The sequence below is a fragment of the Lacerta agilis genome, chromosome 2 (genome assembly GCF_009819535.1).
Source record: "Lacerta agilis isolate rLacAgi1 chromosome 2, rLacAgi1.pri, whole genome shotgun sequence".
NCBI classification, from domain to species: Eukaryota; Metazoa; Chordata; class Lepidosauria; order Squamata; family Lacertidae; genus Lacerta; species Lacerta agilis.
The window spans coordinates 81,097,440-81,169,528 of record NC_046313.1 but is presented as its reverse complement, the minus strand read 5'-3'; the positions used below and the strand labels follow the sequence as shown (position 1 = coordinate 81,169,528).

Here is a 72,089-nt window from a genome sequence, read left to right as displayed (position 1 = left end):
CCTTGCCCATTTCAAAGGGTGTAGTGCACTCAGTTCTTATATAGATAATTTGCAGGACCTATGGCTTTTGTATCCTTTCTATAGTTTCCTGTTGCTGCAAAGACACTCTTTCTGTTTTCTTCTTAAGCGTCAATGAAAACCATTGTTCAGGAGTGCAATATACAAGAGGGACACCACCCAGTTCAATGCAATCTTTTCTCGAAAGTTACCCTCTTGTGAACCCTCTTGTTGGTCTTTCTCTGGTGTGGCCAACCCACTGTCCAGAATCCCTTACATCTCCTACGTAAACAGGTAAGAGGAGATCCATGGAAGTTGTGCCTGTGCATCATAAGTGTTGTAGGAATTAGAAACTCTGAGTCAGGTACCCATTGAAGAGGAATAGCTCTAAATGTCCGTGCATTGTTCACAGAGCTGGTTCATGCATACAAGTACATTGGATTTTTTTTACCTTTGATCAATGGCAATTCAGTGTCAAATGGCTCCATTGAAAACCATAATATTTGAGCTGGTCTGAAGCAATGTGAAAGTGATGTTTGATATATAGTGGTTTAACCCAAGATCACCCATTTACACATGCAGGTTATTGCTTGATGAACACACGTGTAAACCAACCACAAAGCATATGTGTATTTTGTAATTTGGATATCCAAATCAGAGTGCATAAAGAAATCTCTTCAGAACCAGCTCTAATTCCGAGATCAGCTTTTGAAGTCTCCTCCTGTAGTTTCAAATAAGAAACTGTCGCTGACTGATGGTAATTTTCCTTACTGCTGTAAGTGAAGACTGGTGTCAGGAATCCCTGGAACTGTGAAGCCTGACATTTTAAATCTCCCCTGCAGTTAGCTGGAATAGGAGATTCCATATCATGATGCCCTGCCAGTCACATGCCAAACCAGCATCCCTTGCTCTTCACATTGCTGTCAGGTAGGAACAGCCTTTCTCCTACTTCTCACCTTATGGAAGGAACTGCTTGTGTTAATTGCCTCTTCCTCTAACATCCCCTGCCTACGGGGACCCTCCACATTCGTCATTTGCCCTTCTGTCAATCACGATCATTTAAGTTAAACAGCATCATCCTTCCATTGTTTTGTCACACATCTTTCAACCATCTCCAGAGGCTACTGATGGCAAAGTGACCCTAGGCAGAAGTCTGCTGCAACCTAAAATGTCTAGACTGCAGAGAATAGAAATACAGATTCAGTATTCTGAATTTCTCGATATGAAACCTCCTGGATGAGTCCTTAGTCAATGCTGGTGAGGTCTGAACACTTTGTTAGATTGATTACGTGTAGGTTCGTGCATGCCTTCACACGTTATTTGTGTGGTTGCAGTATCATGTGCAGACTTCCTGGTGTGAAATTGCCATGGCAGTTCAAACACCGCCAACGGATCTTTTCTATTGCTACCAGTCAACTTAAATTCAACCCTTGCCAACAACGTCAGTTCACATATTCACCATGAGTCTTCAAGCGATGAGCCATCAAGTCAGGTACATGCATTTGTGAATCAGCCCTAAGGTAGTTCAATGCGGCAGAATTTGAGGAACCTCCTAATGTGGCACCTCTGGAACCCAGGGAATTTTGCTAGAAGGTGTGTGGCATGTTGACTCAAGAAGCCTGAAATGCAAATCCACACAAAGTGATTCAGAGTAAACAGGGAAATAAAATCCTGCCTTGGAACAACATTAGTAGCAAAGGAAGGAGAACTTCTGAATATATTTTTTAAAACCCCAGATAGGATCCTTTTCATGTTAGGATGTGAGTGGAACAAGTGAGTCTTAAAACACAGGCTCCAATTCTGCTGCCGAGTCTCCCACCCTACAGGCTTTCTCTGCACGATGCTTCTTACCAGAGGGGATTGCAGGGCAGTTGCTCAGCCAGTAACCTTCGTCTGCTTCCTGCCGAGCTTTCTCTCAAATTATTTTTTTTATCAAAAAGGCCCAGAAATTTGATAGGAGAGATGAGGAGATGGGCAACTACCAGGAAGGATAATAAAGAAGAACTGTCACTTCTCTAGCGGGAGCTTTGTTGGGCCTGCTGGCTTCTGCGATAAAGACACAGCAGCTGTTTTGGGTTCTATATCAAAAGGTTGATTGGGCTGCTTGATTATATACGAAGCATAGATTTTGAAGCTCAGCTTAGCATTCCCCGAAAGCGAATCAGTGGCGGGGTAGGAGCTTGACATGTTTGTTACAATCACCACAGAGCTTTGCTGAGCTGGTTGTGGCTCGAGGGGCGTTTGGAAGTACTTTGGGTTTGGTTTATTAAAAGCAATGTTGGATTGAAAGAGCTGATTTCATAACATTACTAAGGATTAATATTTTGATTACTCAAGGCTTTTGAGGCAACGTTTCAGTTTACCCTTTCATCACCCCGTGCTGATGATTTAGAAAGAAAATAGGGGAACGATACATGTAACCCGCCTATCGTGTTGGGCTGCTGGCACGACAGTTTCCTTTTCTTCAGGGCTGTAGTTCGGCGGCAGGGCATCTGCCTTGCATGCAGAAAGTCCCATGTTTAATCCCTGGCATCTCCCAGTAGGGCTGGGAATGTCTCCTGTCTGAAACCCTGGAGAGTCACTGGCAGTCAGGGCACATAATACTGAGCTCAATGACCTGCCTCAGTATAAGGCAGCTTCCAACGTTCTTGTGTTTCCACTGCTTCACACAGCCAGGGAGCAAAGTGTTTTGTTGCTGCTGCTGTTGTTTAATAGCCAGACTCAATTACGTGAAACAGTCCAGCACTTAAAAGTGGAATGCCATCTGCGATGATGTCTGAATGCAACTCGGTTGCCAATAGTTGAACACATGAGGGCTGCTCATGTCTGCGGAGATGTGGGATGAGTAAGGCCATGCCTACCAAGCCCTGCTGTTGGGTGTGGCTTTGCTCTCAAAGCCCACACCCCTGCCACTCTGTCCCTGGTGCCCATGCACCGGCCACCCTGCCCCTGACAACTACATTAGCACAGCAACAGTAAGGAAAGGAAAGCTGTACATATATAAGTTTTCCATCCAGCTAGGAATCCTGAGCTTATGTTCCCATTTAGCTGAATGGGATGATGTAGTAGGCTGGGTCACTGAGCCATAGAATCATAGAATTGTAGAGTTGAAAGGCTCTGGGGGGTAATCTAGTCCAACCCCCTGCAATGCAGGAATCTCAACTAAAACCACCAAGACAGATGACCATCCAATCTCTGCTTGAAAACCTGCCAGGAAGGAGAGCCCACAATCTCCCGAGGGAGACCCTTCCGCTGTCGAACAGCTCTTACTGTCAGAAAGTTCTTCCTGGTGTTTAGTCGGAATCTCCTTTCTTGTAACATGAAGCCATTGGTTCGAGTCCTACCCTCCAGAGCAAGAGAAAACAAGCTTGCTCCATCTTCCATGTGACAACCCTTAAAATATTTGAAGACGGCTGTTGTATCTTGGGTGTGCAGTTGTCAGGGACGACTGCTGTCCCTTAGATGCATGGAGGGTAATAAACGATAAATCAACTGTTGTTCAAGTGCTGTAGGCTTACCGGTATGTTGGTAGCTAAGGGGTGGGTCCTGACACCATAATTCTACCTCCCGTCTAGATGCATTCGGTCTACCTAAAATGAATGCCAGGGTGTGGGGAGGCTTTAGCTGGTTCCCCCTCTTTTTTCAAGTTTTACTGAAGTTTTCAATATACGAAAGAGTAACATGCATGGCAACATGCCATTCAAATAGGCAAAAATGACCCTATAATAAGTTGTGGCACATATAAAGAATAACTTACTCTCTATACATACACAATGAAGCAGAATGGAGCATACATGCATTTGCAAAAGCAATTACGGAAATCAAATCATTTGAATTAAGAAAGTAATAGAAGGTGTTTCCGTAGCAAACAAACACAAGATGATGCTATGAAGGGTACATTAAGTAATCAAACAGGATAAAGACAATACGGGATAGAACAATTAGCCACAAAGAGCTCTCCACAAAGGCTTTGGTTGTTAAGTCAGTGCTTTTGTGTGCCTACTCTTCCCCAGACTTGCTTTTAAGAAGCTGTCCAATGAGGTCATTCCTGCAATTGGGTCTAGATGGAGTCAACCCTCCGAGTTGGAAGGCTGATAGGCTTCTTGGCCTTAAAAACCTGCATGTAAATACATTATTGTGATCCCTGCCTCTGGGAGAGCCTAACTGCTTCAAGGGGAAGGAATTGCAAAGAAAACTGATTTATTTTTTAAAACATTATTTATTTAAAAATATATGCACTGCCTTTTAGGGAAATTTGTCCATACAAAGCTACAGTCTCCAACAAAAAAAAACTCTACCTGACTATAAAAATGCAAACTATAGCACGAGAACAATAAAACCTGCATCAAAAGTGAAGTACAAAAATAGAACATGAAACATAATGAAGATCATAAAAGGGTAGGAAAACATAAAAAACAAACAAGAATTTAAAACCGCATAAGTAAAATGCCTTCATTGTCTTCATAATACCAGCCAGTTTGTCTGCTGGCTTCTGTGTTTTCTTCTGGAGGATAAACCAGACTGAGTGGAGTGAGGAGGTGCCACACTCAGGTGTGGATGAGGAAAGACAGCAGATCAACCCCCAGTCAGCCATTCAGCACTGCTTCCATTTTGCCTGTGGGAAATACTATTTAAAGTTCAATACAACCAAAACCGTTAGGGTTAGCCTTAAACGTTAAACAGCACTTGCTGCTGCTGTAGGAAAGCAAGCATTCTGAAGAACTGATGCGCTAGGGGGACAAAGTCCTTCGATCTGCTTTGATCCCGCAAACCTAAAGTTTACTCCAGCCTCTGTGGTAAGTCAGGGAGATCTGTCAAAGTGGAAGGAAGAGACGCCCGAGGGGAAAAACGTGTCCCTGGTCAGTGCAAAAATGCTTCTGCAAAGTTCAGCAGCCTGTTGACAGAGCAGCCATTGTAGTACAGCCCTTGGAGGGTTATGGAATCTAGTTGGCTTCCCGAATCCCCTGGGGCTGGATGCAAGAAACTCAAAAAAGTTTTCCTGTTGCTGCTGCCATTTCATTTTTTCCCAGCCCAAGGCAAAAGATTGGGAAAAAGCAATAAGAAACCCAACAACAACCCCAAAATGCTGGCTGATTTGTAGTTCACTCAGTGCTGCACATTCCCATTGTTCCCTTCTCTCTCTACCAATTGTTTACATTTAAGCCCCAGATGTTGCTGTGCATGCATTTTTACTTGCCAAATGAGCTGCATTGCAGGGTTTGCAGCCTTTAAGGAAAGAGTTAAGTGATCACTCTTCTCCCCCAAGTCTGTAGAAGAGGAGAGTTTGGAGGAGAAGGGCAAACATATTGCAAGTAATACAGGAGGAGGTTCAGCATGGAAGGGCCCGGATACTGTAAGCATAAAGATACTTTGAGAATACAACATGCTTGTTTGTGTGCGGCTGAAAATGCTTGACCACGCCCTGGATGATTAAACATTACAGGTATTCCGATTTGATGCAGCCATGTATTTTGATATGTACTCTGCTACTGGTGGATTTCAATAGAAATGCTAACCCAAATTCACTTTGTTCCTTTTAGATAGCCATCATGAGACGTGGGAGCGGGGTGGTGTGGGGAAAGAATCAATGGGGCCAGATGCTTTTTTGAATAAGATTCGAAACTTCAATTATCCACTTAAAAAGATCTTAGCTAGCAAAGCTGGGAAAGCCTGAGGCCTCGGAAAGCCACCGCCAGAGTAGACGTTACTAGGTTAGATGGATCAGTGGTCTCACTCAATATAAAGAATCTCAGATGAATGCATCCTGCCCCACTAGTGCTCATTTAAAAACCCGGGTGTCCCTGTCCTCTGACAAACATGCAAACTGTCTCTTGAACTCTGAAACCGTCTATGTTATGTAAAAGATGCCTTCTTTCCAGTTTGTTCCTTTGGTGCTGATGTTGTTTCCTTCTCCATGTCTAGAGAAGAGAGGAGGGGGCTTTGCAGCTTCCAGTTGCTAGCCTGAGATGCCTAAAACCACAAAGCGCTCCTTTGAAGTTCAACTCCCCCCTGAAGTTTCTCCCCCTCTTGCTTGTGAAATGCAGATTTTTTGTGTGCATGTTAAACAAATGACCGCCTTGAGCCAAAGGCTTTTTTAATGGAAGGTATGTGCTGAACTGACTCCTTCCAAAACCACTCTTTTACTTTATTTTAATAGCAATATCATGTGTAATGGTTTCTCTGAGCCTTGTTGTCATAGCTTCTGAACCACCCTGCTTAATTCTTGCTCGGTACGTTTGAACATAAAATTTGCTTATCATTCCAGGGCATGTGAACAACGGCAAATAACAGGGTGTAATTACCGTGTTTGTTAAACAGGATCCATTTGAAGCTATTGAGAGATGTTTCTTCTCCTTTTCCTTTCCCCTCATGTGGCTTTTAGGGCTCATCCACGTTTACCTTTTGCCCAGCTCTTTCCAGACACAGGTCTGTGCTTTAAAACTCAGTGACCAGGCGCTCAATGACATGGAGCTTTAAAGCATAAACATTGGCGTGTCCACCACTTCCGCTCTGATGAGGAACTGCCTCCCTTGCGCATGAGGGTTCCACTTCACAAGGGTTCCACTGCAAGCACAAGCTCATCCTCCTCCCCGAGCTCAGCGGTGACGGTGCTTGAGTGGGGGGACGGGGACGGGACGTTCTGGGATCACATCAGAATCCAGGATGGCTTCTGTAATTCTTGGAACGTCCCAGGAAAATCGGGACACTTGAAGGGTATGAGAGTTCCAGGTAGGGATGGCAAAGACTTCTTCTGGAAATCCTGGGGAGCTAGGCAGGGCAGATAATACTCAGTATAAGACAGCCTGCTGTGTTCCCACAGGCTTACAGAACTAGGCTTAAGTCGCATTGGATCCAAGGCAATTTGAGCAATTAAGGATGTGACCCTGTAGCGCTTCCCCGGGAAGTACGCTCCACTGAGCTCAAGAGGCCTTACTCTGACTGTGCTCTTTGATGTATAGATAGAGGAAGATGAGATACGGATATTAAAGGTTCATCCTTGACAGGAGAGTTGAACACAACGCCTACGCCGCTGTGGCCTGTTGTGCTCTGTGTGTTGTGTAACTTAGATGCCAGATGCAGGCACTCCCTGTAATTACTCATTTAAGTGAGAGTGGTATCAAGTGACTTTGCTGACAGCCTTGGAGCTGCTGACCTTAATGTATTTTAAAAGTTTATCGGATACTGAACCTCAGCTAACCCGTGGCTGGATCTGGCATAATAATTTCCATAATCCCCAATTCATTATCTTAAGAGGGAACGTATTGTTTTCCTAATTAAGTCCATGCACACGCTCCACATCTTCCCATGCAAATACACTGTTGCACAAACTAATTAAAGAGAATATACAGCTATAAGGACCTGAGCTGTCTTTTATGTAAGCTCTTTAAATGGTAGAAAATCTCTTGCTCCTGTTCCTGGCAAATAATAATATAAAAACTTGCAACGAAACAATGAAGCCATCTTATTGGCCAGCTTGTTCAGAATCAACGCTTTGTTGCTTGCCTGAGTTTTGAAGCCCCATTTGAGATCAATATCCATTTGTACTAAGTGTTGTTTTCTGTGCAGAAAAAAATGTTGTGTGTGTCTGGCATTTGTTGCCTATTGGATGTGGACCTGACCTGCCTACCTTACAGGGTTGCTGCTAGGATTACTTAGATAATGTATATGAACACTCTAAAGCTCTATATGATTTTACCTTTTGAAAATTTGCTCTGTGTTTCTAGATGGTGTTTTAACACATGGCTTGAAATCTCTTCAGCTCTGATTGTATGTTTGGGTTTATTGCTCCGTTGTTATATAATTATTTATTATAGTGATGGCTTAATTATATGTTTTTATTTTTTCCCTTGAGTTGTGATCTGCTCTGGATGCCCTTTAGAGTAAGGAAATAGGAAGAGTCAAATGTCACTAGTTGTGTATCTGTTTTGCATCCCAGATTCTATCCTGCCTCAAACCCTGGAGAGCAGCTGCCAGTCACTGCAGACTATACTGAGCTAGAGAGACCAATATTCTGACTTGGTATAAGTTGGCTTCCTGTGCTTCCTAGGTATCATTACCATCATGATACTGACCTACATAATGTGCACTGTGAGATGCACTCATTAAGCATCTTGTCTGCACACACACGGGCTGACTTAGTGCCGTTTACACTGCCACAAAAGTGGGATCAGTACATGGTCCTGCTGTCTTAAACCATTCCTAGGTAAAAAGTTTATGATTCTCTTACAGGTCTTTTTCCTGCTTCTGCCAGTATAAGACCAAGGGCAACCAGCAGCGAAAATAAGGGCTAGCAGATTGTGTTCACTTAGATGCCAGAAGTGTAGGTCTGTTGTGACTGGCCCTAGACATAGGTTAAAAAAGGTAAATGACCCTTGGACGGTTAGGTCCAGTCAAAGGTGACTATGGGGTGCGGCGCTCATATTGTTTCAGGCCGAGGGAGGCGGCGTTTGTCCACGACAGCTTTCTGGGTCATGTGGCCAGCATGAGTAAACCACTTCTGGTGCAACGGGACACCGTGATGGAAGCCAGAGCGCACGGAAACGGCATTTACTTTCCTGCTGCAGTGGTACCTATTTATTTACTTGCATTGGCATGCTTTCAAACTGCTAGGTTGGCGGAAGCTGGGACAGAGCAAAGGGAGCTCACCCCATCATGCGGATTCAAACTGCCAACCTTCCAATCAGCAAGCCCAAGAGGCTCAGTGGTTTAGACCACAGTGCCACCTGCGTCCTGGCCCCAGGCATACATGAGGTAATGTCAAAGGTCAGTTGTGATGAGGGCACAGATACTGGGCACTGGTGACATCCATAATCTTAGGGACACATTGGTCAGCCTCTGAGATCATGGCAGTTGTGGCTGGTCAGTAACTGTGATCACTGGTCTCTCACACACTGTCTACATATGCAAGCATATGGTAACAAAAAACTGAGTGCCATGGAACGCTGGTGGGTAACTGTTTATTGAGAACTTGAAGTTGCTGGTAAATCAGGAATGCAGAATCTGTGGCCCTCCAGATGCTGTTAGTCTAAAATTTTCATCAAGCCCCAGCCAGTATAGCCAATAGTGAGGGCTGATGGGAGTTGTAGTCTAGCAACATCTGGAGAGCCACAGGTTCCTCACTCTTGTAATAAATACATAAGAGGACTGAGGTGAAAGTTGGCACCTAATGGAACATGAGTTGAGCTACAGTGGAAGATAAACCAAAGTAACAAGGTGAGAACTAAATATAACAGGAATAACAAGAACACATCCTAATAGCTGGGGTGTGAAACATAAATACAATCGCATCATCTAAACATGTGTGAGAGCATATTTTTCTTTGTGCAAATGATTAGTGGCTTGTGGGTGAGTGCAGAAATCATTTATTCTTCATGCTATTTATATTTCCTCCCTGAGCCATAGAGTTTAGGGTGAACCAATAGCACAAAATAGCTAAATGAACAACTTCATGTTCTGCATTGTATGGGCAGACATAAAACTGCACCTACTTGGGTTCAACAGATTTTTTACATGAGGATTATGGGAGCGAGTTGCATTTTGCATAGCTAATAACTGAAGTAGTGGAAACAGATGTATTTCAGTGGTCAACATCACGCACACACTACAAATAGTTCCAAGTGCTTTTCTTAACTGGCATCCTCTAAGCAACCCTAGTTAGTTTCCTTTTTTCATCTAGTAGCTAAGTCAGGATTTCGGGGGTAAATAATAATCAGCCATTGATAGTCTTCTGATGGCAATAAAGTTATTTGATTGGGGAAGTGTGTTGCATTGTTGCCAGATAAATCAATATTCTCAGCAGTGCACAGCTGCTTTGATCCACAAAGCAGTCCATTGTTGAAGACCATTCAGCTGAATGGTTATAGTACTGGTGGGGTAATTTGAAGACTCATGTCTTTGGCATGTCTCCCTTACATAAGAAACTGCAAACTACCAGTATGGCTCTGCAAGGGATTTTGGGTATATCATATGAGAGGTTTTAGGCTCTGTAACACACTATCGTCAGCACTAAGATAGCTTAAGGGAAGTCATGAAAGTTAAACTGGTATAAAACTGGCTGATGTGCATGGATTCAATGCGCCCTTAGTCTGCTTTCGATCTCCAACTTCCCATTCTCCCCAATCATTGATGTAACTAAGCATAAAGGCTGGCACAGATGTTGGCAATTGTTTGCATCCATCTGTCTCAGCAGACAATGGAGGAGTGCGCCTTTGTGGGTGAAGTCAAACCACTGGAGAGTTACCGTGCCTGCTGCGGCTGTAGAGGCCAATTTGGGAGACACATGTTTTGTTGCAGCTGGGGCAGATGAAGGCTTCCAGTTGTGCTGATGCAGATGTTGGCATGTCAACTTGGAAAAGAGAGGGCAGGGGCAGGGGAATAAGCATGAATTGTGCCACTCATTTTTATTTACATGTCTCTTCCTTTAAAGTATAAAGTGGGGTAAGAGGTTCTGATTTTGACATCCAAAGGGGCGCAAGGGTGAGAGGAGCCGAACCACCCCCCATCTTACTTCTCCATTTCCCACTGCTTCTCCATTGTTTACTTTAGATGTGAAGGAAGGGGGCATGGCATCACCTGTAAACATGGCTGACACTGTCACACCTAGTATCTGGTCCTCAGTTGAGTCAGTTGTCTCTGAACCCTGACTAAATGAGAAGAAGCACATTTCTCTATGTCAGAGACCTGTTGTGGAACTCAGTGTTTTAAAGGATCCGTTAATAGGTGTTTTGTGCTAGGTATACTGATTGAGTGGTATTTTGTTTTTCTGCTATATCGAGCAATTAGCAGGCTTTTCCTCTCTCCTGTAAGGAGTAGTGACACCATATGGTGGAATGTAGGATTTCCCTGACCGGTCCAGCTTTGTGCTTCATAGATAGGCCTTCCGAAGCAGCAGATTTCATAAGGGCGCCCCTTTGAAACTGAAAGAGCAAAATACATTTTCTCGTCTCTGTAGCAGGCATCCATGAAGCGGGAGCAGGATGCCTTGAGGCCCCAACAACAGAGCTTCAAAACCAGAGAATGAGCAAGCATGCCGTTTTCCAGTCTCCTCTTATCTGATGTAGTCTCCAGAACAGACAGACAGGACTCCAGCAGTTAGTATGAGGGGAATGTGGGAGTTGGTAAATATACTAAGGCGCACAGAAAATGAAATGAACCTTCATTTCTAGGATGATTCCAGCTCCCTAGTCCTCAGTTGCAGCAAGTGGGAGCATCCTTGATTCCACGCTCAAGAGGAGAGATGAAAGAATGCCCCATATTTGACACTTTGCGAGTTGGCTGAACCCTACAGCGTGGTCTTCATAAAAATCCAAAGTCCATAGCTTCAAAGCCTTTTCTTGACTGGTGAAAGCCCTAAAAATTCCTGGAAGGACTGCCAAAGGCCAACAGGTCTTGATTCCATCAACTGCTTTCGGTTAGAGCTGGGCTCTGTTATTTATGAGGGCCAAGGGGAGGTGAGATGATTCCAGATGGGTGGCGGAATCAAATATAGCTGTGATAAAAATCAAGGCACTCATGCGAAAGGGAAAACATGTCTGCAATGGAAGGACTGCAGCAGGCACACACATTGCGGCTCCTCTTAGGGTGGTTATGAATAGCTTAGTATCCTTCCATGGAAAAGTACCTATGCTTTGTCACAGTGTTGCCTATGGGGGGTTGTGGCTCAACCTCCACAAGGTGAGGGAATAAAATGGCAGGTGTTTAATGACGGCCAACCAGCAATTAGGAATTCTTGAAGCAGGAAGTGAGGAGCAAAAGGACTAGGTTGGTAGAATACCACTGCTTAACTGTTAGGATGGTAACACAACAGCACCTCGGCTCAAGCGGAAAATGCCACCAATTGTCAAGTGAGGATTGAATGCCTGGTCCTTTTTCTCATACATAGTTCTCTCCAAATGCTGTGCTGGACATTGTGGATAGAGCTTCTTTGGCACATTGGTAGGTACATCAAGAGGAGGTATGGGGAGAGGCAAAGAAACTCACCATCTTTGATGGGCTGGTGAAATTCAGGGGAAAAAATTCCGCTGCCCTGCTGGGGTCATCTATGTACCCAAAAGAGCAGTATTATTATTATTATTATTATTATTATTATTATTATTATTACCTCCAGACTGTCAGTATTTTGCAGGAGGGATTCAAGCACATTGGAACATTAGGATTGTGCAGTTAAAGTAAATTAAAGGGCTCTGTCATCCTAGTGCACCAAATCCACTTCACACGAACACAGCGTTTTTGCAGTTTGGAAAGTAACAGGGAAATGCATTGGAAAGTGTGGAGAGAACAAATGGGCCCCTCCAATACGTGCTCCACATGGGGCTGGCTTTGAAGTACCCAGAAATTTCACTGGGTGCAAAATGCAGCGGTCAGGCTCATCTTGACACAGGAGCCTGAGTTTCTCAGCTTATCATAGGGATATGGTACCAGTTTTGGTGGCATCCATTTTGTTCCAGGTTCATTTCAAAGTGCTGCTGTTTGACCTTTAAATGTCAGAATGGTTTGGAATCAGGATTTCTTTTCTCCTATGAGCAGGAGGAAGCCCTGCTTTATATTTATGCCCCAGGGTCTGCCCTGTGGTGGCTCCAGGATTTGGACTCTCACCTGCCACAGGAAGCACAGGTAGCCCCCTCCCCCTTATTGCTTTCTGCTGGCAAGAGTAAAAGTCAGCCTTTCAACAGGCATGAGGATCATCAGAAGCTGCCTTATACTAAGTAGGACCATTGGTTCATCTAGCTCAGTGTTGTCTGCACTGACTGGCAGAAACTTTCCAAGATTTAAGCCAGGGGCCTCTTCCCTGCCTTGCCTGGAGATTGAATTTGGGAAGTTTCTAACACAGCTACAGCCCTTCTGGGTTAAAGAAACCTCTGGTTTTTTATCTCTTGAGGCTTTTATTATTGTCGCTGCTGTTTTAGTGTTGGGTAGTTTATTGCCATTTTTATAGTTTTATATTGTTTTGTTGGATTTTTGGTTTGTGGGGGTTGTTAGACTCCTAAGAGTCTTTTTCGGGGTGTGTGTGTGTGTGTGTGTGTGTGTGTGTCAGACTGGTTCTCTCCTCCCATGTTTTTGCATCACAGGCCTAAACAGCCTGTGATCTGCCAAGCTCAATGCAACCCACTAGATCTGCATTGGGACCTGACAGGTGCTTGTCCAAGCCCAGCCCAGCCCTCTCTCTCTCTCTCTCTCCTCTCTCTCTCTCTCTCTCTCTCTCTCTCTCTCTCTCTCTCTCTCTCTCTCTCTGTAGCTCTGTGCAGGCAGCAAAGCCAGGAGGTCCCTGAAAGTCCCAGTGGGTCACCCACCACCCACAGCTGGTGCACTGTGTTGTTCAATTGTTGGGATTCATGCTTAGGTAGTGTTTAAAAGCTCCGTCTAATGAACGAAGGAGCACACAGTCATTTATTTCCATTGACCTTTGTTTTTGTTTCCGTATGTGTTTTCCCACATCCTTAAGCTGCATCAAGCTCAGAAACTTAATTTTTAAAATAAATCCTGGTTGGGATCAGAAGGACCCTAAGGGGTGGATAGGTATTTCTGCCAAAGCTACCCAACATGGCAAAACTGTGAATATATATATAAAGTTTCAATTAAGTTATCTCAAGGCCTAATTACACATCATATGCAAATGCATATAATGAAACCCTGCTAACATTGGGGGGGGGGAGAAGCTGCTTTGGGAAGTGCAATCCTTTCTACTCAAAAGTAAAACCATGTAAGTGTGTGCAGGATTGCATTGTTGCAGGTAAGGAAGTGGCAAAGAGTAAAGAATCTTCTCCATCCCTTTGTTATTCCTTTGCTCTAAATCAGCTTTTCTCTTGCAGAGAGAAGGGGAGTACGTTTGAGTTTTGCACAATTTAGTTAGGCTGTATTCTTAACCCCACTTACTGGGGAGTAAGCCCCACTGAATTCCGTAGGGCTAACTTCTGAGTAGTAGATATGTTAAGGAAGGATTATACTGTTAACCTGTTCATCAGTCTGATGCCTTAATGCTACCCAGTAGTGTGTCAATAATGGTAGTTTCTACTTCAGTGTCAGTGTAGAAAATACTTGGGCAATGTGTAAATTGGGGGCAGTGAGTCTTGAGAAGTACTGTACAGTGGCGGTCTTCTTCATGACTTCCAGTGCCTCTGAGACTTGCATGCAGTGTACACACAGGGGCATTCTGGGTAAATTAAAATGGTGGAGGATGCCACAACTGCCTCACCTGGTGCTTCTCTTCCCTGTGCCTGGCTGACCCATTCCTATGGTAGTCTGTTACCACCCACCACTTCCCATCCCCATCCATCCCTGCTGCCAACTCTGCACCCCCATTAAGCTCATTGAGAGGGACATCAGGTTATAACTGGTAGGTCTCGGGGGGCATTTTGCCCAGGACCCTTTCAAACCTTATGCAAGCCCTTTAAGTGTCTTTAGTAAACCATGCTGCGGCTGTTCCATGATAGCTGTCTCATTGCACCTATCCCATGGGCACTTGTTTCCAAGGAAAAGCAAACTGCCATGAAGTTAACTCTTGGGTGATGAATGGGAAGAAAGTGCCTGATCAAGAATCCACAGAGGTGGCTTGAAAGAAGCAGTGTATACATTTCAAGCAGTGTTGGCCTTTGGGGAGAGTGGTTGGCTCGGCTTTCCTCCCCTCCTCAATTGTAACAAGAGGAGGGTCTTTTCCTCAGAAAGCCCACAGGACAAAAAGCATTTCTTCTTCTTTGGTGTGAACCAAGTCATAGCCCTTCAGTAAATCAGTTGTTCCAGGGGAACCATGTTGTATGTGATCATAATTACATTCATTTAAAAAAAAATCATAAACACTCTTGTTTTCTAAGACCCAGCAAAACTGATTTTAAAAAATCAATTTAATTTGAATGGTGTGTGTGTGTGTGTGTGTGAGAGAGAGAGAGAGAGAGAGAGAGAGAGAGAGAGAGAGCATGCTGTTTGTTAGCATCTCTCAAGCTTCATCCAAAGAGAACCAAACAATGCATTAAAAAACATACACACACAGGAGGAAGAAGAAACAAGAATGAGGGGAAAAACATTGGAGAACTTTAAAAGACTCTAACGCTAGGAAGGTGGGATCAGCTAATTTGTCCCTCTTTTGTGTCATTTATTAAGCCTTTTGTTCTGGAACGCATGGGTTCAGTGGGAAAGCGTTTTTGATATATAATGTATTTACTTTTTGCTAATTAATTAAAGCAGTATTCATATGAAAATGCCGGCTGATAATGGCTTTCACAGCAACAACTGTGTTGTTGTTGGGGTTTTTGTTGTGCTTTTTTTTTTAAAGTAGCAACTTTTTAATTACAAATTGACTGGCAGAAATATATAAACCCCAAATATTGTTTCGCTGATTTCCTTTTAACTGTGTTACTCTTGCTTGATTTATCGGATTAGGGCTTTTCACACATAGTGCGTACAAGATATTGTTTTTAATGAGAAATTAAAAGATTACCAACAATACCCATAAACCATTAAAAACACAAACCCTAGATGAATGGTAATTAGACGGAGTGATTTGAGACTGATAAATTGAAAGCAATTAATGTATTTGTTTAGGATTTAGGAGATATGCTGTGAGTGTTGCAGAATGCCTCTAAAAGGTTTGGATTTGGAAATGGGTGACATATGGAGATGCTCTCCCTGCTCCAAACCCTTTTCTGATTTTCAGCATGTTGTGGGTATTGCTGCAGCAACATCCATCTGGGTTTTCTGAGACACTTCTCTTGCTTACTTACTAATTTTAAGTAGTCAGGCCTGTTTTTTCAGTATATTGGACCTTGGAGCTAATAACTACAGAGAACAACATGTGAATACTTTAATGCAATGCACCTAAATATTAAAAATTAAGTATTCATAACCACAACCTATACTTTATTTATACAGGACGGTAAAATTAAAACAAATTCTGCGTGTGTGCCCCCCACCACACACACATGCCATTCCCTGCTGGGTTAAGCCTTGTCTGGAAAGGGAAGCCTTTACAACTTTGCAGAACAGTCTTTGCAGCAAAGGACCAAGTTAGAGGATCAGGTGAATGACCAAGGAAAGGGAGTTATTTTATTTTGCTATCACCAGAGGGCATAATCAAGATGCACACCCAGTGGTGGATCTACATTTTTGGGGGGGGGGCTGAATCTTGAACAGCCATGTGGACTCCTTTGCAACCAGCAATGGGGTCTGGGTAACTGCGGTTCTCTTCTTCAGTAGGGTTGCTGTATGACTGAGCATCACACTTTTATAACATCTGTGCTGCTGACTCTCAAACTTTGGGGTTGTTGAAATATACACAACAAAAAAATTATCAGTTTGAGTTGTGCAATTCAAATTGGGTCTACCAGACCCATTTTTTTAAAAAAGCAATGTGGACTTAAGTCACTTCTGTGGCTTCTCTGGAATTAGGGGCCCTGAAGCTTAAGCTTCATTAGTTTCATAGTAAATCCATCCCTGTGCACACCTACATTGGAAGACATGCAGGAGAGTAACCCAGGAGTTTCTCCTTCCTTCTGAGAGAAGTACTGCAGCTCCAGGAACTGATTCCAGAGCCTTCCTTGTACACAAATCGTTTCTGTGTAATATATACCCAGGTACATGCATCTATTAATTTTCACATTAATTTTCACATTCTTTTCATGTATCTTCATGAGTGTGGGCCTTCATAACACATTTGCCTTAAAAGGAAAAACAGCTCTCATCCTATAAATACTTAAACAAGATAGGAAGGTGACAGTGAAGAGGAAGAATCAATTGTGAGGCTGTTTGTTTCACTGCCTACCTTGAGAGCACAAACCCACCCCATGGAGGAGGTAAAGTGTCCATGCTGTACCTCAGGGGAGGCTAACCTGTCGCCTTCCAGACGTTGTTGGACAACAACTCACTTCAGCCCCATCCAGTATGGCCAATGGTTAAGGATGATGGGAGTTGTAGTCCAACAACATTAGGAGAGCCACAGGTTTCCCACCAGTGGTGTAGGGAAAGCGCATAGCCCTGGTGCTGCGGTCTCCTTGAAAACCATGTTCTTTCTTAGCTGCAGTTACAGGTAGGTAGCCGTGTTGGTCTGCCATAGTCAAAACAAAATAAAATAAAAAATTCCTTCCAGTAGCACCTTAGAGGCCAACTAAGTTTGTTCTTGGTATGAGCTTTCGTGTGCATGCACACTTCTTCAGATACACTTTCTTAGCTAGTTCAAGCAGTCTTCCAAAGGGACCCTGAATAGCTCAGTCAGTAGAACATGAGACTCTTAATCTCAGGGTCATGGGTTCAAGCCCCACATTGGGCAAAAGATCCCTGCATTGCAGGGGGTTGGACTAGATGATCCTTGTGGTCCCTTCCAACAGAACAATTCTATGTTTTCCCCATTCCATCTACTCGTAATATGGCAGGCAGCCCATCAAGAGATTCAGAATGCTTGGGAATGCCTGTCTTTTCCGTAAAGGTTGCTTCATCCTGCTGCATGGCAAGCCTTAGAGGACAGGCAGCATTCCCATTTTCTTTGGGGCTTCTCCTTCAATGTCTTGTCTATGGCATGTCTCCCAACTGTTGAAGAGAAATATGATTGCAGAGTTCAAAGGTTCTGAGTCCCTTTATAGAAATGTTAGTAATTAGCAGCTTGCTGCAGGAAAAAAAATACCAGAACATAATCTTCCAAATTAATTTGTTGGGCAGTTTCTGAGAATATTGTTAGCTCTTCCTAATAGCCAGAGCCTCGTTCCATAGCCAGTGAAATGAACAGAGGCAGGCACAGATACTATTGCTTTGCTGGCCTGCTTTCAGGAAAAGGTGCTTTTATGACACGTGCTGCTATAGCACAATCTCTTTCTCACTCTGATTCTTATACCCTACAATGTACGGTATATGGTTCTTAGAAGTCCATTCCCACCTCTTTGTGAGATTGTATTGCAATCTGCTGTTCTTAGCGCTGAGGGCCGGGAAGGAGAGGTGCAAGGTAGAAGGTGGTAGAGACAATCAATGAAGGGGGGAGGCTTCCCTGTGCCAAAGTCAACAGTATCAAAGTTGCACGTTTCACATGCAATGAGCAAAAGCTGTTCAGCACATCAGAAAGCTCAAGCAATGGCATTTTGCCATTTTGGAAAGGTTACCAGTTGCCTATTGAGTTGTCCTGATGTTTAGATACCCAAAAATTTGAGGTTTTTAAGCTTTTTTTTACCGCCCCCCTTTTTTTAACAACAAATCATTTTGGGAAGGAGTGGTAAAACACACTTTGATGCTTCCTGCATCTTTACCACTCCAATGTCACCCTTAGCAGTTTCATGTTTTAAAACAGTATCGCATTGGAAGCCTTTGACGCAGTGTGTGCCTTCTCTTGCCGCTGCTGGAAAAGCTGGGCAGTGACTTTTACTAAGGCTTATACGAGTTTGGCACATCTGTGCAGAAGTGTGTGCTGCAACTCATCAAGGTCTGCAATGGAATATTAGCTTCACCTAATATTTCTCTGACCCAGCGAGCATCATTTTAAGATCAAAGCCCTTTGGAAGACAGGGTTTTCCTCGACTTCCTCTCAGGATGCACTCTCGGAGCATAGCACAACTGTCTCCTGAGAGGAGGAGCCAGTTTCATCTTCCCATCAGTGTGACTGGCTTGCTTTCTTTCTGGGGGTTTCATCAGGTGGTTGCATAGAGTTTCCTAGGGGAGGACAATTGCGGAGGGTATTCCAGGGGGGCTGGTTTTGAGCAGAGTAAAATGGCCCGTGAATCCTTAAGGACTGATTGAGGTCTAGAACACTTCTGTTCCAGGCTTACAACACTCTGACTTGCCTCTCAGATTAGTTGATGCTGCTGGTGATGTGCAAATCCTCTTGTGACACCAGCGTGAGATTTTTGGAACTGCATTTAGAGATCATATCTGATTGGGTGCTGGATATTCTTGTCTCCAAACGGTAGAGGATGGGGGAAGCTGTGGCCCTCCAGGTCTTATTGGAATGAACTCCCTTTGACTCCCCCTCCCAATCCAGTACAGCTGGTGGTCAGGGGTTATGGGGATTTATTTATTTATTTATTTATTTATTTATTTATTTATTTATTGCCCTTTTCTGAAAACGCAGCCCAGAGCAACTTACAACATTAAAGCCTTAAAGCACAAGAGAACCAAGGAATAAACAGCAATAAAAACCAGCAAAATTTCATTACAGCAAATTACCGGCAACGACTCATCCCAAGGCCTGGGTGAATAGGTGAGCTTTGAAAACACTTAATGGTCAGGGTCAGACCAAAGTAAGGAATTCCATAATGGGGCTGCTTGTACAGAGAACCCTGGGTAGTCTCTGCATACTCAATTTCATGGTGGTGCAACACAAACCAAGAAACCATCCCTGCCAGATCTCAAAGTACGGGCGTTTTGCCAGTATCTACGTCCCAAGCTGGTATGGGCTTTGCTGGTGAAGGCTGCTTTAACATAAAGGTAAAGGAACCCCTGACCATTAGGTCGAGTTGTGTTCAACTCTGGGGTTGCGGCACTCATCTCACATTACTGGCTGAGGGAGCCGGCGTACAGCTTCCGGGTCATGTGGCCAGCATGACAAAGCCGCTTCTGGAGAACCAGAGCAGCGCACGGAAACGCCGTTTACCTTCCCACTGGAGTGGTACCTATTTATCTACTTGCACTTTGACGTGCTTTCGAACTGCTAGGTGGGCAGGAGCTGGGACCAAGCAACGGGAGCTCACCCCATCACAGGGATTCAAACCTCCGACCTTCTGATCAGCAAGCCCTAGGCTCTGTGGTTTAACCGACAGCGCCACCCGCGTCCCAACGAAGGCTGCTTTACCTAGCTGCAAAATGGCTAGTCCCACAAGTCCTTCAATGCCTTGACAGCAGATCTGTCTTCAGGACACTTGATGCAAGGCCTCATCTCAGCTTGTCGCTTGTCACTGACTCTGTGTCTGCAGCCTAGCACAATCAAACACATTCGGTTCCTGAATATTGCTGGCGAAAGAGGAGAAAACCGGAGACATTTGACTCTAGACTTTTTTGTTTTGCACAATAGTGGCAGGAGCCAGTCTAATAACAACGGTGCATAGAGTTGACACGTGATGAAAGGAGAGGGGGTTAATGTCTGTTGGTCCTGCCTCTGACCTCCACACAGCCATCCAAAAGTCAGAAAGAACCCGAATGTCCACAACGTATATGAGTGTCGACTCAGCATGTTGCATGACGCAAAGTCCCTAAACAGGCAGAGAAAGCCCACGTGTCTACACATTGTAGTGCATAGGCTGTGTTCTGACCTCCAAGTGACTGTGGTGGAAGTCAGGGTGCAGTGCAGCCATGCGGTACTTCTCCCTGCGTTCATTGTGTAAAAGGGGCATACATGAGCAGCGAAAAGTTGAATACCCTTTAAAAACTTGGAATACCCACGGCTGCTCTTAATTCACTCCAGAGTTTACCAATCACGCTCCACCACAGAGGTCATTCCAGGGGTAACTCCTGTTTTATACTTGTAACCTCTTATCTATTACATATAATCTCCCAGATGATTTTTTTTTTAACTTGCGAAGTTCCAGATTCAGGGCAGTGGGCCGTACAGCAGGAAGCTTTTTCCTGGGCATGCAAATTATTAGTGACGTGGCATTTCCTCGCTTTGCCTGGATCCAGATGGCCATGTGTGATACAGTGGCTGCTTATAAATTCATCACAGGGTGGCATGGACAGTTACGTGCTGCTCCTGCATCCTGCTCCATAACGAGGCAAACAGATGTCACGCCCTCCATATTTCCATACAGTTGCACGGTGTTGGCTTTGAGTTACTGGTGGGCCCGTGGGCACGGTGCCCTCTGTGGATCCCCCTCCCTGAGTGAGCTCCCCACTTCCCCCCTTGCTTTCTAGTAGGCTGTATAACCTACATCCTCAGGCCAAGAGCAGCTGGCGTGCTCACCATACTGGCATTGCTGCAGCTTACCTGTATGGGACTGCAGTGGGGCAGGGTGGGGTAAGGTTAAGGCCAGGAGGATGCACTGGCAGGGGTACAGATTTGCTGCAACAATGCACCTGCCAAACCCTGACCTTGCTGCATTCTAGCCCCATCCGGGTAAAGGGCAGTGATAACAGGTGTTGAGACGACAGCTGTGCCCCACCACACTGGGCGCTCCTGCCTGGGTCCCATTTTCCACTGGACAAAACTATATACCTGTCTCTCTCACTATCTTCCTTCAGTAAGTCTGCTGCTGGTGCCTTTTTATTCCCTCCCATATTACGAGCCTGCTCTGGTCTGCTGCCATTTTTTGATCTGCATCGGCTGTTAGGATTAGGTGGGAATTTTATCACGGTGCTTTAAAAATCTTATTTTTAGAATTGTTTTTATATGCTTGGTTTTAGAGGATCAGGGGAGAGCGTGAATATATACAAATTAACAGCTGTCCGGTACAAAAGCTGGTATGGATCAGCCCCAAATGCTATCTGGGATTGTTACAGAATGCCTCCTTCTTAGTACTCAGAGCAACTGCACTCTAAGAAGTTAGTGCCTCTCCGCTGTGTAACCTAAAAGATATTACTTTGATTAATACCCCTCCTTTACAGAAATAGGTTATCATATTGAGATTATTTGGGAATTGGACCTGTGGCTCTGGACCATGTAAGGACATGAGAATGGATGATGGCATGATGGCAGTAGACCTATTCAGGTAGAACCAAGTGAGCAAAGGGGCATGAGGAATGCACAGGGCTTGCCCTCCCCCTTCGTAAGGACATAAAGCGAGAGATAAACATTGTGAGACGCTGCAGAGGATGGTGCCCCCCAGCTGATGTGGGAATACTGGGAATTGAACTTGGAACTTTCTGCATGCAAACTGGATGCATAACCACTGAGCTATGACCTTTCTTGTGATTTGCATGGGGTGGAGGTGGATGAAAAGGTGCTGGGATGGAGCTGGTGGGTATGGTCCTACTTCTCCCTCCTTGGGCTCCTTTGGAAGGACAGGCTCTAAGTTTAATTATTATTATTACTACTACTAATACTGTACACATGTGGACAGCTAGCAAGTAAGTAGCAGTCAAGTGCAGTGCAATCAAAGGTGTAGCAGGCCTAGGGTAATATTTGAAAACCTGTGAAAATCAGATGATTAAATAACTTACCTGTCAGATTTGTTTTCCCCTAACCTGAGCTAGGTAACATAGTGCCCTCCAGATACTGTTGGACTACCATTGGTCATTCTAGCTGTATATGACGGAAGTTGGAGTACATGTGGTGGTGTCACGAGGAGTGGATACAAGGGAGTGGAGGGAGGCACCAGTGGGGGGAGAAGACTCAGAGCCAGGGGAGTGGTGGTAGGACAATGATGAGTGGTCAGAGGGAGCAGACTGAGAGGAGGAGGTGTCAGAAGCAGAAGAGGTAGCAGGGTGTAGTGAGCAGGAAGAGGCTGTGTCAGAGAGCAGTGCAGACTCCAAGGCTGAAGCAGAGGGCAACCAAGAGGCAAAGTTGAGACAGGCTACTGAAGAATCCAGGGAGTCTCCCCCTCCTGTTTGTGACTGCTTTGGAAAGACCCTGGAGAGGAGGAGCCTTAGAGAGCAGTGGGAAGATGGGGGCCTTCAGTCCTCTCAACTGCCTCATTGGGGCAAGACCTACCGGGAAGAGTTGCTGGAATCACTAGTTTTGGTTTCTTTAAGAGTTAACTTCACTGACACCTTGCTTTTTATTGACGACCTTTGCTTGACTCCAGCTTCTGACATGTGGGCACCATATTGGCTATCCCTACCCTAACCCTAAAACAAGGCAGCTCTGTTTAGGGAAGTTTTGACTGTTTGAAGTTTTATTCTGTTTTTAGTCCTTTGTTGGGAGTCGCCCAGAGTGGCTTGGGAAACCCAGCCAGATGGGTGGGGTATAAATAATAAAATTGTTGTTGTTGTTGTTAATTAGCCAAAATATTTAGGATTGGAGCATTGCCTTATGCAAGGGACCTTGGGACCCTCTGGTCCTCCAAAGAGTCATGTCACAACATGCACAGTGAGATTTCGCATAGCAGTTATCCACTTATTCCCCCCCCCCCCCCAGCTTGGCACTTGATTTAGTTTATTGTGCAGCACTCGCCCAGTGAATTTTCCTCAGTGTTATTGCAGAAGTTATCGAGAGTGATAGATGCCTGAATGTGAACACAGGCTAGCCTAGATAAAGCATATCAAGCTCGGAAGATTTCGTTTCACCCAGACACTGATCAGAGGCTGTAGCTGAAATAAGGGACCTGGCCACTTAACTGCTGTCTCACCCCACAGAGGCCAATATATTAAGAGAGAGAAAAGGGTGGGCAGAGGAATTGTTGTGATATGCAAACATTATCTGTCTCTAAAATATTGGTCTGTTCCATAGCCGCTAGGATTTGGTCTCCCTGTCAATGGATTAGATGCAAGGGATCTAAAACAAAATGCGCCTACAAAGAAAAATGAAAAGCTAGCCTTTTCTTTCCCAAATGCAGGCTGAGCAACCCAGCAAGTTCTTTTTTTTTCAGGTTAATCTACACTTTTACAACCTGATAACAGGCCGGAGCTTTCTTCTAACCACCCTTGATTGAATTTGGAAGGTTTCTTCCCAAGAGGAGAACCTGTTCGGCTTTTATTTCTGTAAACATGATTTAGTGCACACTTACTTCCAGTTTTGTTTTGTTCTGAATTTTGGAATTGTGTGTGTGTTGGTGTTTTTATTTATTATTAAGCTAGGGTTTTTTTAATATAAAAAATATAAATAAAAATCAATTTCAACAGCTGGAATTAATTTTCCTGTTCCTGAGTCTTCACTCGGGCCTGTCACAGAGCGGGAGGCTTTCTATTAGCATAAACATAACTGAAAGCTCTGGTATTTGCATTAATGTACTTTTAACAAGTTGACAGGCTTCTGGCACATATTCCTGAGATCTGAGAAGCAAGGGATGGCGAGGGGGGAAGGCTCCATTATACCTTACACTGGCTGGATTGTACGAAGCTGTCAGGTAAAAGAACCCAAAACCCTCAGGTTTCTTTTCCAACTACAGAAAATGTGGGGCAAAGTATCCACTCCTAAGCAGGTGCACAAATCTGACTCTCTCTCTCTCTCTCTCTCTCTCTCTCTCTCGGTGTGTGTGTGTGTGCTTGCTCACGAAAACTCCTTCCCACAAAGCTCCTCCCCACCTGAGGAGTACTGAAGTCCTTACAACTGAGATCTTGGATGAAGGGTGGTATACAAAGTTGAATGAATGATTGAATGAATGAATGAATGAATGAAGACTTGCACATTAGGCTTGCGGGAGGCTCTCCTGATACAAAGTCTCTCCTTTTGTTTGCTGCTTAAAGTTTTTTTTTTGTGTGTGTGTGTATACATACATACTATATAGATGGATAGTATACATACTATATACACAAACATACATTGTGTGTGTGTGTGTGTGTGTGTGTGTGTGTGTGTATGTGTATCCCTTGCAGACCACATCGCCTGGAGACAGGCAGTCAAGTCATGTATCCATAGCAGCGACCAGAGCAGGAATGTCCACTGGGAGGAGCACAGAGAGAAGAAATGTCGTGGTGCATCTGCAGCGACAGAACTGGGCGCCTTCATCTGCCCCAGCTGCAACAAAACATGTCTCTCCCGCATCAGCTTCTACAGCCACAGCAGGCGCTGCAACCTTCCAACAGCTTGACCTCACCCCCAAAGGCACAATCCTCCATTGTATCCTGAGGCAGACCGTGGCCAACATCTATCTATCTATCTATCTATCTATCTATCTATCTGTCTGTCTGTCTATCTGTCTATCTATCCATCCAGAGGGGTGTAACTCGAGCCCCAATAGATTTCAGAAGATATTGGAAGATATGGGGTTATTTAAAAGTTGAGCCGCATTCTTTGGTGCATTGAAAATTGGTGGTGCTGACTTCCGGCGAGGGCGCCATGGCCGGCGGCAGGGAGCTGTTTTCGTCGTGAGACAGCTCCGGTTTTGCCGGGGGCCGGGAGACCCGCAACCGCACTGCGGGCTCCGGTAAGCCGCGGGAGGGGCGTCCCGCAGACTGGGCTCTCCAGCGGGCCCCTTTGTGTCGCCCCATTCTCGAGCCTCCCTTGTAAAAGGGGGGTTCGAGTGAATGGGTAGCGGCACGGGGCTGTGGAGACCGTCCCCATCCGGCAAAACCAAGCGGCGGCCGCCGCTGGCTTCTGAGCGCTCCCGTTCTTCCTTAATTGGATTTAAAGCAAGAAGAAACCCGTAAGCCGTAAGTACGGGACTTAATCAGGCTGCAAATTAGCTTAATTGGCTTTAGGGAGAGAAACTTCAAAAAGGGAGTCCGTTTCTCTTCTGTTTGGAAAAAGCAACAGTAACATCGACTTTGGCTGTTGCTGCTTTCGGTTGATACAAAGTTTACCTGTTTATTCTGACTGGATTGATTCATTAAGATACCCCGGTCAGGGGGAGAGCTAAGAATTTTGAGGTATTTCTTCGGTTTGACGGTGGATTATAATATGAAGAATTTCTGCACTCTGATCAGGGGGAAAATGGTGGTTGTAATTTGAGACTGGAAGATGGAAAATTACTGATTCTTGTTTTTTTCTGCCTGCCCTTCTGGTTTCGTTTTCACGATGGCTTTGGACTTGGGAATGACTCCTGGACAGCGGGAAATACTTCTGAAACTAGAACTTTTGCAACAGAATGTCATTGAGATTGGAACTGACTTTAAGGACCTTGCTAAGGAAATTAAAGAACTTAAAGAAGTATTTAGAGAGCGAAGTTTGGCAAACTTTGCTGAAGAACAGAAGACGCAACTCCAAGAAGAACAGGAACATCCCTATTGACGTGAGAGGTCTAGGGATGTATGTTCTAACATTATAACGGTTTTCTGGGGTGAGAGCCCGGAAACGAAGGAACAACAATTTTGGAAACTACATGTTGATTTGACGACTGACATGGAGCTGCTTGACTGTGAAACTCTATTTTCCTTGGAAAGACTAGTAAAGGAACTCTGGGACAATGCTTTGGTTTTTTGGTACCAAGAAAAAGATGACATTCTGGACAATGATTTGGGTAATGGCTGTCGAGAGGACTGGTGGGTGACGGTGCTGGGAGGAGAGAAGATGGCGAGAAGAGGGGTAGGGTGAAAAGAACGGTATATGGTTGATAGGAAGGATTATCATGGTACCCCGACGTCAGAGAGCGAAATTGGACTTGAAATAGAGAAGAAATATCCAGGTTTTTATGATTTAATATTAGTGTAATATTTTAGAAGATTTGATTGAGAAGTAATAAAGCAACAGTTTTATGGAACGAAGAAAGGTTAAGGTTATAAGAATTAAGATTTGCAATATGAGGTGGTAATTTTTAATTATATTTAGAACTAAAATGATGTTTGAAGTTGAAAGAAAGAATAAGAATGATGGTGAATGTATTGTTTAAAACAACTAGATAAGTTACTAAAGAAAAGTAAATATAGAATTGAACGCAGGAGAGAGATTGGGGGGAGTCCTTTTGATTAAGATGTGGAATAAGATTATGAATAATAGTTGGTGTGTGTAAGGTATGTATTTGTCTTTTTTCTATTTTGTTGATGTTATTTGTAGTGTTTGCTTTTGTTGTTATTATTTGTTGTTGTTGTTTTAATGTTTTTTCTCTTTTGTGTTTGAGTTATTTGTTATAATTAATGTGGAAAACCAATAAATTTTTTGTTTAAAAAAAAGAAAAGAAAAGAAAATTGGTGGTGCTATTCAGGGCAACTTTCCAGGAGCCACATGTCAGTGGTGGGCGGGGCCAGAGGCTAAAGCAGGTGGAGCAGCAAATGTAATTTTTCTCTTTGTACATTAGAGTTACTTCTGTGCATGTACACCCCCCCCCCCAATCTTTCATCCAGGGAAGCAGGAGGCATTATCAGAGTTTAGGGACACATTCTAGCCAGGCAAAAAGGAAGGTGCAAAGCAAGGGAAGTGAGGAATGTGGCCCAGGAAGAGTCCCAAGGGTCAGACAGAGAAGCCTGGAGGACCACATCTGACCCCTGGGCCTCCCATCCCTATTTTAGACCCCTAGGTGTGGGCAAGGCAGAATGTGGTTTTGCTTTCCTAGCTTCCATAGTTTCAGCCTCATAGTTCATTTCCACAAATACAAAGATGGTAACACCTCAGGAAATGTTCCACTTCATGTTTCCAGTCCTTCTTTGCAACTTGACCTGTGCATCTCACATTGGTGTATATGTTAGCCAGGGCTATGGTGCCTCTTTTACCTTCCACTTTCACCTTTCCCCACACATTGCAAATCCAATCTGCAGGAACTGAGGCCCCCTCAAGCCCTGGAATTCTGTCAAAGTACCTGAACTGTAACGTGAGGCGTCCATCCTGTTGCAGCCCTGGGATCGCCGCAGTCCTGGCTCACAAGTAAGGCCTGCCCATGTGTAGGCAAACACCAACAGCTGGGCTAGATAACATGCAGATTATAAAGTTACTCTGTGATGGCCCTAAGCCAATGGAAAGAAGGCCTTAAGCTATCAGACATGAGGTTGAAGTTGGGCTTGGCAGGAATACCCGAGATCCTCCAAGTTATTTTCATAAGGTTTGTATATGTCCCCTTTTGAACAGCTTATTTGTTGAGCGCCCAACCCAAGCATATACACAGAGTATTTTCACATTAATGCCAAGAAAAATTAAGCCTAGAAAGTGCCCTTTTAATTCTGTGGAGTATAAGCAGTAACCAGGCCTTCTGCACAGCAATATTTGCTAATATTTCTACTGTTGTATAAATACTTGTGCAGATTTTCCCACTGCCCTGAGAAGTCTCCAATATATATTAGACATGGAAATACCTTACTCATTTGTTACTGTTGTGAGCTTGAAGAGAGGTACAAGTGTGTGAAAATGAAGAGAGCCATATTTAGGAAGAAAAATAATAATGATGAAACCTGATAAAGGCTATTTCTTACATTAATTTAGGATCAGATGGGGAAATAGTATTATTCCCCGTGTAACAGGGCTTTATCGATAAGCACCAGCCTATGATGAAAAGTAGAGGCAAAAGCGGCCATCAATGGGAAAGAACACAGGAAATGAAATGTGAAATTTCACTGAGTAAAGTATTGATGCATGAGGAGGAGGAAGCAGCAAGTCTGTACTTCTTGATGAGACTGAAGGGATTTAACAAACAAACAAACAAACAAACAAACAAACAAACAATGAGTTGATCCAGGATTGGGCAATCCAAGAATGGTGAAAAACCCATAAGAGTGAAATTGGAAGACAACAAAACCACATTCATAGACATGGAGGGGGAACAATGGGTTCTTGATCGATGGGGGTAGGACCTTTTCCAGACTGAGCACCATCTTCCCTTCTAGGCAACATGTCTATGGTGGGCTAGGCAAGAAGCAAAAGTGAGGGGAGCAACAAATTTGGACAGCAGACTTATTTCTGCACACTCGTCTCTGTCCTGCATCCAAGCAAGGAAGAAGCGTTGACGGAGGTCAAGGGCACATTCAAACCAGGGAAACAATCAAAGTGGGGCCAGTGAGAAGTGGGGCCTGGGGAGAGCCTTGAGGGCCAGCGAGAGAAGCCTAGAGGGCCACATTCAGCCACCAGGGCTGAGGTTCCCCATCCCTGCTCTAGATTAAGAGCTGCAGTACTATGATAGCATACAGTAAGCATAATAATAATAATAATAATAATAATAATAATAATAATAATAATAATTTATTTCTACCCCGCCCTTCCCAATCCAAAGACCGGGCTCAGGGTGGCTAACAACAAATATAAGACAATGATTAAAACAGCTAAAAAATAGCATAAAAACAAACATCAGTGGGATCCCCAGGGCTAACTGGCCAGGTTAGTCATGCTAGGCCAGTAGGGAGACCAGGGAGGAATTTTTATGTAGGGACCCAGAAGGGTTTCTTCAGAAAAAAGGGAAGGGGAAAAGGAATAGGGGAAGGTGGAAGCAAAGCTATTGAAAAATACACAGTTCTGGAGTGTTATCAAGTGTGAGGTCAAAAAGGTGGTAAGAAAGCACAGAGAGAAAAACTTACACCAAAAACCAGTTCACTTATTGGCATTTATCTGTCTCGAGAAACTATCGAGTTTATAAAGGGATTGTTACAAATAAAATAAAGCAAATGGATTTGTGCATTCTCTCAAAATGGATGGATTTGAGGAGACCCACAGCCATGCCTACATAAGAAGGGGCTTTTTGAGCTGTTTATGTTGATTGGTTGAACATAGCTAACTGCTGTGTTTTAAGTAATGTTGAAAAAGATATTATCTTGAAATATGATTGCAGGGGAGGAGGTGCAGAATACAGCCTTTTACTTCACAGCTTGTTTTCCTTTGATTTCAGAAGCTCCCAAATTCGCCTGCTCACTTGTTCACAAGTGCAACCCAGACCCAAAAGAAAAATCGACAGGTTGTATCCAATGCTAGTCCTATACAAAGTAGGTCCAATGAAGTTAACAGACATATCTAACTTAAGCTTCATTAATTTCAACGGGTCTGTTCTGAGAAGAGCTTTGCTTAAGGAGAAAAGGGTTAATTATAAGAATATTTTTTTTTGAAGGGCAAGCTGCAAATTCAATTGGGTGGAGCCAGCCACTGATGTCATAAAGCCCGTGGCAAGAATGTTCTAGAAGTGTGCAGGCTGGCTTAGCTTGGCAGGCCAAACATCAGAACTTGATAAGCTCTCTGCCTTCTTATCTCAAGGAAGCTTTTCCGTTCCCATTTACCTGCTTCCACAAACAGCACGAACCAAGGGAACCCTCCATCCCCAAAACCGACACGAAACGGGGAATAGCCTTGAGCCCAAAAGTGATGAAGCAACAGTTTTTCTAATCAAACGAACTGAGGCCTTCATCCTGCAAACCCCAAGTGTAAGTGCTCCCCATTATCGACCTCAATCTGGACATGGGCATAAGGCTGGGTAGAGTTGGAGGGGAAAGGGGGTGTTGTTGCTGCAGAAACGGGAAGAAAATGATGCAGGGGAAAGGAAGGGGCCTCCGGTTTAGAGATAGTGACTTCTGGTGCCGTGCTGATTCATGAGCTTTAATCAGATCTCGGTTTTCTTTCCCCACCCATATCTTTTGTGGGTGTCTGTTGCTGTTTTTTAAGAATTTATCTTTCATATCTGAGCTGGGTTTCCCCACCTTGTTGCTCTGCTGTATTGGAAGAGGCAAAAAATACATATTTAAAAGCAAAGTACTCTCCTATGAAACCTGTCTTTGCTCTCCTTTCAGTGATAAGTTTCAATCTGTGCAAAATTCTCTGTCCCAACCCCAAATTAAAGTTCCACATAGAGCCTTGTTCCCACATTACCATTTTGAATTCTCTCCCCCCCCCCTTTGATTCCTTCTCGTGCCACACAGCTCTGGTGTTGTTACGAAGGGCCAACAACATTCATGGTTGAAATACTGTTTATCATGAGGATAATTCCTCTCAGCTGGCCAACCATAGAGTTCACTACTTGATGGCTCTTTTCTGGTTCTTAGCTGGCATAGCCTCCAACATTTCTCCTGATGAAAATAGGGACATCTTAAGGAAAAGCAGGACATTCCAGGATCAAATCTTAACCCGAGACGGCTTCTGTAAATTTGGGACTGTCCTTGGAAAGTAGGGACACTTGGAGGGTCTGCCACATAAAGCTATCTGGTCTTGAAATGCCCACTTGGGCAAGTTTTGTTTGAATTCTCTTCAAGAGGCAAATATCTGAGCAACTCACAAAGGCTGGACGCTTGCCCTTTATGCTCCTGCAGTCTCATCTGATCAGAATAAAACTCATATGGACGTGAGTTGGTAGGAGTTTTGTGACCCATAGCAGCCTCTGTCGACTGCCAAGCATTCCAAGTGGAAAATGGGCTCCAGTATTAAGAGTTTATTTGCTGGCTGTGGGCCCCTCTCTCTGATTCTTGTCCTACAGGCACTTTTAACAATGCAGAGGAGCTGCTTGATCATTGGGAAGTTTGTGTGCTGAAGGTGCTGAGCTGTGCACAGCTCCTTTGGCTAAGCTTCTGTGTAAACATCATCTGTTGTTAATTCAGTCCAGAATTTTTGCAAACAGAATTTTCATTTCCCCTTCCCTCTCAACACAATCTCCCCTCCACCCACAAACCTGCCTTCTTCTTTTTCGTCTTCTCTCTCAATTGTTATTTACATTCTTAGAAGGGACGATTTTCATATGCAAATGACAAGAGCTATTTGAACAAGGTGCAAAGATTCCCTTTACGGTATAATATTATATTCTGGCAGCATATATTGGAGGAGCTCCACAATGCTGGATGTGGACGTAAGAGATGCTGACCAGTCTAATAGGTGCTTCAGAGAAGAAGCAAAGTGGAAGATGAGAGAGAGGGGTGGACAGCCAGGAAGTAACACTGAGCTGATTTTGATTTAACATTGTGAATGTAAGGATCCAAACCTGTGGATTGTGAGTTGTGGCTTAAAGCACAAGCAGGGAATATTTGGACCTCAAAATAATTGTTTATAATTTGATATCTAAAGGATAGGGTGAGTGTTTGGGTTCCAAAGATGGCATGCATGATTCCAAATGAAGATGTGGTTGCTGGAAAAATCAGCTTCCAAAGCTAATATACTATTTTGTTTAGTTGGTTAAGTCAACCTGGTTGGATTATATTGTTGGTTTAACAAGATAGATTTATTTTTTAAAAAGGAGTTAGCACTTCCTAGTAAAACTTCCCGAAAGTGATACAAAGACGTTTGAGTCATAATTTGGAGATGTTGAACCTGGTGGTGGTGGGTTGTCAAGCATTGGGCAGGCCAAACTGGAGGACGTGCAGTAAGAATTGATGGATCACAGGTTGTACAGTGCCTGAGCTAAGCTATAACCTTTCTCCTTCCTTGATGTGCTTGGTTTCTAATGCCAGAAAATGTATATATGTCGGGGTGGGGTGGGGTGGGGAGCATTCAAACCTAATCATACACCAATATGGCCTGAACTAGCACACCGTAGCAAGAGTTGCACCATGTGATTCTGTGGATCATGTTGCTTAGCTCTTAGAGAAGGTCCTGAGGAGTATAAGAAAAAATAAATAAATGAAACTTCCAAGATTTAGGAAATAACAAGCAGAATGACCGTGAGATCACATTGCCGTGCCCATCTTCTCTTCTAGAAGGGCTTTAACATCCCTTATCAAGATATGTCAGAATTTGGACTGCAGGTTCTCCAGGGTAGGATAGAACTTATTTCTAATCAGTGCACAGCGCATAACTGTGGTACCCTCTAATTAGGAAAGCACTTATCTCCTTAAGCCAAATGAAATACAGCAAGCACAAGCTCTATTGGGGTTATACCATTATGCTGCATTCAGTTATGTGTGTGAATCAGGCCGGAGTGACCTGTTGCAATGAGGAGGGTTTCTGTTTATTTTTGCACTAGAGATCTGCTGGTGCAGGCTTCAAGGTGCAGAACAGGCTTTTCAGTGACAGACTTCTCCCCAAGAAACTTGAGTAGCAGAACATTCAGGGCGGTCTGAAGAGTGTAGCTCTTCACACAACCCAATACTAATGTGTGGAGTTCATGGCCACAAGGTGTGATGATGGTCACCAGTTAAATGACTAGATGGTTAGTGAAATTTGCAGAAGATAGGTCTGGCGATGGCCAAGACGGCTATATGGAATCTCCATGAACAGAGGCAGCATGATACTGAATTCCCCTTGCAGGTGGGAAGGTGGGGAGCAACAGTGAAGGACAGCTATTTATTACCTTCATGCTCTGCTCAAAGACTTCCTGGTAGTAACTATGGGAAGTCAGATGCTGGGCTTGATGGACATCTGACCTGGCAAAGTTGTTCCTATTTTCTTATCCACATTAATGCAACAGAAGCATTAGGACGGGAGGCGGCCAACCTGTTGCTGAGTCCCAAGTCCCATCATACCAGGCTGGGGTTGATAGGAGCTGGAGCCTAACAGGTTAGCCACCCATGATTTAGGAGGTGGGACTTTCATGAGGCATTGACTTACAATGGATGATACCCAGTGTTTGCTTGAAGGAGTGTTGTATCCTTGTTTTGTAGGACTGGCTGCACACCTAAGGTCTGGAGCGTCTTGGCACACCAAAGGGCCAGTTTTGCACATGAGCCTTCATGAGGGATCTTCCTTCAGCTGGCTTTGCAAGGAAAATATAAATCTTTCACCATGGTATAACCAGTCAGAATGCTCATTTGCATCACAAATGCCTCCCCCCCCCCCCAAACACAGTTAGGTAGCATTGGCATAAATAAGAGGAGTTGGGCACAAAAGCAGTTTAAGCCTAATGTGTGAAAGGTTTGAAGTGCACGCAGTTCAGGATAGACAAATATATTACATTCTGGATTGTTTTATTGTGTTGCTAAACACTTTGAGATTTTTTTTCTTAAAAATATAAAGCAGCATAGAAATTAACAATAAAGATAAAAAAGTTGATAATTATAATATATAGACAGAGTCATATAGAATGGGGATTGGCCCAGAGAGCACTAGCTGATTTGTTCATTGCACTGAAACCAGAAGTAAGAGTGATCCAGAAATTCAGCAAATGCTCCAGAACCTGTTACTTGTTCCAGTTGTTGCAAAGCAATTTTCGAGGCTGGTTGTGTGCTTTCCCAGAGGTACAAAACAATACCATTGGGCAAATGACACTGTGCCCAAATAGCTCAGGAAGTGGCCGGTTTGAGCTGCGTACTCGGAAAAATGATGCAGAGGCCTCAGAAATAATTATTTCGCGCTAATCAGTATGACAGGCCTGGGTTTTTTTGAACATCATATGGAAGATAAGTCTCTGATGCCTGATTCTGTTCAGTTCTCTTAGAGGCTGTGATAAGAAGGTGGTTGTTTTGTCAGGGTTACTCACTCTCTTCTGAGCAGTTTACTCAGCCCTGAGCTCGTTTAGATAAGACAAACATCTAAACGCCATTTCCGGAGATCCACGCCATGCTTTGCACTCAGGCAATGCTTAAAACTTGTGGTTGGTTACCAGAGACTGAAGCCAGTGATCTTGAAAACAGTCTTTTAAAGGCTCTGCCGTAACCCTTTCTGAATCTGTATACAAATCCTCCCTTCCAGAGAATCCCACCACCTCCGGCTCAGAGGAGCAGAAACAATTAGTGCCTGCTTTAATGTGCCTTGCATTACTGGTTCCCTGCCTCAAACACTTACACAGACATTCTTCGGGGCAATGAGGGGTCTAGCAAAATACTGTGCGTCATGCAGGAATCTTCCTCTTATTCTGTTTTAGCCAGATCAGTGTGGAACCTAAGAACATGAGTTGGTGACGTTGCTGATACAGATACCATAAAAAACATCTAAAAATAGTTTGAAGAACAGTGCAAATTAAGCATCTAAGGCAGAGAGCTTTTCATCCATCCGGAAAATCCACTTTAATTGCCTAAGCCTAAAGTTCTGGTATGTGCTTGAATCCTTCCTGGAAAATAGCGACTGTCTGGGGGCACCCTAAGACTAAGGAGGATGAAGCTGACAGGCAGTGCCACCCTCTGGACTGGTTGTAAGATAGAGGGCAGGCAGGTGGCTGGTGTGGGCAGGCTGAGACTCCAATGGTCTAGCCTCCACTAAGTTCCACCATGACAGGGAGCGTTAGCACTTGCCTAGGTGCTGAAGAAGGAATCTCTCTCTCTCTCTCTCTCTGTTGTCAAAGTCAGGTTGACCTAGCTGCTGCATTGCGCCCACTCTCGCACAGAGCATCCACGGCCTCCGTCTCACATGAGGGAGCTGCAGTCAAATATTAAAAAGGCAGCAGGAGCATTAAATTATTCGCCAACAGAACACTGTCATCCCTCCCATAAAACTATTTTGACCTGTAGTTTTCTGTGGAGTCTATTCCTCTTAAATGTGCAGTGAGAAAGGAAATTAAAAATTAATCTTTATTTCCATCTCAGCAGAAAAAACCTTAATTCTCTGCATTGAAATTATACTCATAGTCCAGGACAATAAATTATAGTTTTAATTGCAGCTAGTCACGGCCAATCAAACTGGCAACCCCCACCCCTGCCTGCCTTCTCTTTCTAGATTTAACTCCTCTATCCTAAAAAATTCACGTAGTGATGGAAAGAAAGAAATTATGTATAAAAAACACTAAGAAACCAGGACACCTGGCTTCAACAGTAACCTTTTTTATATCCTCTTCCCCTCCTTGTCCCCCACCCCACCCCCAGGAAATTAGAGCTACAGGCCACAAGTGGCTCACAGTTTATTCAGTGTTGCATGCAGATACAACATATAGGTACTATGAAAGCATGGTTTAGTGTGATGTTCTGAACTCTGCTCTCAGAGAGTGTATATTGGGAGACATCAACAAGTTCTTCTTCAGCAGCTTTCCAGCAGATAAGTGTCTTAACCTCAATGCAAATGTACCGCTTATCCATACATGGTTGATATAAACCATCATTTTTCAATCCACTTTGAACTATAGTTTCATACTTGTAACAAATACTTAACCATGGTTTCCATAGCTAGATTAACCATGGTTAATGAAAACATTATAGCTGCATAAGACCTTAGCATGGCCATTTAGATTGGTGTCAAATCTTGGATTGAGTTTTTGCTTTTTATGATAGTGGTTGATGTTGTCTCTTCTAGGCTGTGTTGATTCTGGGATTTTGTGTGTGTTCCCCATCTTTACAGGCTCTTGCATATGCACAGCTCACAGGCAGATCCAGGGAAAGTCTCTTGTGTATCTTGTCCCACATAATATGGAGTTTTCCTCTCCTTACTCCCTACTTCTCTCTCTCTCTCTCTCTCTCTCTCTCTCTCCCCCCCCCACCCACCCACCCTCTCTTTCCCCCCATATCAATCATTCCCCACCTTGAAAGCTTCCTTGGTTAACTGCTTATTTCAAAATCATTATTAATGAATTTGCTCAGGGATTTTGGAATTTAATTAGCCTCTTTTGAACCGCTCTCTTACCGTGTTTGACTAGAGAAACAGAAAATCCCTCCATGACTTGTTTGCTTTCCTCCTCCTTTTTATTCTCCGTCTAGAAGTGCAAAAATATAACCAGGGAGGGTGGGCTGTGGGCTGTGTGTGTGTTATTGGTTGATTCGAGCAGTTCACTTGGTTCAGTTTGGTGTTGCTTTTCAGGATATAAATTAGAAGGATCCCTGGAAACAAGCTACTTGCTTTCTGAGATGAAGAGGCAAGATGACATTGCTTTTGGTAGAAGGCACAGAAACCTCATTTTGCACAGCTATATAGCATTTGTCAAGCCGGTGACATGTTTGGACAGCCCCATGGTTATTATGGCAGCCATGAAGTCCCAAGCCATCCCAGAACTAACCACTTTGGCCACATTAGCTGAACAAGAGGGATACTGCGGCTGCAGTCCAAGCCTGTGCCTTCGCTTAGTTGTTCCTCTTCCCACCCCACCCACCCTCTTCAATTCCCCTTGACAAAGGTATCTGTCAGGAAGAGTCTCTTGCAAAGACAATGGACACCCTTGAAAAATAATGCACACCCTTCAGGTAGATTACCAGTGATTGCTCTTTTCAGGTGTGTTGCTTTTCCTTTAGCTTGGTATGTAAGGAAAGTGGGTAAATGCAGATTCTTGAGTTCTGGTGGATTTATGTTGTACATCTTTGGTAGGGTACTTCCAAACAGGTGCATATTGTGAGATCAGTGCTGCTCATCCACACAAGCTTTCCATTTGTTTATTGCATTTATATTCAACCTTTTCTCCAAGGAGCTCAAGGTGGTGTATATGATTCTCCATCTCCTCACTTAAACCCCACAACAACCCTATGAAGTAGGTTAGGCTGAGAGACAGTGGCTGACCCAAGGCCATAAGAAGAGCCTGCTGGATCAGGCCAATGGCCCATTCAGTCCAGCATCCTGGACTCACACAGAGGTCAACCAGATGAGCTTCATGGCTGAGTGGGGATTTGATCCCTGGTTTCCCTGGTTGGTCCTAGCCCAACACTGACCACTACATAACCCTGGCTCTCAGCATCCACACAACATCGTTGGCATTTATCCTTTACATGGTAAATCTAGTAAGTTAGGGGGGGGACACCAAAAGTCTCTTGCTAAGGATCCATTCCTGTAGCCCTCTTAGTTAAAGTTTTTTCGTAAGCTGCATTTTAGCCATTTGGGCTCTGCCCCCAAAACAGCCTGCATACAGTTCAAGTATAGCCAAAGCAAAATGAAAATCAGAGTTACAGTAATCAAAATTCAATAAATTGCAACACAGGTGTCTGCTACAGGTGCTGCTTGCAACAAAACAGAGTTGGTCCATAAGTAGTAGAAGCGATGAAAAGTCCTCATTGATTAAAACCCTTGCTGTTGTTAGTGATACCTACCACTTTAAATAGCCTTGCATCTTTCCCTACAAACTTCTGATATTACTGTAAGCCTCGCAACAAAGGGAACAGTAAGAAAGGCTAGAACTGTTCCCCTAACAGTATACAGGTGCTTGTATACTAAGACTGATGGCCTTTTAAGACTGCCCACTGAGATCTTGGTGACTCAGGCTAGAGCCACTCATGGTGCAGAGGAGGGAGAAAAACTGTACTTACATGACACTCTGAGTTAGGGACAATTTCTTCCCAACCCCATATATGGCAGCAACACAAATATGATAACAAAATTAACTCACTGAGACTGTCAAGGGGGATTTTTCTTTTCTCTCTGGCCCAAGTCCACCCAAATCTGGTGTTTCGGCCCCAGTTGTGGGGCTGAGGGCTGATAACTCTACTTCCCAATCAGAAAAATTGGCAGAAGTAGCTTGTCTTTCCCCAAGAGGGGCAATGAGGTGGATTTCGCACTTAAGTGCTTCCAGGTATTTGGGTGTCAAGAGCTGTGCAACCAGGAGCACACACTGTTAATTGTTCCGCCTCATTTTGCTGAGTGGCCGTGTGCCAGAGTGCCTGTGTGTCCCTGGTGAGTGCTTTAAATGGCACAGTGTTTACTTGGAGATTTGCCTAGGACATGCAGATTGCTTCGGCATTTGATGACCCCATCTCTGTCGCTGCAAATTTCAGCTTCAGGTTAGGTGCTCTGCCTTCTTTGAACTGAAGCAGACGGACGCCCTTTCTCACTCCAGCCCATTCCTCAACAGACACTGAAGAGCCAGAGACAAAGTGCTTGTGTGGCTGCCGTTATTGTTGTCCAATTTACTTTATTGGATTATCTTTCCTACGGACGTTTATGAGTCACTGATGTTTTCCCCTGCCTCTGTAACTGAAAGGAAGACTGGCCAAGGGAAAGAAGAAAGCATAAGGGGAGGTTGATCCTAACTGAGATTTCTCTAGAAACATTCGTTTGTCTTCACTGCCAGAGTCAGCACCAGGCATCAGCATCGTGGCGCACCTGCTGTTTGAGTCCCAGGCCACAGTCGGGGACCCACTGCCATCTTTGGAGAGCCCCTGGCTCCCTCTACTCCTCCTCCTCCACTTTGCTCCTTCCTATTGCTGCCTGCCTGTTCACCCTCTCTAAGCAAACAGGTAGTGAAATGAGTGAAGGCTGTCCATAAGCTGCGCCCTCTCCTGCAGGGAGCTAATGTGGATTGAACTCAAGAAATAGAGGCAAGCAATAAGGTAGCCGTGTGTCCCGCTTTACAGGGGGACAGCGCCCTGTTTGAAGGCATCCTTGATTTGAAGGGCAGTCTGACCTAAGGGTTGTATCACCGCATTTGCAGAACAACTCTGTGAGCGCAGCGGAACTGCCCCCCTTTCCCCTCTCCCCTAAGCATGTCCTGCCTCCAGATCTGCTCTGGAGGGATGGTAGGACATTCTCTTGTTGGGGGGGGGGTGTCAATTTTTTTTTTATCCCCTGCATCTTTGGTGCTCCCTCGTCCAAGAAACAACAGTCCATGTTCCCAACTGTAGGAAGTGCTAGAATGCAAATGGGAGGCTATGCCAGCATGAAGAGTAAAAACCCCCCACACTGTGCAAGATTTGAAGACGGGATGCAGTGGACAAAGAGTGCCGAGTGCTATGTCTATTGTGTAGAAGTATGCCTGGTCCCACGATGTAATAAATATAAATATGCATCGGCCTATAAGCTCCTCTGCCTTTAACGCTGGCCACTCGCTGGGTGGGATACGTGTAACCACAATTAATCAACCCTGCAACGGTTTTCAGTAGGGACTGACTTCCTCGCATCAGAAATGGGTGCAGATAAAATTTTAACCAGAAACAGGATGTCACATAGAACATACAGCAGGTGCTTTCTATTATGCTGTTGCTTTGTTTATAAAAAATTATATATCCCCTTTCTTCCATACTTCCCTCCCCACAATTTCCAAGGCAGTGTTGCCTGTATTTGGCCAGAGTTGCAGATGCTGGAAGATCATTTGGAAAAAACCTCCACAAAACCTCAGAGTTGGAGTTTAGTGTTTAGTGCGGGCGGGGTGCTCTTTCAAATGTTGTGGCCGTGTCTTATGGTGCAAAACATCTGGAGTGGTAGATATAGCAAGTCAGGCAGCTGTAGTTTTACCTTTATTATTAAAAGTCCAGATGAGGATGTGCTTTTCCTGCTGACAGCATGACTTGTATGGTGAGGTTCCTGGTAGGAACAGGTCTGGCCATTTGCTTTGGCTGAAAAAATGACTTGCCAACTGAAAGTGACCAGAGGACAAATGTGGTCCATGGCATAGTTTTATAATATGCACCCAATCAGGAGAGCATAGATGCATCTCCTACAGACACATAGCAGGCTATGGAGAGACCCATTTGGATGACTGGAAAATGTACCACCATCACTGCCTAACTCTTGTTGCTCACGGTAATATGCAGATGGTTTTTACAAGCCTAGTTTTGGTTTTTGCATAAGTGACTTAAGTTTCTTCCAAGTGCTGTGATAAAAGCAAGATTTTGTGGCTGGGACATTTGGCTACGTTGCAATGCAAAATCTTCACGGTTGTTTAAATCCTCTGCGTTCTTCATGGATACTTCACTATAGAGGAAAATGTTGGGAATGTTACTGAGCCTTTTACTTCTGTCACAAATGGCTTTGTGATTTTTTCAGCAGTGTCTGGAAGGAGAATCCATATAATCACAAGGATGCAAGGTTAATATCACTTGTATCCTGCTGCCCCAAGGGTAGCAGAGTGATACTGTAAATACAAAGCAGTACGCCACGGAAACACAGTATTGATTTGTTAATACATTACATTTGTTATCGGGCAAAGGACAAGTGGTTTCTTCTAAATAATTAATATTGTGATCTAAAGCACTGGATAAAAGAGGCAAATAATCTCTTAGAACCTCCTCCTAATGCTTTTCCTTTTTTTTTCTTACTCATTTCTCCCTAGTTCCAGTGAGGAATGGTTTAACGTTGAGGAGGAGGAGAGAAAGAAGAAGATTATTAAACAAGAAAAAATAATTGGCCAGGAGGACCATCTGAGCAAAGGTAAGGAAGGCCATTGGAACAAATGTTTCACAGAAGCTGGTGAAATTTAGAAATGGAACTGGGACTGACAAATCATAATTCAAAAATGAAAGATGCTGTGGATTAGAACTTGAGTAAGGTGTTCAGTTTTCAGAGTTTCTTCGCGCTAGAAGGCTGACACGGTTTGTGACCAAGAGACGTGTAAAAATCTATAGGAACAGGATAATGAAATGCTTAGATCTCTACTTATGATTTAAGAATTGTGTTGTAATAATAATAATAATAATAATAATAATAATAATAATAATAATACCCCACCCATCTGGCTGAGTTTCCCCAGCCACTCTGGGCAGCTTACAACAGATATAAAAACATAGTAAAACATCAACATTAAAAACAGGGCTGCCTTCAGATATCTTCTAAGAGTTGTATAGAATAATATAATAATTTTATTATGTCTTGGGAACATAGTCATTATCCTAGCAAATGGGTGTAGAGTAATGGCTAAGGGACCTCTTAACAATGAATTAAGTAAGAAGCTACCTGGTTTGAATTGTGCCTCTGCTCTGCTCTCACTAGGTGGCCTTAGCATCTGATCCTCATCTGCATTATTGATAGTGGCTTACTTTCAGGGTTGTTGTAAGATTTGTGACAAGGTTATGTATATAGTACACCTAAGACCCCTGCCTTTGGCCTGCTTGAATTACAGGCAAAGAGTACCCACCACCATTACCTTTTGTGCCACCCATAAGAATATAAACAGAGTCATGCTGGATCCGGTTCTCACCATGACCAGCTAGATGCCCATGGGAAGCCCACCCTTGCAGACCTGAACAGCCCTCTCCCCCACTTTACACATGCTCCCAGCAAACCAGTGTTCAGAGGCATAGGCCTTCAGCAGTAGAGGTAGAACATAGCTGTTATGAAGGGTGTACCTGGAGGTTGGCTAGGCTGGCTTCTGCCAAGGCACAAGCCCAGGAGAGCACAAAAATTGCATATCTCCACTCTGGCTCAGAGTGACTAGGAGCCTGCCCACCACTCATCTGCACACTCCCCGGGCTGCTCCTCCACTGCTCTGGGGGGCCAACATCTCCTTGCCAAGGGTGCAAAGGATGGGGAAAGGGTGATGCAGCTCCTTGGCAAGGGCGCAGAAATGAGGGTGCCAGTACTTCTTCCAAGGGTGCAAGAGAGCCTAGTTATGCTCTGTCCATTATAGCTAGTAACCTTGGTAGCCCCATCCTCTGTGAATTTGTCTAATCCTCTCATTTAAACCATCCAAGTTAGGGGCCATTCACTCCAACTATGTGTTGTGTGAACAAGTGCTTTCTGGATCTTCCAAGGCTGAGCTCCATTGGATGTCCCCCAGTTCTAGTATTATGAGAGACAGAGAAAACCTTCTCCCTATCCACTTCTCCACACTGTGCATTATTTTATACACCTCCATCATGCTCCCTCTTCACCCTCCTTAGCTACTGTTTTTAGAAGGCTGCAGGAGGGACTGGAGGTCAGCTTAAATAGAGGGGGAGATTCATAGTGTGAGGCTTAGCAATTTCATTAAGGGCCCCCTGCCATTGCCCCCTTACCACTGCTGCAATCCTGTGCATGCTACTAGGAAGTAGGTCTGATTGAATTCAGTGGATTTACTTCTGGGGCGCAACGCATTCGCTGTCTCCCTCGCCTCTTCAGTTTCCTCCCATCCACATTCCCTCCTATGACGTTGCAGCTGGACACACCAGTGAGGAGTAACTCTCAGCAGGCTGTGAGGTAATGAGGTGCTGAGGGGAGCTCTCATCCTACATCCCAGGTTCCTCAGCGTTAGCTCCACTTCTGACCGGGCCCCTGGGTCTTTCAAAGTGGCATCGCTACCGGCAGCTCCAGCTCACTCTCCTCTGCCGACATTCTTTGCCATGAGGACACATGCTCTGCAGCCTCCAGAGCTAAAGGGGCTTCCCGCAACCAATAACTTAATTGAAAACATCAAAGGAGAACCGAAAAAAGAAAGAAAGGAAGAATTGCACAAGATGATGGGACACTGCTGTCGGAGCTGAGCTTTAAACCTTGCTGTTGTTTGCCAAGGTTTCCTCCTACCATCGTTGAAAAAACAACAGTGGCAGACGTGGGAGGCTACATAAGGACCATAAGTACAATCAGAGCATCATGGAGCACTTAGCAAACATCAGTAGCCTCAGTATGTGTGTCATTGACGTGTGCCTAAACAGGCTGCTAAAGGCCTTTTGCTCAGGGTAGCGTTCTCCATGGATAGATCAAACCCCCTCGGCAGCACAAATCCATAAACACGTCCGCTCAGAATAGAAGTAAGGCCTGTCAAGTTCAATGAGGATATCAGGGCAACCTGCAGAGACCCCTGCCTAACCACCCACAAGTCCCATCCCCCCCCCCAGCTCCCCGACTTTATGAAATCTGCCTGATAAGGTACCCAAGAGTAAATACAGTTTACACCTTCTCCTCTCTGTGCTAAGTGCCTATCTCTGAAGTTTTCCTATTTTGGTGACCTGCTTGTGCTGCCCGGGCTCTCCCCCCATTGGTGGCTTTCTCCCAATTTGCTGCCCAAGATTTTGGTCAGGTGTTTTTACTAGCTTTCCGCTTCGGTCAGAACATCGGTGAAGATTTGTGATGCTCCAGGCATGTAAGTTGACTGCATAACGTGCACAAATAATAACTTACGTGTGTTTGTGGCAATGGGGATACACACCAAACACAAACACTTTCATTTTGGAGGGGAAGAGGTATTTTTGCCTGCCCACATTGCCTCACCCAGCATTAGAACGAGGCCCCTGGAAGGCTGGGCAAGTTCTGAGCCTCAGGCTGAAATAGGTTCCCCATCCCTGACTTGGGTAGATGCAACCAATTAAAAATGAAGAAATGAAATGGGGGTTCCCAAATGCAAGTGTGTGCTGTATGGTGGGTCTCAGGTCTGAAAAGACTGAAGTCTGTTGCTGCTTTACATATAGATCCTGGCTTCTTTAGCTAAAAAATGTTAAAGGTAGCAGGTGAAGGGAAAGATATCCTCCGCCCGAGAGTTGCTGCCAGTCAGAGTAGAGTAGACCATACTGGCCTGGATATAGCAAATATTCTGACCTAGTAAAAGGCACTTGCCTATGCAGTCCATGTCCTGAACCTTAGATATAGGTTGTGTGAACTGGCCCAGAGGTCAGTCATCACTTGTTTGCTACCTCCCCCCCTTCCTTTTTTAAAGAAGAGGTTCTCTTTCTAATGCGTTTCATTCATAGGGAGGAGACAAATATCATTCCTATCACAAGCAATTAGAACGCTTTGCAATTCTATACAGCCTTCCATCCAAATATCTTAAATGGGAATGTTTCACATCTAGGAAGCATAATCATCAGTAATAGTACCATATGCTTTCAGAAAAGATGGGCACCTACTTCAGCAGAGCTGCGGGTGCGGGGGGGATCACTCCCTGCTGAGCTCTCTACCAGTCCATTTGTGGGTGCATCAAAACCTTGGGTTTTGTGAAAAGTTGTTAAATAAGCTCCCGGGCAAAAATAAAGGATCAAAAGGGATCTAATTAGCTGCAGTCTGCTTATGAATTGTGGATGTTCACCTAGCTTTATAAATTGACACATTTAACATTAAAACTCAAAGCAAAAAAAAATAATGATGTAATTATTCCCTCCTCCTTTTTCTGAGGCTTAGGTTTAATATCTTTATTGAAAATTGGGTGCTTCTATTGCATCTCAAGATGCTTTATTCTATGCAATCTGGAGCGAGTCATTTTTCATGTTGAATTGTAATATGCTTTAAATGATAAGGGCCCTGATTCAGAAAGCTTTGCCTCTGCTGGTAGTCTGACAAGAAAGCTCACAGCCCAGTAATAACCTGAAGATAATCTACAATTTGATTCTTTGTGCTCCTCTTCACTGTTTCAAGAGGGGTGGCGGGGTGGGAAGAAGTGGGATTTAAGCTTGACGCTGAGACATTATAAACCACTGGCTTCATTAATATTATCACTTCTTTTTGCACTGACAACATGACAGCCCTTTACAAACCTTTTTTATTTATTATTCCTCAGTCAAAACTATCCTGTGGGGTAGATCGCTGTTGTTCCTATGCCTATGGCAGGGAAAGGATTGAACTCAGGTCTCAGAAATCCAAGACCCAACCCTCTTATCCATTGCATGCCTTAAACTATTTCCTGGGGGGGGGGAGGGTAGAATTGAAGCAGATATGTTTACATTAATTTCTTGTAGCTATAGTTTTATTTTAAAAAATTCATTTTGGAACTTCATTTTGGAAGTTCAGGAAGCAAAATTGTTATGTAACACCGCCCCCAAGACGAGTGGGACAGCTTGCAGTGTGAATGAAGAAAGACTGAAAGAATATAGCATCAGATACAGTAATAGCATCTAGCAGATAAACAGAAGGATATGGGTACTATGTCTGCTGATGTAGATTATCTGTGGTGTCTCCTCCTCAGTATGACTGGGTTGGGGGATTTTTTTAAAGTAAGAAAGCAATGGATGACCTAATATATTTTAGTCAAAAGAAGGGTGAAAGAGCATTGAGCAGACAATTGTTTCGAGATTTCTCCATGTTTTTGTTGCTGGACTTGGTTGTGTGTTTCATTTGCTGCTCTCTTGATCATTGCCTGCACTGTGTACTAATGAATTTTCATGGGATTAAATAGTTCCTGTTGGCTGAATTTGGCACCAGAACTATGAGTAGTGCAGGGAATGAAGAAGGAAACGTCACATTATTTTAATCCTGGTCAAGAGCAGTAGATGTTTGATGATGATTTTACCCTGGAGAAGGAAATCCAATGGAATAAGAGATATTCTTACCCTTCCTTCCTTCCACAAATTTAATTCCCACTTTTCTTTAAGTGGCAATTGATAGAGTAAGTAATATAAATGTAACCTTTTTTTTCACAGCAGGCTAGTTTCTACATACACTCATTCCTTTTTCCCTATCTGCCAACCCAAGCAAGCAAGACGCATGATCAGATTTCAAGGAGACCTATCAGGCAAAAACCCTCAAGGAGGGTGTGAAGCCATGCCAATGAGGGGTGTGGCCTGGAGAGGGGGCGTGGCCTGGGGGGGTAGTCTCAAAGGCCAGATAGAGATGCCTGGAGGATTGCATCTGGCCCCTAGGTCTGAAGCACTCTGCTGTTACTTAGAACCACCCAAGGTCACCCAGGAGTTTCCTGGGGATTTGAACCTGCACCTCCCTTATCTGTGTCCAGTTCTTTCTCCATTTATCCCAGACTGGATTTCCCACATTTGCCCATGTTTGGCACTAAGCACAGAATCATGCAAAATTCATGGTTGTCCTTGGGAGATAAATCAAAGTTTTCATGTAAAGAAGGTCACTTATTATTATGGGCTTCTAGTGAATTGAACGTTGCCCTCCTTGCTGTCAATTATTACCTTGGCTTTTCAAGTGTTCTGAAAAGTATGAGAACTTCTTAAGGCTATTCTGAAGTGATAATAATCAGGCAGAGGTCCAGAGAAGCAATTGAGTGATATTCCAGTAAGTGGCCAGACTCTTTTATTCTCTAGAGAATACCCAGAGGTGCTGCTTAATGAACCCGAGCTTAATGACTATGGGTATGATTCAACAATAAGCAATTTTAGGTCCCATTGATTTCAGCAAGCGCAAAGCATGAGCAAAGACCAATGCTCACAAATGTTTGATGCGGCAACATACACGATTTATCAGAGAAATGTTTTAAAGCCTCAGAGAGCATAGAATGCGCTGCAACAGAGATCCATGGGTTACATGGATTCCCCTATCACCCAGCATCCAGGATCTGAGAGCTATTCTTCCCACCCATTTTTGGACAGTCATTCCACTGAAACCTGAAGCAACATGAAGGAGCATGATGGTTGCACAGGAAATTTTATTCATGCATATATTTATACACTGCCAACTCATAGAAAACATCAAGTACAATAAAATGTGAAACACCACAAAAACGTTACAAAATAATTGTTCTTGAGTAGCCAGTGGTTTGCACATTTTAAACATTTTGGCACAAAAAGGTCTTCAAGAAGTACCTGAAAGTCAAAGGCCAAATCTCTGCTGGAAGAATGTCCCACAGCATGAGACAAGCACAATACATACCCAACTTCTACTTGAAGCCAGCTGGGCCTCTGAAATTCAGGGGACAACTAACAGTGTCCTCCGTATGATCTTGGTGACTGAGCAGTGACATAGGGGCTCAGGTGGTCGTCAAGGTATCCTAGACCAAACTTGCTCAGGGCTTTATATATTACACAAGAACCTTGAACAGGTTCATATGAGTAGCCAGTGCAGATGTTTTAGCAGAGGTGTTAGGTTCTGTCAGCCATCTGCCGCATCTGCAGCCTAGCCACTACATTCTGCTTGGGTTGAAGCTTCCAGATCAGGCCTAGGGCAGCCCTACATAGATAGAGCACATCGCAGTAATCCATAACCAATGGATGGACTACAGTGGGCACGCTTTCCAGATACAGCGGTGGCTGGCATAACCAGGCGAAGCTGGTAAAAGGCACTCCAAGCCACAGAGGTCTCTTGGACCTCTAAGACAAAGATGTGTCCAGGAGTAGCTCTAAACTACATACATGCTCCTTTAGAGGGAATGCAACCCTACCCAGTGGGTGGCGCTGTGAGTTAAACCACAGAGCCTAAGACTTACCAATCAGAAGGTTGGTGGTTCAAATCCCTGCGACGGGGTGAGCTCCCGTTGCTTGGACCCTGCTTCTTGCGGGCAGTTCAAAAGCACCTCAAAGTGCAAGTAGATAAATAGGTACCCGCTCCGGCGGGAAGGTAAACAGCGTTTCCGTGCGCTGCTCTGGTTCGCCAGAAGCAGCTTAGTCATGTTGGCCACATGACCTGGAAGCTGTACCCCGGCTCCCTCGGCCAGTAAAGCGAGATGAGCGCCACAACCCCAGAGTCGTTCGCGACTGGACCTAATGGTCAGGGGTCCCTTTACCTTTAACCTATCCGGAATAGGCAATTGGTCTATCTTCCAAGCACAGGAAACCACTTTTGAGGCTTTCCAGACCATTGAGTTACAACAAGTAGACAACTTTCCTACCTCGTGGTGTGATGTATGTTATATAGCACTCTTTTTTCCTGTATGTGCACACCTGGGTCACCATGAGTGCAAGTGAGTGTAGTGATGTAATTTGTGAGGTCATTTTGCTCTGTTTGTGTGTGTGTGTGTGTGTGTTAAGCCCATCCCGCTTTGCACATTGCTTCGCTTTCATACTTTTGATGCTCTTTCATAAGCTTTTGCAACTGTTTTCAAGAACTTTGACGTGTGTTTTGCAGCACAAATTCCAGTCATGTAGCCGATAACACATTTTGGTTTATATAATTTTACTACAAATACACAATATATGTGTGTCTGAAAAGGGGGTGGAAAGTGAAACTACTGCAGCAGGATTTATTATTATGAAAAAAGTTTTTACCAATTTTTTTAAAAATAAATATTACTGTCCAGGACATTGCAATCTCATAGTCGCAGAGTCTCAGTCAATGTATGCTTGCTTTGATGAGGGCATCAAATGCTGAATTAATGTGATAATTTGTAAGCAATTTCAAAACACGGGAACCTTGTCCACATCCCTAGGTTAGAGAGAGAAACAGTATTTTCCGGGGCTTGTTGCAGCAACACAGCAGACTTGTAATGGACTCATATTCTCCCTGTGAGAGACATTGTGCTTGAAGCAAGGGCAGGAGAGGCAGGGAAGCCTGGCTGTGGCTGGGCTGCGAGGGCTGCCTTCAGGTAGGCATGAATGACTTGCAATGTACATGTGTTACCAAAGGACAGCAGTTTTGCAGCCTGAAAAGGCAGCTCGTTGTTCCTTGGTCACTGAGCATGACCAGTCTTCAGGGTAACTCACTGGGGGTGGAGGAGCGGAGGTAGAGAATCCGTTCTTGTCAGCAGAACTACAGGGTTACTATTTAATGAACCAGATAGGCAGGTAGAACGTTAAACAGCAGTTACACATCAAAAGTGAGCAACTTGTCCTTTATTTTGTGCAGGACGAGGTGTATGTGTGTGTGTAATTATTTACATTGCAGGGCTTTCAATCAGGTAGGTTGGTAGGTAGACAGATAGATAGATATGCTCAGATTTCACTGTCAAGGCTACCACAATTATTAGGATTCTTGCACAGCAAATAGCCATATGCTGAAACTCTGGAAATGTTTTTTTAGACTTGCTGAGTTTTATTTTAATGGCCCCACCCTCATTCTAAAGCTTTATATTGCAGTGTTGTATTTTTAGTGCACTTACAAGGCTGTTACTCAATTTTTTTAGTTACTGTGTGTGAAACACTGAAATATTTGCCCTCTGTGTTGGCCCTGCAGTATTAAGAACTTACATTCCCCGCTTTATGTTGTTATTACATTTCTATCCCACCTTTCCTCCAAGGAGCTCATGGTGGCCTACATGCCTCTCCTGCCCCCCCCCCTTTATCATCACAACAACCCTGTGAGGTGGCTTAGGCTCAAGAAGGTTTTGGGGTGTTTCCTTACCCTTGCCATAACTGATATGCAATCCTTCTGCTTTTCTGGAGTTTTTCCTCTGGTGTTTTTAATTGATGTTACTGCTGCTTGAAATCTATTGTTTTCTTATCACTTACGGCTTGTTTGTTAGCTTCATTGAACTGTACGTACAAGAAAAAGTGAGATATAAGGGTGAGATCCATGATGGGATTCCCTTCCTCACCTGTAGCCACCCTGTCTGTTTTGGACAGTTCCCCAACATAAGAAGAATTCTGCTAGATCAGGTCAATAGGCCATTCAGTCCAGCATCCTGTTCTCATAGAGGCCAACCTGATGGCCATGGGACCAGAATGCAACAGCCCTCTTCCCATTTGTGGTTCCCAGCAACTGGCAATCGGAGGCTGCCTCTGAGAGTAGAGGTAGAATATAATCATTGCTGCTAGTAGCCATCAATAGCCCTTATTTCCCATGAATTTGCCTTATCCTCTTTCAAAGCCATCCCAGGTTGGTGTCTATCACTACACCTTATAGTTAGAATTTAGGGCGGAGGGGCTGCAAGGGAAAGGGGAAGATTATTTTTTATTATTGTTTCTTCATCTTCATCTTCATCTTCATCATCAGCATTCCTTTCAGCATTGTATGGATTGTAAGAAATGCCCTATAATGCAGTATGCTGTGCACACTTATAAACACCACTCTATAAATTTCCCAACCCAGCAAAAGTTGGCAGTGATAAAGGCTGCAGCTCTTTGCACACATTTGTGGAAGTAAGCCCCCTTGAATACAGTGGGGCTTGTTGTTGTTGTTGTTGTTGTTGTTGTTGTTGTTTAGTCATTTAGTCATGTCCAACTCTTCATGACCCCATGGACCAGAGCATGCCAGGCACTCCTATCTTCCACTGCCTCCCACAGTTTTGGTCACTTTTGAGCAGATGTGCACAGGACTGGGCTCTGTGTGGCCAATTCTAGCCATTGTGTCAATGAGCTCTGCAGCTGAAACCTATGTATTTGTAATTGGGAGTAAGCAAGTACAGTATCACAGAGTTCAGCTGAACTTATTCCCAAGAAAAGGTGCCCAGGAAAGGGCCTTGTGTCACAAATAACCTTTGTGAAATCCTGTGTGTCCCTCTTGAGGTGTATTTTCACTGAGTGGCATTCAGCTTGGATTTTGCTCAGACTAAGTGGGCCCATTAATTACAGTGGTCTGCTCTGAATAAAACATAATTTAATACTAACCAGTTGGGATTTACTAACAATTAAACACGGCATTTATTTATTTCATGACATTTATATCCACCTTTCCTCTGCCATGCAACAATTTGCATCACAGTGGTTTCCATGTGGTCACCCATCGTGGCACTGACCTGAGCTGGACCTAGTTAGCTTCAGCAAGGCGGTGGCTTTCATGTGCCAGGATGGGGCTACAAGGCTTGTTGTTGTTTTAACTGTCGCATCTTGCTGTAAAACAGTGAAGCCTGTCTTTACCAGATACCCAGTTCTTATACCAGACAGTACCCCCCTCCCTGCAAAATTCTGCACACATGGAATTGCAGAATATAAATACTCCAGCCACTTTGCCCCTCTCTCTCCTGCTGTGCTCTCCCCCTGCCCAATGGCTCTGCTCCTCACTTTTATATGACAAGCACCCAGCACTATCTCTTCCTCCTTCCAGCATGGCTCCCTTTGCATTGACATAGTTTTCTTCTGAAGTTCTCCTTGCTGACTGATTATGTCATCACCGTTTCATAATGTAGAAAGAACAAGAATCTCCGTGTTGCTTTTTTGAGTGCATCTGAGCCATGGGTATCCAGCCCTGTTCATCATGCAGGCTTTCAGAGTGCATGCACATTGGAAGTTCGACAGCACTGCCGTCGGTTTTTATTTAAGACATTTTAACTTAATTTTTTATTTGCAAATTTAACAAAAGAGGGGAAAGAAAAATAAAAGAATTATGAATAAGAAATAAGAAATGAAACAACAACAACAACATAATAATAATAGTAACAGTTCACATTAAACAGCTCACATTAAAAATACAACAACCATCAGTGCATCTTTCTTCTGTGAAACATATAAGTTAATGTAAGCCCTCCAAATGGCCAAATAGTTTATACCCACAAAACTGATGTCCATAAGAAATGTGTTCAGATGTAGCCAGGGCGGTGGTGTCCTCAGACCATTACTCGATAGACACAGTGAGGGTAGCCTGCATTTAGCAATCCAAGAGCATGAACCTAAAAAACAACACTGGCAGTGGCAGCTGGCAACATTTTACAAGAGACCTGTACCGAAAGACAGCCAAAGAGTAGCAAAGAAGTCCAAGTAGAATCAAAGATGTGAGAAGAGGTGGAGGAAGGAGATACAAGGGGATCAGAGGTGGAAAAAACAAAGTATTGCAAACTTGATATCGATTCTGAGGTGTGATGGAAGCCAGCCTAGGGACTTGGGGGGGGAGCACTTGGGTTTGTATCCAACTAAGGTCTACTCAGGTGGCGCTGTGGGTTAACCACAGAGCCTAGGGCTTGCTGATCAGAAGGTCAGTGGTTCGAATCCCTGCGACGGGGTGAGCTCCCCTTGCTTGATCCCTGCTCCTGCCCACCTAGCAGTTGAAAGCACGTGCGCTGCTCTGGTTCGCCAGAAAGCGGCTTGTCATGATGGCCACATGACCCGGAAGCTGTACGCCGGCTCCCTTGGACAGTAATGCAAGATGAGCGCCGCAACCCCAGAGTCGGACAAGACTGGACTTGATGGTCAGGGTCCCTTTATCTTAAGGTGTACTCAAAGAAGACCCACTATAATGAATGAACCTAAGTTAGTTGTGTGTGTGACCTTTCATGGATCTACTCAAAGTAGGGCTAACATTGGATATACTGTAACCCATGGTCACTTGAAGATTGACTTTCCTGCCCTCCCTATCCTGGTGTCCAGATCTTTAGGCTGAAACTCCCATCATCCCTCACCACTGGCCATGCTGATTGGGCTGGTGGGAGTTGGGAGTCCAGAAACACCTTATATGCCGTAAGAACGTAAGATGAGCCTGCTGGATCAGGCCAAGGCCCATCCTGTCCAGCATCCTGTTTTCACAGTGCCAATGATATTAAAGCATTAACCTGCAATGCATATCTATTCCATTGCTGATGAACCCACAGCATCCTGAATGCATTGTTCCATGGCAGGGGCATAGGAACCTTCGTTCACATTTGTTTTCTCAGATGTGATGAGAGGGAAGGGATTTAGCTGTCCCACTTGCCATCAGGGAATGTTGATTTTTCCAGCCTTCAGGCAAAGGACTTTAGGAAGCCTTCTTGGATGCCTCTACCTGGCAATCATTACAATAGGGGTGGTGACATATTTTGCCAGAGGTTCTGAGTGACAAATGCCAGTCTGAGACTCTCAGGTTCTGATAAGCGGTGTGTGTGTGTGTGTTTATAGCTACACAACAAAGCAATCAAGAGCAGACACGGAAGCAGGAACAGCAGCAACAGAGGGCAAAGGCTGAGAAATGTCACGTGGGAAAGAAAGAACAAATGTACCCCAAAGAGAAGCAGAAGAAGCAGCTGAGGCCAAGGCCAAATTACCAGCAGTGAAGCTGAAGGCATCAGAAGCAAGTACAGGGCCAAGACGGAACCAGCAAAAGAGGCAAGGTCTGAAGCAATAGCCAGAGCCGCAGAGAAGGTGGCAAGATCACAAATTGCATTGGTTTTGCAATCGGCAAAAGCAGAGGTAGAGCTTAGACCTTTATATATTATTGCTGTTGTAACTGTTGTGATTATTATGCCGTCAATGTACAAAGTGCTTTTCAGATTAACAGCAAGCAGGTTCTGCCCTTGAGAAGTTTATAATCTTAATTTCAGCAGTGGGAGTCACAAAGCAGCTACATGTACTGAGGCTGTTTTGGTTGAGGAGTGAGCAAAAGGCTCAAAGGAAAAGGTGGATTTTGAGGAGGCGGGTTCTCGGTGGGGGTTGGATTAATTATGGCGAGAGGACAGAAAGAAAGAGAAACCAAAGGAGTCCTTGAATGGCTGGGGAAGGACTGTAGCTCAGCGGCAGAACATCTGCCAAGCACGCAGAAGGTCCCAGGTTCAATCGCTAGCCTATTCAGGTAGGGCTTGGAATGTCCCTGTCTGAAGCCCTGGAGAACAGCTGCCACTCCAAGGACCCCTGAATGATTAAGTGTAGTCAAGGCAACTATGGGGTGTGGCACTCATCTCACTTGAGACCGAGGGAGCTGGCATTTGTCCACATACAGCTTTCCGGGTTATGTGGCCAGCATGAGATAGGCATTGCCGAGCTGGGTGGTATTAGTCAGGTAGCTCCTTACATCCCTATCTTGGCTTGGACCATGATGTCCAGTGCCATATGAGCATGTACTTCAAAGCCAAACTCATTCTCCAACATCACTGTTTTGCCTAACAAGAGTAGAGCGGAGAATCCCTTAGATCCCCCAGAGCAAAGTTCTGATATTTGCATTGACAATTCTGATAAACCTGTTGCTGACTTTTTAGCTGAGGCACAGAAGAAATAATCCAAGCTTGAGACAAAAGGATACTCTTCTGAACAACTTGGAGGAAAACGGAATAAATGAGACTGAAATGCAGTGAAGGCAGAATGTGATCAGTAGATCCATGGTATGTAGTGGGAACAAGTGGACCTTCTTTGAGTAATAGCAAATCACACCCAGTAATGGTGTGTCTTCCTTGGGAAACATCAATAACATTGATCAATAAAGATGCACAGAATTCTGAATTTTATTGTCTTTAAGTGTTTGGAAGGCTTGTGCCATAGTACCTTTCTCAATGCTGGGAGAACATCAGAAGGATAATAGAGCAGATGAAACAAGCTTTTGTGATGGCAGCTTGTTCCTGGATTCAGCTGGTGCACTGCGACTTTGGACTTCTGTGCTCATGTGTTTACTGCAATACCAAACCATTTCCGCAACTTCTCTCCACATATAGAGGAAATGCATAGAGAGGGAAATGAGACTATACCCACCCACCATGTTAGCAGCTGAGCCAGCTTCTGAACTTTGCATGTGGAGCTGAAGGCTTGGAAAGTGCCACTTGGGTGCATACGGTTGTGTGTGCATAGGTGTCCACAGGGAACCCTGTGTCATCAGGATTTGCAATTGTTTGGCACATCCATGGACACCCATCTTTTATGTACACAAGTGTGTCTTTTCAGTCCTCCAACTCTAGGGTACAAGGCCAGTGGGGCACAGCAATCTTGGGGGCAAAGCCCCATTTCCTTCTTTACATGTTTACAACCACTTTTGAAGGGAGTCTATGAACAGCGATGACTTCAATGTGCAAAAGCACCACCACAGATTCAATTCTGCAGATAAATTGTTGGATCACTTTAAACACAATGGCTTCAGTGTAGCCTGTCCACACATTTAGCTGCCAGTCATCAAGGGTACAGTAATTTTGTAGAGAAATCAAGTGGCGTACCTGCCGGTGTGGCGGTCTGAAAAAAGCTGTTGTGATTTGTTATCAAGTCTGCAGCACACATTTTCTTTTACAAAAACCGTCTTCTTGTGGGAAAACTGTCATGAGGGATATCAAATGACACTCAGTGGGCTGAGACCTCAGGCTCTTGCCTGAAATCCCCAGTCAGTATTGTGTACATAGTCACACACAACCTGAGCTCATAGGGACATTTCTGAAGGAGTTTCACCTGCATTAAAACCTGAAACTGGGTGGATTCATCTTACATCTTGACATGCTCAAAGGGTCTGGTGAATAGACTCTTGTTGATAGTTGAGGGAGTCCATGAGTGTATAACCAGGTCCCAGGGCATGTTGCAACAATAAAACACAACAATAAAAACAGTTTAAAACAACTTACGATAATAAAAATAAGGTTAGTGGTTATTGTTGGAGTAGGATTAAGGACACCCAGGTTCAGAGCCCATCTGAACCTTGAAGCTCAGTGGCTACCGTAACTTTGGGCTAGCCGCAATCTCTCAGCCTATCCCACTTCACAAGGTTGTTATGAGGATAAAATGAGTTGTGGGTGTACGATGTGTGCCTTGCAAACCTGTCATACAGCAGGTCTCTGTGTTCTTATAATCCTGACCTGCACAGGTCCTGTAAGCACTCAGAATAGCCCTGCTGGGCAACTGCTTGAGGATACAATGGTGCCAGAGAAATCAACTTTCTTCACTGCTGTCACTGCTACACTGTAAGCACGGCTATGCACTCTAACCTGTGTTCGATCAGCTTCAGTATGAGACTTGTACCACTTGTGCTGTAGCCACCATCCAACCTATTGATCTAATTCAGGGGTGGCTAAGCCATAGCCCACGTTTCCCCCCTTAGGCACCTCCACCCCAATTTGTCATTTTTTAACTTATTAAAAATATAGTGGGTTTTTTTAAAGACTTCTCCCATGGGTCACCTGCTGTGATGCCATTATGTTAAAATATATTTTAATTAAATCGAACTTTTTTTTTAATTAAAAGAAAAGCTAGTCCCCCTCTGTGATGTTAAGAGGTGATTTAGTTGGCCCTGGAAGACCTTGCCACCATTAGTCTGTTTTTTTTAATTTAACAAATACATTTTACTGACTACTCTTGCAGGTCCATTGCTGTGAGGCCAAAAGGTTTTTGCAAATTGACACCTTCTCAAAGTCTGTCCTTCTAAGAGACACACAGAGAAAGAGAGGCACCTGAATTTAACAATGAATATTGAATGATTTTTTTAAAATAAAAAAAGTTAAAATAGTGAAGAATAAGGCTTTTCCGAGGTAGCCTCAAGAACTGTAGTTCTCACCCCACCCGCTTTTGCAAGTATGCCTCAGGGTGTTGATCATGGGCCAGTGCTGCCCTTGGCCCCAAGAAAGTTAACCTAATGCACTGATCTAATATATTGATATGAGTTTGTGGTGGTAATAGGCTGTATGCCTGGGCCCCTTCTAATTCCTGGATCCAGCATGGATTCAATTCCTGGAACAGCCAGGCTAGCTTCCTGGTGAGAAAATGGCCCTCTAAGTATGGGCCATTAGGGTAACAAAGGAAGAGACTGTGTGCCTGATGGAAAATGGGTGAGCCTCCCTCCTTCAACTCACTGATAGTTAGGAAGACAAAGGCAGAGTTGATGTGAGAGAGGTAGAAGCAAGAAGCAAGGCTGGGCAGCTGGGAGAGAGAACCATGCCTGATTTCTGCTGGAATCCAAGTCTGTGGCTCTGGGAGAACCAAGACCTTTGTGAGGTGTTAATGCTGTAAGCGCCTCCATCATAAGCTCAGGTTGTGTATTTGTGTAAATAAACCATATACAGTATCATAAAGACACCACCGTTTCTGCTATCCCTCATTCCATGGAAGCCGAACCCTGGTTGAGTGCCTGGAACCCCCTGGAATACGAGATTGGGGTGGTGCAAAACAGCATTGATCAGAAGCCTAACGTCTTGGCTAAGGAAGTCCAAGCCATATGCATCCTTTTTGGTTTCAGTTTGCAGCTCGCATAGAAATGGCCTCAAAGAACATTAATTACAGATTTTGTTAGGCAAGGACTGTTGCCTTTTTAGAGATGGTGGGCTTGGAGCATTCCTCACTCTCCCTCCTCTTCCCTTGAGCTTCAGATAACAGAACAAAGCTCCAACCTCACTAGCATCTCCAGTAGAGGTCTCTTTCATGGATTCCCACCAAATTTAGCCCTTCAGGCCAGGCTTCCCCTGTTAAAGAAAGCCAGATGGGAAACATCAACGGAAAATCTCATTTTTTTTAGTAAAGTGATAATGTACTGCACTTCCCTTTCATTCGGTGCTGGATTAACACCCTTGCCTAGTGAGAGGTAATGCCTGGTGCCTTAATGACTCTGAGAGATTATTTATTAATATGTTATGGTGTGTTGTACAAATACCCAGTGGGTATCCCTTAATGTGTGAACACTGAGAATGTGTTATGCAAATGGCAAAGGTAGGACTGTCCCAAGATTTCTGTTTGGGGCAGATATAAAGCAGCTGCCCTGTTCTACCCAAGGCATGCCTCTATATTTCATTGCCGAGATCAATTCCAACAATGTGCTTGGTAAAGCGTTTTGGGACTTCTTATTTTCAATAGAAAAGGAGTACAGGGCTTGCTTTTAAGATGAGCTTTCCTAAACAGGATAATTTCATAATTGACTTCATTCGTTGGCTACTTTACAGCAGCCTTCTTCAACCTGGTACCCTCTTGATGCTTCGGAATATAATTTCCATCAACCCTAGCCAGGCTTCTCTGAGTTGTAGTCCAAAATATCTGGAGGGTACCAGGTTGCCAAAGGTTGGCTTACAGGATTAAGACATTAGTCAAAGACTTGCCATGAGTAAATTTTGTGTAAGAGCCTCTGGATAATTAGGGTTCTTTGACTTTTCTGCTTCTTTTGGGGGTAAATGAGATCAATGCATATGGCAGCCAGTTCATCATTTGTAGCAGGTGCAGAAGAACATAGGGTTCAGTATTGGAAACTATGAGGAAATGAGCAAAAAAAAGAAGGAAAAAAAGTATAGCTGATGCCTGGGCATTCTCTGCTATCCATATTGACAGTCTTCACAGATTGTGTCCACCTCCAACAACTAAAGCCCCTCCTACTTATAAACAAGCCTACAGACCCAGTGGTGGCTGACACCCATTGAGAATGGTAGGGCGAAAGTCAGGGAGCCCAACATTAGGTGGTGCTAGAGCCCATGACAGGCAGACCCAACCAGTTCTGGTTTTATCCCAATCCTTCCTGCTGAGTTCTACAAGGGCAACACTGAGATTAAGAAAGAGACAACTGGCAGGCAGTGCCACCCACCAGATTAGTTGTAGGTCGGGGCTGACTGAGGGCAGGCAGGTTGGTGGGGCAGACCCCAAAGCATTCTTACTAGCTCTATTACTGACTTAGGAAAATCTGTGTCTTTGCATACTTATGGAGCCCCTGGCTCTGTTCTTTCAGTGAAGCCCAGGAGAGGGAGAACCTTGCACTCATCTTTATAGAACCATTTGCCCAGCTGCGACTGAAGTCATTCTTCCCCTGATATACCAACCCCTGATGTGGTTAGAGTGGGCTCTGTCTATGTTAACTGGCAGGCACAGTTGGGGGGCAAGGGAGGAAGGCGGAACAGCAGCATTTGATTAAAACTCAGCCCCTCTGGCCTTAGATCTAAGCAGACACAGCCAGTCCAACCCCCCTCTTTTTTTTAACAAATGATTTTATTTTATTACAGAAAGGGCCAGTATTTTTTAAAAAAAGAAAGAAAGAAAAAAGCAAGCTCTTGATTATGTTTTCTGTTCACCAAGACTTTTCCTGTATTTGACCTTTGGATAACCTCCAAGGCTTACAAACATTTGAAAGGAGTAAAGGAGCTCATTTTATTACGGGGCCTCAGCATACATTCTTTCCAGCCTATCTTTAACATCAGTTGACAAGAATTATATAATTGCAGTCTGTGATCCCTTTAAGGCTAAAACATATTCGTTTTCCCTCGCAGAACACTTCAGGTTTCAGACTTAGATGTATACATTTTCTCTCTTTGCTGCCAGCTAGGTCAGTATGTAAAAAAGATGGTGTCCCTTGAAACCGGGCCATTCCCATTCTACAGAGATGCCCCCCGATTTAATCCCCCACCCCCTTTGAAGTCAGAAAGCAGAAGGGATAGCAGCACCCACCGATCTCACTTGTGGGTCTTTGTTTCCTGTGACTGTTATGAGCCACTTCACACATGGGGTTCTCCTGCCATGAGCACCATGGGAGAGCCTAGTCTTACCACCAAGCTTGTGCCCTTGTTTTTGCAAAGCAGTATTCTATTTGGATAGTGTCTATGTATCCCACCATGTTTTCTGTAGTGGTGGCGACTTGGGCTGGTCATGTGTCGTCTTGGGTTGGTTGTGTCTCATCTAGGAATGCTGGTCCACAGGGGAAAAACCCCCCACCTCCGTTTGAATCTATTCATGCATCTGCTTGTGGCCCCATAATGCGATTCTTAGGCCGTTTATACGTTACCAGCTTAAAACACAGCGAGGTTATTCCATGCCCCTCGAACGCGGCATGTCAAATTGCATTTGCACATCCCAATCCTCCACTGTTGGCCCACACCATCGAGTAGAAAGGGGGGATGGAAGTATCCATGGGCTCAGAGGCGTAGGAAGGTCAGGTGGTACCCGGTGCGGAAAATTTCTTGTCAACCCCCCCCCCATTGATCCCCCCCCCCGCAAAAATGGTTTTACGTTATTTCATATTTTCTTACAAAGGAATAATAACAAGTAATAATAATAAAAACTTTTATATATATCCCGCCCTCCCCGGCCAAAGTCGGGCTCAGGGTGGCTAACATCAGATATATAACATTGGTATAAAATCAAACAATAATTAAATCACCTCCTAAAAACATCTCAGAATCAAATTAAAGTCTAATTAGATGGCTTTCCGCAGGGTTAGGGTTGGGAACAGTAAGTGCTCCACTGAACTGAAATTTCAGCCTTCACGACATAGGAAAACAGCCAAGTAAACAGCTATTTTGGTGGAGGAAGAAGAAGAAGAAGAAGAAGAAGAAGAAGAAGAAGAAGAAGAAGAAGAAGAGAAGAAGAAGAAGAAGAAGAAGAAGAAGGAGTTTGGATTTGATATCCCGCTTTTCACTACCCGAAGGAGTCTCAAAGCGGCTAACATTCTCCTTTCCCTTCAAGATATTAACCGATATGCATGAAATTTCATATATAGCTATATAATCCCTAGTATAGTAAGATAAGACCTTTGGAGCAGGCATTTTAAAAAAAGTTTTTTTTATGAACCGCCCTAGTAGGGCAGTAATTGTTCCTTGATAATTTGTCACCCCCTCCATTATGGAATATGGGGCGGTCCCTTACTACACCCCTGCATGGGCTTACATTTCCAAATTGGATTGAAGCTTGTTTAGGGGGGATACACATCCAAACACAGTATTTCTCAAGAAACTACCAGACAGATGGGGGTTGTGGTTCTTGTTACTTGTGCACTGCTTCCGAAACTAGTGGTGGGAGGGCACTGGGTGCAGAGTAAATGGGAAACGCTGCCAGGCTGACAGAGAAAGCACAAGTTTTCTCTTCCTCCGCCAATTTCATGTGGTTCCTTTGTTAATATTTCCATTTTTATTGCATACATCAATGATGCCACAGCAACCCAATAATTTCCACAGCACAGTTTTTCTTTACTTCTGTGTCACTCCCCCGTGAACCTGCTCTGAGGTAGTGCAAGCACTCTCCTTGCTCCCTTCGCTTCCATCAGCCTGGGCATGAGAATCTGCATTGCCAGGTGAGTCACCCAGACTTTTCTTTTTGTCTTTGGGGAGACTGAAATAAGATTCTTTATTGATTTAGAGAGGTTCTGAAGGACAATTGGAGCTCTCCAGGTCTAGAACACCTCGTTCTTGGCTATAGAAGGAGTAGGAATAGTGAAAATCACATGTTTCATGGAGCAAACATATCACCTCTACGGGAGACAGTTCCTGGGCTCCTGCAGTAATTGCTTTTAACCATCACATTTTGGTCCATTCCACACCTAGGCTTGCCACTGAATGTACACAGATCCAGCAGGGCATGAAAACCTATCTTGAAGATACTCAGGTAAGGCCTATATGCTACAGCATCCACGTGGAAGCCAAATGAAGTTTTTCTGCTATGGTGGCCATTATCTCATATGATGTACACTGTTCACCATGCAGTTAGGCTGTCCTTGCCTACATCAACACAATCCCCTTCATTTTCTCCTGGCATGGAGAAAACTGCTACAGGTGCATGGCAAATGACTCAAGAATAACAGCTTACTACATTATTTAAATAAAATTTCATATAGCAACTCCCAAATTTGGGCATGGGCAATTCTGTTTCTTCAAAATTGGGGAGCAGTCTCACCCTTGTAGTTAGTGTTTGTAGTTAGGAGGGCATAAGAAGTGTTTTGGGTCAGTCGAAAGGACCGATCAGTCCAGCATCTTCTCCTCCCAGCAGCCAACCAGATGCCTATGAGCAGGGGACAAGGGCAATAGCACTCTCTCTCCTTGTGATTCCTACCCAGCAACTGGTACCCAGAGGCATGCTGCTTTTGACAGTGGCACTGATGGCTTTATATACCCTCCATGAATTTGTCTAACCTTTTAATGCCATCTGAGCCGGCACCCATTGCTACATCTTGTGAGAGTTCAACCATAGTTTAACTGTCCTACAACCTAGCGCAGAAAGGGGAAAGGTTAGGGAAAGAGGGCTGAAAGTGATACGAAACAGCTACCATGAACAGCGGTGAGGACGCATAGACACCTTTCTTTTATCCCGCTGCCACATTTGGTCAAGCAGCTTTTACAGGCTTTTAACGTGCGACACAAAAGTACAAAGCTGGCTTACCAAATGTGGGCTGATTGTACATGCTGTTGGCAACAATGCCTCTTTCACAGCACCTTCAACTTTTCAGTCTATAGCCAGCAATATCTAAAGGTGTATATTTTATATACATGATGCTAGGGATTGGTGGCCGGGGGGTGGGGTGGGGAGGAAAGGAAGACATACCAATAAGCGATTACAGTATGGCTAAAGGGAAGTTCGCCCAGCTCATTGCTTTCCTCAACAGGGTTATTTTTTTTGTTTTGTTTTGTTTTGCAGACAGGTCACAGCTGTAATACCCTCTGCTGCTCTAAAAAAGGAAAATCTCAGGTTTGCTAAGCTCTTCCCCGCTTCCAGTGGTGTCTCTGTATCAGCCGCACACATTCTTGTTTCTGTTTCAAACCAGAGACAAGTTTACAAGGCAAGTTTCTCCTCCACGATCGCAAGAGGCTTTCTTCCCTCTTTCTCTCTCTGCGAGGCGGAGGATTAGGTCATCAGTAATACCATTTGCTTCTCTCTCTCACTTGCTCTCTTTTGGTTAATCTCCTCTCCAAGATGTCCGTGTTACAAGAGAAATAAAAGGTTTTAAGTGAGCACATGATCTCTCTCCCCCCCCCCCCGTTCGCCCTCACCTCAGCACTCCAGCAGAGAGGGTGGTTTTAGAAGGAAATTGCCACATGGCAATGCTTTAAAAACAGAATTTCAAGCGCTTGCAAGACAAAAGGCAGCCACAGCGGCTTGCTTTGGAGAACTGTGCCATTGTCAGACCATTGGCCCATCTAGATCGGGACAGCCTCCTATGCAGTGAGTGGCAGCTGCTCTCCAGGGTTTCAGACAGGACCTGGCATTGAACTTGTGGCCTCATAAATGAGAAGCAGATCCACTACCACTAGGCCACGACCCCTGCTCATGGTCTAGGTGTGGGGCAAGGTGCAGGAGTGATTGCCTCCTGCCTGCCACCCACCATTAATGAAGGATAACGTGTGGTGCATGGCTAGGCATAGGCCCCCATCATACGATTCCCGCACCCCTTTCGAGTGGTGGTAGGTCACTATTCTTGAGCCTATGCCTTTGGGCTGCACCCCACATAAAGGGGGTTAGGCGGCTTTCCCCGTTCCCTTCCCTTTCCCGTTTCTCTAGTTTGCCCTGCACTCTGCTTCTTCTGAATCTTGGTTTGATGCGGAGAATTTCTCACATTAATTCTAGAGCTGCAACATGTGCCATTTGACACTGTGTTCAAGTCCATCAGTTCACTGGCACACAGCCACATGCTTCACTACATTACCATTGCAACACATGTGCATTGATAAAACGCAGCAAAAATAGCCAGGCAAATAAAGAAGCGGGTTTGAATAAATAATAAACAACTGCAAAGGCAATCTGGATGCGATTATACGTAGGAATCTTGGATTTTTCTCTAAAGTGGTGAGTGGCAAGAGCGGCTGTCCATTTTTACCTTTTAAGTTCCTTGACTACGTAAGTTGTTGTCATTACAAAAGTTATGTTGCAGTTATACTGTTGGAAGATTGGGACAAAGGCATGAGGACCGAGGCTGCAACTCCTGCCGCATTTGTCTGAATGCAACAGGACTCACTTGGATAGGGTTGCAAGGAGACTCTTACATCCCAGGGCTTTGAAGCTGCTGGTTCTCAGAGAGGGGAGGCACCGCTGTTGCAATCAGGGTTTTATTTTTCTCAGTTCCGGCACCTCTCAGGTGAGCGCCATTGCCATTATAAGAGAATGAGGAAGGTGTTCATGGTGAGCATCTTTTCCCCAGAAAAATAGCACTAGGTGCAGTAACTATAACTGAAAGATATACTGAGAAACAGAGGAAGAGCTTCAGGAGGAAATGATGAACCTCCCCCAAAAAGTCACCTTCAGAATGAGTACAGATATGGAGAGAAGCCAGGTACCAAATGCTGCTTTTACCTACACACACCTGAAGCTGCCCACAGTTGGTACACATCAAAGGCAGCAGAACTTGGATCTCTTTTCTTCAATGGACAGGTAGTGGGCCGCATCAGGCCCACTCAGCCTCTCTAGCTTGCTCAACACAATCCTTTCCTTCACAGCTCCCTGATCTGTCCAGTGTGGTGTAGTGTAGTGGTGTAGTGGTTAAGAGCAGTGGACTCGTAATCTGGGGAACCGGGTTCGCTTCTCCGCTCCTCCACATGCAGCTGCTGGGTGACCTTGGGCTAGTCACACTTCTCTGAAGTCTCTCAGCTCCACTCACCTCACAGAGTGTTTGTTGTGGGGGAAGAAGGGAAAGGAGAATGTTAGCCGCTTTGAGACTCCTTCGGGTAGTGAAAAGCGGGATATCAAATCCAAACTCCTCCTCCTCCTCTTCTTCTTCTTCTTCTTCTTCTTCTTCTTCTTCTTCTTCTTCTTCTTCTTCTTCTTCCTGCAACTACTGATGGTCATGTAAGACTCTTCTTACTTTTTGCCTTGTGCATGTGCTTGAGAAGCATCACATGGGAATATGGCAGCCAAGACAGCACTGTTGGAGCTCATCAGGAGCAGGAGATGTGTGGTACTGATGTCAATCCTCAGGGACATCTGACAAGGCAGTTAACCCTGAACTAGGTCTCCAGGGAGTGGAACATAGGAAACTGCCCTTATACTGACTCAGATCATTGGTCTGTGCTAAACAACCTACTCTGATTTGTGGTGGCTCTAAGGATTTTGATAAGAGCCCCACCAGGATTTATTGCGGATTGGATTTGGGACCATTGGCATGCAAAGCTTGACCACAAAGTTACAGGCCTTGTAAGTAATGTGTTATAAGATCGCTGCAGATCCACACAAAAAAGGTCGCAGTTGGGCTGCTGACCAGCCTTTAGAACAGGGAGGTGCTATTTCAGAGACACAATATTGTGTGCATGTAGACTGGAGGAAGGGCCTTTTTGGTGGTGGTGTCTCACCTATGGAACGCCCTCTCATCACAGGTGAGAAACGCTTTATCCATTCGCAGATAAAAGCTGAGACATTTTTCTTCTCAAAGGCTTTTAATGGATTATGTTAACTTCTGTTTGTGTTGGTTTTACTGTTCTCTTTATTAATTTTAATAATGTTCTATCTTACTCTTCTTCTGGTTTACCTTACCTTATTGTTTCTTTGTTCTTACAAAAATTGCACTGAATATTTTGATAGAAAATATTGTTTAACTATTTAATGCATGGATTGATTTATATCCCACCCTTCCTCCCAGAGGAGCCCAGGCTGGCAAACACACAATAAAACAATTAAAATATCTAAAAACAATTAAAACATCTGAAACAGTTCCAATGTAAATATGTATGCATTTAAATATTAACTATTTAAATTGATGAACAGATGAACATTTGTCCCTTACCTTACTGAAATCTGTCCTGCTCCCGTTAAAATCCCATCTGTTCTTTGGGGTCTTACATTAGTACCTTAGGAAATAGACTAGCATCAGTTTCTTGGTACTTGAAATACATGACTGGAGCTGTGATGCAGTAGCTAAGATCTGTGAACCAGGAAGTGGCATTTGCTTTTACCATGATCTCAGTCGGCAGCCCTAGCCTCAGTTCCTCTCTATAGTATGGCCACAATGCTGACTTCCTTGCAGGAGTGTTGTAAGGATTCCTTAGCTATTGTATGTCAGGTGCTTTGAACACTCTAAAATTACTATGTACTTGAAGAGTACTTACTGGGACTTAATTTTGAGAAATCGTAGCTAAGATGGTACTGCAAGGCTGCAATACTATAGCTACTTACCTAGAGGTGAGCAGCATTAACACATGCATATGGGGGTGGCAACTTGAATAAAATATTGGGAGGGCCAGGTAAGCTCCGCCCTACCAACCGCACCATTTCAGATGCCCACGATTTGAATGGCAATACCCATCAACTTTGGGCCTCCCGGCCCCCTAAAATATTTTTGGGGGGTCAAGAATGAGCTCGGCCCCTAGGAGTTGGCTCCTATGTATGCATAGGATTGCACTGTCAACGCTCAACATTGCTACCACGACTAGTATTACTACTTCAGACTGCAGAACAATCCTGTTTATTTTGTAAGTCACTCCCACTGTATTCAGTGAGGCTTGTTCCTGGGTTCAGGGACTGGAGGCTCAATCTATCCCTGAAATATCTTAAGGGTTTTATTTTTTTTATTTTTTTTACGTGAGGGGAGTAATTATGCAGCGCTTCTATCGGGTACAATCACTGTTTTATTTAAAAGGTGTTTAACAACTGAACATGAACTACGAGTGCTGCAGAACGCGAATACAACAGAGTTAGTGCCCAGTGGGCTTAATGACGAACAGAGATATGTATAAAATGTAAATACCTGGCCCAAGGTCATGCACAAAGGCAGTAGTAATAAGGGTGACAAGTAGATTTTTGGTCCCCCGACGCTCAACTCTTAACTAGATACAGGGTCTGCTGCAGCTGTATCTAGGTATCTCCCTCCATATACACAAAAGAGCCTTTGTAGGGTATGCTGTGCACACATTATTGATGGTTATATCATATCAGTGGAAAGATAATTGTTGCTGTTCTGTCTGTCTGTGTGTACTGTACAGCTTCAATTATCTATCCGTAATAGGGAGAGAGGGCAGCACTGGAGAATTTTAGGTAATCAACCTCTCCAAAAACGGAGGGGAGTTTTCAAGGCAATTGCGAGGCATTGCGGGAGGTAGCCCAGTTTGGGAAAGGCAGAGAGTTTTCGCTAACCGGTCAACTGAGCTTCCTATCAAAATGTTCAGTACTTGATTTGAATTCTTAATGTTTATAAATTAAAAATACAGATAAATAATCTCTAAATAAACACACAGAGAGAGAGAGAGGTTGTTCTGCATTATGGAAGCAATAACATCAGATTGGGCCTCTCCTCCTTGTCCCCCTGCATTCAGAGGCATACTTCCTCCTCTGATCACGACAAGAAGCTGTCAATAGCCATTTCCTCCATGAATGTGTCCGGACTGCTTTTTTCTCCTGCCCTCAGCCATTTAGCTTATAAGGAGGATAAATCAACAAACATCCATCCAAAGCTAGATAACGCTGATATCAGAAACTTTATTTCTGCTTCCCTTTTTCTAGAAAAAAGGTGTCAGAACCCACTATGAACACCTGCCTCGTTTTCACCTGAGATGCCAGAACTGAGTTCTGGCTAGTTCTGGCTGAATAAAAGCCCTGACTAAGAAACTGACATTTCCATTCACATTGCACAAAATTGTCTGTTCGTGGTGGTCCTGAATGGCTTTTCACTAACTCCTTGGGAAATAAAGGTCAAAGCAGGAATGCTTGAATTGCTAGTTCCTTGACACATATGCAACCTGACTAGCCTGTCAGGTTTTAACATGCTGTATCATCTGCCAATGAGAGGCCGAGCAACTGTGTTCACAATGGGTCTGTGTAGGCAGAAGTATCAGGACTGCTGCCTATCATTGGCTTAGCTGCAATGATGTCACAGAGAGGCACGGCAGCCTTGCCGTAGGCAAGTGAGGTTTAAGGGGGACTTAGGAGGCCATTCCAAAAGCCAATCTGTAACTTAATTTGCATTTGAATTTTCTCAAAGCCCAACCAAAGCTAACCATGCTAAAGTCCCATTGATTCCAGAGGAAAAGGATGATTCACACATTTCTCTTGCAGAAACAACTGACACTAATAGGGATTGGCAGGATTGTACCACAGCTGAAAGCAACTTACTACAAATTTTTAAAAAGAAAAACCAACAAGGAAAGGGAAGGGAAGGGAGGGGAGGGGAAAGAATAAGTAACTTAAGAAAAAAAAATTAAAGGGCACGAGGGATTTCAAATGATGCCTTATTGTTGTGGGCCGAGTAGCTGAGCAGCCTGTGACTAGGAGGCCATTGGTCACAGACAGCTGACTTTTCCTTTATAGGGTGTGAAGGATTTTTGGCTTTAACATGTGATCTGAGTGTCTCTAGGTGTTAATGAGCACCATGCCCTGAACCATACAAGCAAACAAACATAAGATCTTCTCGGCTGGCCAAAACAGTTTTAATTTACAGGGATAAATCTCATTAAGCCAGATCCATTACATTCTACCTTTTTTATTTATTTGTTGTGAATTCAAGCAGCTATCTCAAATAGCATGACCAAACTGAAAACACATTTCACGTTGCCACTCGGGGTCCCCATCCACCTCTCGGGCTCTCGCGGCCAGCACATTACAACCCCAGCAGAATTGCTAGAATGTGTGAAAGAGATGCAGATGTCCATGGCTGTGATTCTGGCGTGTGCTTGTGACAAGCCATCGAGGTTTATAACAGGGTCATAAAGGCAAAAGAGTTGAGAACTGTGTCTCCTTAACTTTATCTATTTTCCGAAAGTAATGAGGATCAGAGAGATAAAAATGCCGATTCTGCAGTTAAGGGGTTTGTTTTTAATTCAGGGTTCCCCCCCCCCTTTCCCTCCATGAACTTTCTTTACATCACCAATATGACAAACTTTTGTTTTTGTGGGACAAAAACAACATCAACAAGCACCCCTCAATGTTCTTCCAACTCATGGGAACAATAGCTAAAAGGAATCGAGAACAGGAAAGATGTTCTGGCAGATGGAGCCATATTCCCTGAGCCACCATCTTCCTCTTGAAAAATCACAGAACTCCTGGGCTTCGCCAACTTTTTGCCTTACTCACCTCTCCCATTGTGTCATTGCCCACTGCCCTTTGGAGCCCATATATAAACTTCTTCCTGCTAGCAGACTTGTCTATATCACAAAGTACCTCCTGCATGGAACTTGGCTGCAAGATGTCCCCTTATGGCTACTTTGTTAGTCCCCTTCCTCCATGTTTGGCCACACCTCTGATTCTGCAGAGAAATGCTGGATCCATCAGAAGCAGGATAAGTTTTGAATTCTGTTAGCGTTTACCCTCAGCCCAAATAGCGGTTTTAGGCAGGGCGTTTTTCCCAGCCGGAACTCACTGGAACTCAGTTCCGGCACCTCTCAGGTGGGCACCGTTGCCATTAAAAGAGAACAAGGGAGGTGTTCATGGTGAGTTCTGGCACCTCTTTTTCTGGAAAAATAGCACTGAATTAAGGGCTTCTACCATCGACCTGCCTCAGTCACAGTCAGAGTAATATCGCAAACCTTCCTGGAAGGGATTGAGTGATGGTGCCTCAAACTAGGGCGATGGGGACCATGCAACTTACAGTACTCCCCATAAATAAATTGCAATCCCGGCTCAAGTTAAAACTGAAAGCTACCAGCCACGTGGATGGACTCTGAAGACAAACGGGGGCATTCACCTTACACAAGAAATACAGAGAACCCATACTGCGTTCAGGTTTTTAAAACTTGTTTTATTTTTTATTTGCAACAAGGCCATTCCAGCAAGCTGCCTGCAGCAATTCTGCACTGGTATTCCTGAGCTGTAACTCTTCCCATCTCTCGTTTTTTTCCTCCCTGCTGCTCTCCTTTGGTTTCATTGAGCCCTGTATCTTTCGCCTGGCTTTTGAGCTTCTTTTGCATGAATTTCCTTCGCCGCTTCTCAGTTTCCTGGATAGGCTCTATCACTTATCTGGATCATTTCATAGCACATAAATAAAGTGGTGAGATAAAGCACAAAGGGTTCTTGATAAAGTCCAAGTTTTGTTTAACAGTTAAGATAGTGAAAGTTTACAAGAGTTGTTCTGGGAGAGATCTGTGTTGTGAATAGACCTATTATTGCCATTATCACATTGTTTAGACTGCTGGGCAAAAAACACAGGCATTTTCATACTTGTTTAACAGCTTCATCAGGCTGTATATTTTCATTGTCCTTTGGACTCAGTTGTCATGGGGATGAAAATGACACAATAAAAAGAATCACCGATTCCTTCATGACAACTGATAGGTCCAAGAAGTCTTTAATTAGCAGGCAGTAGAGATTAAGGATGTCAGACCCCCTCATTCTCCGTAAACTTGCTCTCCAGGAGTCTGATTTTCTCCTCACAGGCCAATAGAGGGCAGTGCTATCCTGTTTCTTTTGATGCTAGATATGTGTGTGTGTGTGTGTGTGTGTGTGTGTGTGTGTAATCATCAATCCAAAATTAAAACTCCACTTTTGCTACACTGGCCTATAAGCTGGACATATGAGGAAATGATAATATATTTTTGCACAGAAGTAATATCTTTGTATTTACAATGTATTTATATCTACAATTCATACCCAATTTTCAGGATGAAATCCCCACAATTCCAATTTGTTATGTCACTGAGAAAAATGAAGGCAACTTATCCCCCCCCCCCATGGAACATGCTACTCAACTTCTACCCAAATCACAGAGCAAATGGGTATGGTGTTGTAACAGAATGATTCTTCCAGAAAGGGTTTGATTAATGAATAGAACACATAAACATAGATGTGTTCACTTAAGTCATAGAAATGACTCTATGGGTGGGTGGGTGTTTAATTGATGGTGTTCCCCATTGTTAAGGTAAGATATATCATCTGTTGAAGATGTTCTGATTCATTTCATATAAATGAACACGTTTAAAAATAAAATAAAAGCTCTTGTATAATTATGATTATAATGTTGTTATACTTAGCAAACAAGTTAGTAGATGAGTTCTCGTTCCTAAGTTTGTTTGTTTTTTTAATCCATAAACAGATATGAGAAGATTCAAAAACTGTCAATACCAATGAGCATTTATTTGGCCAGTTCCATCATTTTACACACACACACTACACACCTCTCACTCATTCACTCTCACACACCAATTTACTTCCTGTTATTTTTTAAAGTGAACGTCAAGGGTGGTCAGAATGAATTACTTTTAATGCTCAGTGTATAAATACACAGGAGCCTTCCTCTTCCTGTTCTTGAGTCACAATCTAAAGCAAAGGTTGGCATCTTGCTCCTTTGGATTGTTTGATTATTGTTACTATTAGTGCTTTTAAACTCTTCCTTCCATAGCCTGGGCAATTTACCAGCTACCACTTTTTCAGACCATGTCGCCATTTAAAGTCATGGGATTCTAGGAGCTATATAGCATTTTCATGGTTTGCGATTCAAGAAAAATGTTTTATGTACTAGGCTGTTTTGTTAGACGAGCATCCTAAACAGAAACTGAAGCAGTGGAATTATACTATTTGTTTGAGTGCGTCATGTTCATGCTATTATCATGCAACAGAAACAACAATTTCAGATCTTCAAAGGTCTTGCAGGTTTTTAATCTTCTCACAGGTCATAGCTGAAGCAATCAACAAACTGGTGATAATTGTTTTGCCTACACTTGAGCTGGCTTCACATCTTTTAATATGCATATCCAGGAGAACAACTATTTACTGAATAGTAAACATGACTTGTGCTAATTCAATATGCAGAGATTGCAGACCATCCTTTTTTAAAAGTCTTAAATATCTTCCAACCTAAGGCACCTAAAATTGTAATTCACTACCTGTGCATTGCTCTTCACAAGTCTTTGCTTTGTGAAGTTTGTTAGCTGTGACTTACGTGGCCAACTTTCAGCAGATACAGGTGTGATGAGTCTCAACAGTACTCGTTTTTACTTCACTGTGGTTTGCATTAAGTCAGAATGAAATGTTCAGAATGCATTAATTTTTGAAATTTAAAAACAGGTATCTTAAAGTTTGGGGCAAACACCAGATGCTGACACATTATGCATATGATAAGACCTATTAGACTTGGCATTGCTCACATGAGTAAAGGAGCAGTCTCTGAGAGGAAATATTCATCCTACAGAGTTTACAATCTCATTTCTCTCTAATATGGACTATTTGGCCAATTCTTAACAGGTAGTGGTGGGGCCAAAGCCTGCAGTCTGTAGCAAGATTCCCATAAAACCAAATTCTCCCCTGATTTTTGCAGCCTCTGTGAAGTTGCAAAGTTACCCCAATTAATTGCTGCCAGAATCGTAGACTCTGGGTCTGCAGGATTTGTTCTCTATTTATTTAGATGAAGGCGTTATCAGCAAAAGGAGCTGATCTTGAAGGCATGTTTACCTCCAAGATGATATATCCTGCATTACGTTATCTATAAGTATTTTTGCTATTATAGAAACTTTTCCTCCTGGCTGGAGCATTTTGCTGCAGCAAATTGCAGAGCCAAAAAAAAAGGGGGGGGAGGAAGGGACCTTCATTTGGCGGCACAGAAAATTTGCATAAAATATTGCTCTAAGCACTGGAGGATCTTATTACATAGGGTTTTGATGATAATCTTTGTTGAAATAATATTTAACACATGCTGCACTTTTAATTAAGTATCTGAATAATCTCAAATTAATACCAGAGGTTTAAAAATAAGTTTTCATTTTAGTGAACTGTAACATAATAGCAGGCACCATGGCCATTTCTCTCTCCCTTACCCTTTGATTTAATTAAATGCCCCTTTGTGTCTTTCTTGTCACTTCAGAAATGAGCATGAAGAAAACAGGGCCAGAAACAATTTTTAAATGCTTTTTTGCTTTTTGCACACGTCTCATTATGGTTGTTGTTGTTGCTAATAATAATAATGATGGTGATGATGATGATACATTTTGCTTCTGGAATTCAGTGTCCTTTGATCAGGATGTTTAATTGGAATCAACTGGATTGTTGCTTTGCAATTTGCCTGCACACTCAAAGGGCAATTACAACATGTTGTTACCTTTGTGAAGATGTTTCGGTATATTGGTGCTGAGACAAAAGTCAGTGTTTGGGAGCAGCTGTCTGTGGCGGTGAAGTTGGTTCTGGTACGCGGGTGCACACACACACACACACACACACACACACTGCAGACTGTTCAGTCTCAGCAGTTTGCACAACATAGGCATACTCTGAAGACTATTATGCTGTTGAAGTTGGAATGCAAAGTAAAAGGGAGGGCTTGATGTTTCCTGAGAGGAATCAAGCGGTTGCAAATAAATTCGCGTTTATTCTATTTATGATTTTCAAATTAAAAAGCCCTGATCTGGCAGATTTGTTTGCCTTCCACTTGGGCATATTTGACAATCAGTGCTTCATTATTTCATCTTAAGAAATTCCATTTGAATAAAGGTTCATGGGAGTGAGAGTTTTCTATTGCAGCCACTTTGGTCTCTCTCACGTCTCTCTCTCACACACAGGGAAACACATTGTTTGCTGTGCATAAGGCGGCGGGGGCGGGAGGGGGGTAAGAA

At 43.9% G+C, this 72,089-nt stretch overlaps 1 long non-coding RNA gene across 2 annotated transcripts; it reads left to right on the top strand.

Moving 5' to 3' along the window:
- The first annotated feature begins 27,446 nt into the window (after nt 1-27,446).
- LOC117041820 lies at nt 27,447-53,439 on the top strand. Of its 2 annotated transcripts, none has more exons than XR_004426026.1 (4): nt 27,447-27,461; nt 40,140-40,237; nt 52,126-52,416; nt 53,199-53,439. It is a non-coding gene; the product is annotated as an uncharacterized LOC117041820 (long non-coding RNA). The 2 variants fall into 2 exon arrangements; XR_004426025.1 differs by lacking the exon at nt 27,447-27,461 and adding an exon at nt 29,657-29,757.
- The last annotated feature ends 18,650 nt before the right edge of the window (nt 53,440-72,089 follow it).